General features: G+C 48.4%; 1 protein-coding gene across 2 annotated transcripts; it reads left to right on the plus strand.

Annotated features, from left to right (window-relative positions):
• The first annotated feature begins 11,810 nt into the window (after nucleotides 1-11,810).
• On the plus strand, nucleotides 11,811-36,763 carry CD34 (CD34 molecule). 2 transcript variants are annotated; one of them, XM_079761555.1, is made up of 8 exons: nucleotides 11,811-12,060; nucleotides 23,000-23,182; nucleotides 23,869-24,122; nucleotides 25,651-25,731; nucleotides 33,537-33,687; nucleotides 33,938-33,990; nucleotides 34,286-34,450; nucleotides 35,245-36,763. In XM_079761555.1, exons 1-8 carry the CDS (start codon nucleotides 11,982-11,984, stop codon nucleotides 35,428-35,430), a joined length of 1,152 nt encoding a protein of 383 aa, XP_079617681.1. In that variant the 5' UTR covers nucleotides 11,811-11,981; the 3' UTR covers nucleotides 35,431-36,763. The 2 variants fall into 2 exon arrangements, with proteins under 2 accessions (XP_079617681.1, XP_079617682.1); XM_079761556.1 differs by having other exon boundaries at nucleotides 35,114-35,388.
• Nucleotides 36,764-71,205: the final 34,442 nt, after the last annotated feature.

Genomic DNA, 71,205 nt, shown 5'->3' on the forward strand with positions numbered 1-71,205 from the left:
TCACGGGGCACAGAATACGCATGACTCCTGCTGTGGTGTTGCTCACAGTCACATGGGAATGACAAGTAACAAACAAGTAAACATATGACTGTGAAATGTGAGTGGCCCCGTGAGTGAGCTTTTACCAGGGGGAGAGGGGGCCTGTGAGACAGGGGACTGGTACAGGGACTTTTTTTAAAAAATATATTTTTATTGAATTTAGAGAGGAAGGGAGAAGGAGAGACAGAAATATCAATGACAAGAGAGAATCGTTGATTGGCTGCCTCCTGCATACCCCTTACTGGGGATGGAGACCGCAACCCGGGCATGTGCCCTTGACTGGAATTGAACCTGGGACCCTTCTGTCTGCAGGCCGATGCTCTGTCCACTGAGCCAAACCAGCTTGGGCCGGGGACTTATTTTCAATCAGGGGTCAGGGAAGACCACAGGATGAGGATGCTAGTTTACAGAAAGTGAACAGGGAAGAGGAGGAATCATGCAAAGGGACAGACAGCTTGGTGAAGAGTTGAGATCGGCAAAGATTTGGGCAAGTCTGCAGAACCAAAAACTGCCAGCCTAGCAGAAAGACTGGGTAAGGATGTGAGTCTAGAAGAGGGGGTTGAGAGTCAAGTTGGAGTCCAGTGCCTTCAGGTCTTATTGGCCATGGTGAAGAGTTTGGATTTTACTTTAGAGCAAAGAGAAGTGATTGAAGGGTTTTCAGCAAGGGAATGAAATGGCCCAGTTTTAATTTTGAACACATCATCATCTCTGCCTGCTGCATGAAGAATGCAAAAGAGAAACAAGAATGTTCACAGGTGAGAAATGCAGAAGCAATGGAGATATAAAGAAGAGTTAGACTCAAAACTTCCCCAAGGAAGACGGTGTTCTACTTGTCAAGCAAACACACACATACACACAAGACACACAGACACATGCACACACATGTACACACATGTACACACTACATGCATGTGTGTGTTGATACACATATACACCCAGACACAGATGCACACACACACTGAATGAATCGGGTTATCTGGAAAATGTTGTCAAGTCAGATGTTTGGACGCAGATTTTTGGAGAGAAGAGCTGAGAACACTCCGGGACCCTCCCACTCCCTCTCCAGTTCTAACCCTCGGGCTCTCCTGTGGGGTCTTCAGCTGGCTCCTGTGCCTGCTCCCCCAGGTCAATACATGCTCCGCGGAGTCTCCCAGGTCCTGTCCCCACTGGCCCCAGCCCGTCCTACCGAAGTCCCTCAGTTTGGATAGGACCATCTCTGGAGAAAACACACATCTGGGAAGCAGCTGCCTGGCCACTCTCACAAAATCATCCCCGTCTAATCCAGTCGAAGCTGGAATGGAGAGGAGGCGTGGAAAACTAAGGGGAAACATGAAGCCTGTCCAAGATGGGATCTGGGTAGAGTGTCAGGGCAACACCCAAATCTTTGGAGACATGCCTCCAGGGTGGCCATTGGGATTTCAGCTGGCCTTTGTGCCTTCTTCTGATCCCTGCAGATGTGCCCACAGCTGTGTGCCATCTGCTACCCTCCACCCCAGAGGAAGCTATAGTCTGGGGGTTAAAGAAGTGAGCAGGGGAGACTCTTCCTTGGCTCTGGAGGGCGAGGTGTGGGTATAAGGAGTCTAGACTTCCCATGAAGTAGGCCAATGGCCTGGCATCTATCTGCACAGTGAGTGGCTCCCCCAAACTCTCCTGGCATGGAAAGAATTTTCAAAGAAAACTCAGTACTCTGAAGCTTCCAAAGTCCTTCCCTACTAAATGTCTCACAGACTCTAGCTTAGAAACGTCATCTTTCCTATTTACTCCGCTCCCTGCTCCTCTCCTTTCCTCCACACCCCACACACTCGCACCCTGAGTTCCCAACCTGGGTCATCGTGAGTCTGAGAGCATCTAGTCAAGCGGACATCTAATCTTCCCCAAAGGAACAGAGCTGCGCTCCCATCCAACCGATGATGTTATCGGCCACCTCCCTGAGCTCAGAAGTTTGGTGCAGCCCAGACATATGGATCTTTTTAGAGACTCATGCAATTTGGCAGCCCTGTTTCACACCCTCCAAATCCTGCTGCTCCGACACTGCTTTGCTGGGAGTGCACCAGGAGGGGGAAGGAGTGGGTCCGCGTGGGCTCTTTTCTTCTTCTCTTCCCTTGTCATTTCTCCTGGCAACTCTCACTCAATCTGGCCAAAAAAAAAAAAAAAAATCATTTCTCTCTTGGCTCAGTCTTTGACTGAAAACAGGGAGGGAGAGAGGGAGGGAGGGAGGGAGGGAGGGGGAGAGAGAGAGAGAGAGAGAGAGAGAGAGAGAGAGAGAGAGAGAGAGTAAGAAAGAACAGAACTATTCTGGTCAGTTTTCCAAGACAAAGACAGGAGTCCCTCAAGCAACTACACACTCCATCCTGCTCCTCCTCCTCCTCTTCTCCACCTCCAGCCACTGGAGCGAGAGCCATTCACAGGCCCAAGGTCTGTGTGATCTGTGATCTGCTGCTGGATCTGAGCAGTGCACAGCCTGAGCGCCGTCTGCTGCAACCCTGCCTCCTCCTTCAGCTAATCCATCCTGAGCCTCAGATGGGCAACGTGAGCCTTGCTCTGTGCCTCAGAAATGACGGGAAATGCTTCTGCTGAGGCCGAAAGATGTCTCAGAAACATTGCAGGCTCCCACGTGCCCCCTTCCTCCCTGCCACACACACAGGAGGCTGGCGTGTCTTGGAGGAAAGGACACTTTCTTCTGCCCCTGAAGAAGGCGCGACTGCTCAGAGACCAGCAGCCAGAACTGCCCAGGGAAGCATCTGGAGGAGGTTCCTTTTGTCCCCGCACGAGGCCTCTGGTGACCTGCAACTGGGGAGTCTGCAAAATTGAAACCCTAAAGGGTGGTGCCACCTTGGATGAAGACGCTAAACTAGGAGGGGTTCAACCACTTCACAGGAATTGGCTGTCCTTGAGCCATTCCCCACCCTGGGCCTCCTAGGTGGTCCCTCCCAGGCTGCAGGCCCAACTCAGAAGATAAGAAATGGGAGAAACAAAAAATCAAGGAACACTGTGCCTTTTTCTTTCAAAACCAGGCCCAGACCAGCCTCCTTATTTTAGTTTTGATGGTTTCAAGACAGAGAAAACCTCTCCATCAAGCACAAGAGTCAATAGTTTGGGACAGATGTTTCCTTTCCAGACACGTTTTCCTGCCCCAAGTTAAAAATAGCCACCCTCTTTGCTTTGACTTCCATAAAATATATGTCACAAAGCTCCGCACTTGGGTTTCCAGAGACAAAGACTGATAGGTCCCTGGATTTTACAGCCTCTTGGCCCATGAGTTAGAAGCAGGATCAGGTACAAGATAATCCTTGAGGTGGATTCCTGGACCCCCTAGTGAGGGAAATTGCTTCCCTACGCCTACCTTCCTTCAGGTAGCACCAGAAAGAGAGTTTTGAAGTGAGGAAGGACAGTTTGTCAAGTAGATCCACTTTTGCTTCTCCGAAGAAATCCTTCATCTTGGAATTTTCTGGAATTAATTATTCCTCCCTCCCTCCCCTGGGCAGCCTGGACCCTCTTTGATACTCTGGCTCTCATGGCAGTAGAAACGCTGTCTAGTGGCATCATGAGCAGTGGTGCAATAGAAACGCTGTCTGGGGGCATCATGGGCAGTGGTGCAATAGAAACGCTGTCTGGTGGCATCATGAGCAGTGGTGAGAAAGGCCTGCACCATCAGGAAGACACACTGAAAGCCTAGAACGGACACAAGGGAAACGAGCAGGGACAAACCCAGAAGTATAGACACGCTCACAAGCAATGAACTGCTGACCCATTCTCAGAGCTGCTTCCCGAGGCCTAAGGGTTCTGTACCCAAGGGGCCCTCAGGGCTGACTGCTTCACCCGTTAGCCAAGTGGTGTCAGCTATCGCTGCTCCCACAGACAACCCAGGTCCTGACAAATCTAAAGAACTACAATGACTTAATCATCCCCACACCTCTTTCCAAAATGAAAATAGCATTTTTTACTTTTTTTGTTTGTAAAAGTAATACACAGATATTGAAGAAAGAAAGAAAGAAAGAAAGAAAGAAAGAAAGAAAGAAAGAAAGAAAGAAAGAAAGGAAGGAAGGAAGGAAGGAAGGAAGGAAGGAAGGAAGGAAGGAAGGAAGGAAGGAAGGAAGGGGACAGGACGATTACAGAAGTGAAGAAGGAAAGGAAATCTATCCATAACTCCACCACCCAGAGATGATCATTGTGAGCATATGTGATGTTTATTATCACCTCACACACTGACCTTTCCCCCCTTCCCACAACAAAAGAGCATCATACTGCGATTCGCTTTTTCTCATTCAGATGCCAACCAGTTCTAACGAACTGTAGCAATGCACAGAGAGGCTGTGGATGATGTGTAAGATGAGCTGGAATGCCACATCTTTCTCTCCTACTCAGAAGCCTGTCCCTTAGGAGGCAAAACCGGGATGGTAGATCTGGGCCAATGCTTGAGGGGAGGGCAAGTGAGGCATTGAGTGTTCTGCCTCCTTTCTGAACATCATGACGCTTTTGTCTTTAATGACATCCCAAGGGGCCTATGAAACATGCCAGCAGACTCCCTCAGACGCTGCCCTGATGATCAGCCCAAGCTCACTCCCTTCTAAGAAATAGCCCCACCTGCCCCAGGGCAAGAGAGGAATGTTACCCCAACATCAAAATAATCTCAACCCACTGGAAGTTATATACATGCATATTTTAACATATACATATGTGTACATCTGTAACTTGAAAACTTTTGTAACTTAAATATTTGTAACAAATTAAGACAAATTTTTTCACAAACTAGTAATGATATGGATGGAAAAGGGGACAGATTAGAGAAAGTACAGATTAATGAGATCAAAGGAATTTTATCAACAACAATTTTATAAACATATCACTTCCTAGGAAAATAACAAAATTTACTCAAGAGGAAATTTTTTAAAACTGAAATATCTTAGCCCTAGTAGGTTTGACTCAGTGGATAGAGCATCAGCCCTCGGACTGAAGGGTCCAGGGTTCGATCCCAGTCAAGGGCATGTACCTTGGTTGCAGGTACTATCCCTGGCCTTGGTCAGGGTGTGTGCAGGAGCAACCAATCAATGCTATTGCTCTCTCTCAGTCTCCCTTCCACTCTCTCTAAAAATCAATCAGAAAATATCATTGGGTGAGGATTAAAACACACACACACACACACACACACACACACACACACACACACACAAGAACTTTAAGGAAGTGATCATCTCAATCTTATAAAAACTCTTCCTAAGAATACAAACAAAAAGGAAATACTCTCCAAGTCATTTTACAAGAACGTTATAACCCAATAACCAAATCAGGCAATGGCACAATGATGAAGGGAAAAATACAGACCCATTTCTTTTATGAATATAAACGCAATGATCATAGGTAGACGATTATATTAGCAAATTAAATTCTACAGTGTATAAAAATGATAATAAATCATGACAGAGTTGGGTTTAATGCAAACTTGCTTTAATGTTAGCAAAACTATAAATGCAATTCACCACACTACCATATTAAAAGAGAAAAGCTGTATGTCATTTTAACAGATATAAAAAGACCTTTAAAATCATGTTTATTACTAAGGAAAGAAATATTTCAGTAAATTAGGAGTAGAGGTGAATTTCTTTAGGATGATAAAAAGCACATATAAAAATTAAGCAAATGTAGCCCTAAGTAAACAAACATTAGAATATTAACTTTTACAATCTGGAATGAGGCAAGGACATATAGGGTCATCACAGTTTTATCCTTGTAGTGGATGTTCTTGCCAGTACATTAACTTAAAAAAAAAATTCAGAGGGAGAAGGATTGGAAAGAAAAACTAAAATTATCACTATTTGCAGTTGCTATGATCATTTTCATAGAAAACCCCAAAGAATCTATAAATACTTAAAAATAATAGAATTTAACAAGATAGTTCAATACGATTAAGTAAATCAATAAACTGCATTTTCATACACCAGCAACAAAAATCATTATAAAGAAGGTATTATTTACAACAGCATTAGAGGACATCAATTACCTAGAAATGAAGCTAACAAAAAATGAATTAAAACCACTTACAGGGAAAATCATGAGACCCAAATAGTGGAGACCTGTGCTAAGTTGACTGAATGAAAGAGCCAGTTATCTCCAAATTAATGTACAGAGGAAATTTTATCAAAATCTAAAAGGATATTTTTGGGAAGAACCTGATAAGCAGATTCTAACATGTGGATGAGTAGAGCCAAGAATAGCCAAGCCACTTTCCTGAAGGAAGTGAGAGTCCCCATGTGCCCTACCCATATCAGGATTATTTGAAGCTGCAGTAAATAAGGCAATGACAAAGGCACTGGGGTACACATGGTGAGCAATGGATAGAGAGCCCAGAAATGGTCACACATAGGTACGAAAGGTTGGCATATGACAAAAATAGCATTTCAGGTCAGCAGGGAAGAGAGACTACTGAGTAAACAGAGCTGGGGAAGTGGTTATATCTGTATGAAAAAGATATGAAACTGGATCAGGTCTAGTTATAAGTAACGAGCGTCTCTCAGATCCTGCCCCACACTTCTACACTCTTCACTAAATGCCGAGTATAATGTATGTCTGCTTTGTTGTGTGAGAATATTTAATTCTGCTACAGGGGACAAGAAAAGCAAACAGGATAGGTGAAATTCATCAGGTGTACTAACTGTAAATAGTAAGTAAGCAAGTCGTTTGTGAGACACAGGCAGAATTCAGATGTGCTGAAAATAAGCAGTAAGTTTGTAATCTGTGAGACATGTCAGAATAGAGTAAGTGGAATCCTATATAATAAAAGCGTAATATGCAAATCGACCAAACGCCAAACAGCTGAACGACCATCCGGGACCACGCTATGATACCCACTGGTGCCAGGCCAGCCAAGGTGGGTGCAATGCGATTGGTTGGGAGCTGGCCATTGCCCCATGATGGCCCTGCAGAGGGAGGCCCAGGCCACCGACCAGTGGGCTGCGGCAGATGACGGGGCCTCCCTCTATGAGGGATGCCTGGTCCCGGGTGCCGGTGGCTGGAGGGAAGCTGGTGCCAGCAGCTGGGGGAAGGAAGGCCTACTCTTGCAGAATTCCATGCATTGGGCCTCTAGTATACTAGTATTATAAAAAGAATGGAGCAAACAAGAGTATTCCTTACAGGTAGAAAATAATGGGAAAATCAAGTCATAAGGAACAGTGCATGCCACCTCAGGGCTGACAGCCAGATCATTTCTAAGTTTTCTACATTGTGGTAACGCCGTTCTGGCCTTTGTATGCTCTGTCCCAGCAATGCTGATCAAAAGGGATGGCTGCCCAGAACACTGATGAGCTGTATGAGCTGACCTGTGGCCAGGCCACTTGCCCTCAGGCCTCCCAATAGAGCAGCGGTCGCCAAACAGAAAGGTTGGCAATGGCTGCTCCAAAGGTTTCCTTAAACCAGCAGTTGCCAATCTTTCGGACCTCAGGGACCACCAGTGGTCCTCGGACCACCGGTTGGTGACCGATGCAATAGAGCAAGTATATGTTGGTTCCAAGCATCTTCCATCTACTGATCTTATTTAACCTCAGTTCTGTCCTCATGACTACACTGTTGGAGCATAACATGATTCAGATAGTGTGGTCCTTTCACCTTGCTTGCACCTTTCCCAAGTAGGTTAACCTACTGCAACTATTTGCTCTTGGTTCTGACTGTGTGTTTTACAAAGACGCAATAGCCCAGCTGGCGTGGCTCAGTGGTTGAGCGGGGACCTATGAACAAGGAGGTCACACTTCATTTCCCGGTGGGGGCACATGCCCAGGTTGTGAGCTTAATCCCCTAGGGCCAGGTGTGCAGGAAGCAGCCAATCAATGATTCTCTCTCATCACTGATGTTTCTCTCTCTCCTTCCCACTCCCTTCCTCTCTGAAATCAATAAAAATATATTTTAAAAAAATAAAAAGAAGCAATAACCTTTGTGACCTGATCAGAGTGTTTTTGTCTGGGCCTTCTTGGTCTGTGGCCTCTATAGCCTGCCGAAAGTGTACTTGGAGACTACTCCTGCGTGGAGCTAATTTCCCACAGGACACTGGTCCTGGGAACCTGCATGCCATATTTCCCAGACTCTTTTGTCAGCTGGTTTTGGCAAGAGGAGGCACTGGAGAGAAATTGGAAGGCAGGAAGAGGAAAGAAGGGACTCACTTCTAACTTCAAGATCTCCTTGACTCCCTCCAGCATCTGAACATCTCTGCCGCCAAAGACCCCTCCCTGCCAAACTGGGATCCAAGTCCTGAGAGCTTTCAAAGACCCAAAACAAGTTTGCAACCTGGGAAAAAGGTGTTGGTTCCAAAACATGAACTTGAAAAACCAGAATGAACAAAAGTTTTATTAAATGCTTACAAAAGGTAAACTTAGCCAACTTGTAAACTGCAATTCAACTCTTAAACAGTTTTATATAAATGCAATAAAGTCTGAATTATAAGAACAAAATGAAAAAATATATTTTAAAGCTCAAAAAAATTTAAAATCCTTTCCCTTAATGTGTTTTACATCAAAGAAGTTATATTTCACATGGGGTGGGGTCTGTTTGAAATTGATACATATGACGTGTGTGTATGTTGAAGTTGGGGTGGAGGGATGTTCAATGGTAAGGGTGGTCATGACCTGGAGCTCTCCAAGGAGCCCAAAAGAGCCTCTTACTCTATATATTCCCGTTGTACCATCCACTATGTGCAGTGTAGTTAACATCTTATTCTGGCAGCAGCTTATGTAATGAAGTAGGAAAGCAGAGACTTTGAGGATCAGCCAAGAAAGGCTAGAGCTTTGAAGAGACTTGCTAATTCAACTCTATATGGCCTATGAGGAAACACAAGGCTGGAGTCCCAGGGTGGACTTATGTCCAATGGCCAAAACCTGAGTTCGTGGGTGGTTGTGTTACCAGCAATGTTGGCTCTCAGTTCTTGAGTTCAGTAAGGAAAGAATTCAGAGCCAGGAATTCTAGCACTAGAGGAAGTTTATTTAGCATGCAAAACAAAAGTACACTCGAAAGAGAAGAGTCGAGTGGGCTGCTCAGAGAGCGCCTTGGCCTTTTAGAGAGAGTCACAGAGGCAGAAGAAGTGAGCCAGCTGGGCTGCGTGGACCCAGGAAACAACTTTACAGAGTCAAAAGAAGGACCATTAGAGATGAGAGGAAAGAAAGCAAAGATACACAACTGAGGAAGGAAGGTGTGGGCATGCTCTAGAGAGAGAGTACCCACTAAAGAGTTTTTAACCTGTTTTCTAAAGGCAGGGATTTTAGGAGGTCTGGGGAGGGGGGTGGTTCTCAATAGAATATCCATCAGCTTTCCAGATATGTCCTTTTAGGGTCATGGTCTCTACTAATTGGTCGGTGCTAGGGTAGGGGGTCATTGGTCATTGCATCTGGTCCTGATGTCAGCCATGGCATCGTTTTGTCTGATTTCGCTGCTTTTCTGGGCCTAAAGCTGAAACACAACTGAGGACTAGATGTTATCTCTAGTTTGACCAAAACTCTGTCTCTGTGGTCAACAGAATCAAGGCTTTGTTCCTCAGATTATCTGATGCTGATCAGAACCTCATTGTCCTGAGGGCTTAATGCTTAGGGGAGTGGCTGTGCAAGGGAGAAGGAGGCAGGTGAGTGAGGGTGCTGGATGAGGTCAGTTTGAATCAGCCATCTATCTCAGTTTCCCCATTCCACTGGCCAAGGAAATTTCCTGGCTTCTTACTATCCTGACTCAGCTGCTGATAGGTTGTATGTGCTGAGAGTGAGGAGTCGCAGGGACCCTAGAAAGTAGGCAGAGTAGCCAGCTATCACCCAGGGTCATCGTTCTGGTGTCACCCATAGCCTGGCAGGCCAGAGAAGAACAGCTCTAGTTCTTAGAGGAAGGAATTTGTCAGCCTTCCATCCCCCACTGCTATTTTCCCTCCCTGAAGACTGATCTCCACTTCGTACCTAGCATGTCTTCTTTCTGGGCCGGGACTTCTGAAACGTCAGTGTGCCTAGGAATCACAGAGCGTGCCTATTAAAAGTGCAAATTCTGGAACGTCCCCTTGATTCTGTGCCTGCCATGCTCCGAGAAGTTCCGCTCAGTAGGATTGTTCTCTCTGCCCTTTGCTCCCAAAGCTAGTTGGGAAATTCGGGAGCTAGAGACAAGTCCGTTCCCACTTCCCTTGGTCCAGCTAGGGAGACAAATGGCATTTGAAGTAAGCATAAGAAATGACTGAGAATGAAGGAAAAGCTAAGTGGGGCTGAACTGGTTTTCATTGTGAAGCAGGCTCAGCTCCTGGAGCTGAGAGAGAGGGTGTGTGTGTGTGTGTGTGTGTGTGTGTGTGTGTGTGTGTGTGTTGGGGGGGCGGCTAAATTGGGAGTCCCCAATTACAAAGGCCTGATTAAAAAAATGTATTTTGTAGCTCTTTCTGCCCCCGCAGCTGCAGGCCCTTGAGATCACAGAGTGGTCAGATTGGAATCACCATTTGCACTCTGAAACAGACTCAGACCATACCATTGTGTTCTCTCCAATTTGCATCGTAAGCCGTTGGTTTTATTGTGTGATTAAAGTCTTTGTTTCCTATTTAAAGGAAAATTGGGGAATCAGAGCAGAAGAGGGAGCTTGGGGTTTGTTTTTGGACCAGGACACCCTTCTCCTGTGCAAACACCAAATGTATCGTAGGCCAGAGAAGGACCATAAAGATAAACCGACTTTCATACTGCGAGGGGGTCTGCAGAGAAGTAAATCAGAAAGGATCAGAGGGTGCTGGCCTGGCTTCCTTTCCCCCGCTTCGGGCTCGGTGGTGCAGACCACATGAAAGAGACTAGCCTGGGTGTTTCTAATCCTGTGATTCCACTCAGGATCTCAGAGCATGTTCTCCCAGACTGCGCCTTATCTTGTCCCCTCCCTGCTGGCGTCATCTGCTCCTCCTGGCTCCCCTCTGCTCCAGTCTCTACCTCCCAGCCCAATCTGGGACTAGGCTGCCTGCCCAGCTCAGTTTCTGCAGTTCAGTTTACCAACATCCTGGAGGACTAGTGCGGAGTAGGGAGCTCCAGGATGAACCAGATAATAGGGGAGGGAGTCCTGGAAAGTCCTATTTCTGACGGGAGATCAGGATGAAGCCCCTGAGTCTGGGACCCAGGGCCGGACCGGGGATGCCTGGAGGAGGCATCCATGTCCCTAAGGGAGTCCTTTGTCTTAGTGATGATGGTGGCAGGATCTAACCATGTGGGGAAATAGGGCTGGTCCCAGGAAAAAAAAAAAAAAACACCTTTAAATGAACACAAATAGACAGATCTTGCAGGGGGGAAAAATGAAAAGAAAAAGAAAAATGGACAAGGATGCTTTGGATGGGTAAAATGCATAACGGCAGCCATTTGTGTGCCCTTCTCACTCCTTATGCTTCATTAACATGCAGCACAGTCTCCAGACGACTATCATTAAATGCACCCGCCCACACGTGGAAAAGTTTTACCTGATTAGCAAAACGTTCACACTTGTAAACTCAGGTCCTCACAGAAGATTTCCTTCTGCAAGATTATTCTCGGCTTAAAACTTTAAAATAAAGAAAACCAAAAAGGAATAGAAAGCCAAAAAAAAAATTTTTTTTTTTAAAAAAAGGAAATTTACTCCTGCCCGGGCCACCAGCAAGGCTGACACAAAGGGGTTAAAAGTTCAGTGGAAGTGAGCTTGAAGATGGGGCCTCTACATAAACTTGAACAAGGCATCTGGGGCCCGCGCAAACCTCCACCTTTTTTGGCCTCGAAGGCGGCAACCCCAGCCTCCCTCCCAACGTCCTCCGCCTTTGGGACTGCGCAGGGAAGCTCACGTTAGTGGCAGCCAAGGAGAGGGGCCGGCCCTGCCAGGACTCAAGAGGGAGGGGAAGGGAAAAGCAAGAATCGCCCACCCCGCTCCCGGGAGGAGGGGCGGGCGTCCGAGCGAGCGAGCAGCGTCTCGGGCTCTGTGCATCTCTCGGGAGCCGCGCGGGAAGGATGCTGGGCCGCCGGGGCGCGCGCGCGGAGCGCGGGATGCCGCGGGGCTGGACCGCGCTCTGCCTGCTGAGTCTGCTGCGTGAGTACCCGCCGCGCGCGGCCCGCCAGGCTGGACGGGGAGGGCCGAGCGCGCTCAGCCAGCTGCACGGAGGGAAGGGACCCTTGCCTCCATCCAAGCTCCCACGCCCATGGCCGCTCCCGGCTTTGGGGAGCGAGGGCCGTGTGAACCGGGCCCAGCCCCTCACCTGGGAATCGGCGGGGCTGGGGCGGGGAGGAAAGGCGACCACGCCGCGAGTGTGAACTCGCCCAGGTGTCAACCCGCGGCGAGCCCTAGGCGTCCCGGAGTTGCCTCTGATATAAAGCCCCTTAAAGGTGCTGGTGTCTCTCCATGTTACCAAAGGTGCGGAGCGCAAAGTTGGAGAGATGGGAGAAGAGAAGCAGCCGAGTTTTGCGGCTGATGAGTGATTCGGGAAACGGGGCCTGAGCGTGTCGCGGGCAAGGGGGCCCGGCGCCCACCCAGCGCTGGGTCGGGGGGAGCCAGAATTAGACATTGAAGGAAAGGGAGCAAAGCCACCTGGCACGAGGCCGCGGGCGCAGCGCAGTGCAGGAGGCAGGCGGGGTTAGGTGAGGAGGGGAGTTTGGAATGGAGAACAGTCCCTGCAAAAATCCTTGCAGTGGATCGTAAAGTTAAGTTACAACTCGCTCTTCCGACACCCACACCCATTCCACGGCAGAGAAGGTGGTGGTGGATGGAGTTTGTTCTCCACGCTGCCTCCCTCTCCCACCACAGCTCCTCTCTCAGGAGTGTTAGGTTTGGGGATTTTCCTTCCCTGACCCCCCCCCCCCTCTCCAACTTCTAAACAGGTCAGAAGACGAGTAGACGCTTCTCCTGGTCCATAATGCTCTTATTTCTTAAGTTCTTGCTCTCAATTTCCTTAAAACACACACACACACACACACACACACACACACACACACACACACAATAGGGCACTCAATAAATATTCCTTTCATCTGGAGATAACATTCTCTATCTCCTTTCATTGCACTTAGAAGGTTTTAAACATTGTAACGTGTTCTCCCTTTTGCTCGGGATTCTGCTCCCAGGGCTCCCAATTCCCTACTCTTCCTAAAGGCCAGCCAGCTGGGGCCCCACAGAGCGGTCTGGGCCAGCCAGCTGGGGCCCCACTCTCAGCCTCCTTTGCTGTCCCTCTTTGGGTCCACCCCGTTGGAGAGCGACTCCTTCTGGGCTGGAGAAAGCTCTAAGTTAGCCTCTGGGTTGACCTGTTTGGCAGCCCCAGACTTGCCCTTTGGGGCAGGGAAAAAGCTGTCACTGAGGTGTACAAACCCTAGCAAGGGGATCCCCCGGGGTGAGCGGATCAGAGGCTCTGATTTAGATCAGATGCTCCTCTGCTTTGACTCCACAGCTTGTGCTGATGACCTGGTCCTGGGCCCACCCTTGGCCTATTTCCTCAGCTGGCCGGTCTCAGTCTCGCCTGCAGCAGTGGAGGTGGGGGGAGCAACTTAACCTCTTCAAAACCTCAGGGTGGCCTGTCGAGAATTTCAGTCTGGGGGTGAGGGGTGCGGCATGGGTCCCGGTCCTCAATCTTGCCAGATTGCGTGGGCCAGTTTGGCACCTCTAGGCCTTTCTTGAGAACTTTCTAGGGTGTGTTGTTGTTGTAAGAGTAGGAGTCACTTTCTGTCCTGGGGTATATTGTGGAGTCCATGACATGAGTGACTGTACCTCGAAATGCTAACAAAGGGACGTGGCAGAAATTCTGTGCTATTATGACTGTGAAATTTAGAGCAGAAAGGGGTGCTGTGGCTTTCTCGTCACCCGGACACAGAGCTTTGTTCTGAGAAGTTCTTTTTTCCTGTCCCTGTAAGAAGTAGGTAGGCATGGGGATGGGCATAGCAGCCAACCTGAAGTAGACTTTCTTTGTTGCAAATGGAATGGCTCTGGGTGGCGGTGAGAGGCCACCAGGAAGCATGGCCACACCGCCAGCTGGGAAGAGGAGCCCCATTTGTCAGACTCAGGGTTTCCCTTAAGCCCTCCGTGGCCAGTCCCACCCCTTCACATTCCTCTTCTTCCTTTGGGTCCTTCTGTGCCTGCAGACCCCACACCCATATCCTGTCTGGGGCCACATGTAAGAGGGGGGAGGAAAAAAAGAAAAGGGAAAAGAATTTTATCAGATATTTTCCAGAGGAGAGAGGACTCCACCCTTTGAGTCTCTGCCACATGGTGACTGAGGAGGAGCAGCCTGGGGGACCTGTGACTAATGCCGTGGCCCCCAGAACTCTTCCTTGTGGGGCCAACCCTGCTGCCACGACCTAGGCAAACGCAAGTCCTCCGCAGCATTCCTGTTTGACAGATACAAACAGGCCACCGGGGCCTCTTTTTCTTATCCCTTTGGCTCCACCTCCTGGGAGCCTCATTCACTTATCCTCATCGCCTTCATTCTCTGACTCTTTGCCTTCAAAAGCTCAGGGCAAAGGGTGCCAAACTGCAGCTGATAAACTCCTGCCAGTCTTACAAAAACAAATAAGAAGGAGGAACAAATTCCACTTCTTATGGTCTCACGGCTTGATTTCCTTTAGATCCTTGGGCAGGCAAACCTGGGCTGACGTTCAGGGCTGGATGGTTACCCAGCTCCACCCTGAGGGTGCCTGGGCCTCCCTCTCTCATTGACTTTGCTTGACCTAACTCAGTGGTCGGCAGACTCATTAGTCAACAGAGCCAAATATCAACAGTGCAACGATTGAAATTTCTTTTGAGAGCCAAATTTTCTAAACTTAAACTTCTTCTAACGCCACTTCTTCAAAACAGACTCGCCCAGGCCGTGGTATTTTGTGGAAGAGCCACACTCAAGGGGCCAAAGAGCCGCATGTGGCTCGCGAGCCGAAGTTTGCCAACCACTGACTTAACTAAATGGCCCAAGTGTGGAGAACTAAAAATGTGAAGGTAGGGGAACACTACCCTCCAGAAGAAAAAGCTCAGAGTCGCTAGGACAGAATTTCCATATTCTGGGCTTTGACTTCTCTGATGAGAACATTTTCTTGCCTCCGCAGCAAAGAAATAAAAGCATGTTATCTATGACTTTTAGTCCCAAAGCCCCCAACTTTGCTAAAGGGAAAGATGTGTGCATCTTGTGGGGTGCATCCTGGGACCTACACGCCAGAGCCCACCTGGGAATGAGTCACTCTCCTTCAGGTGTAAATAAAGGAAAAGGCCTTTTGGCTTAACTGGAAAGTCTGCTATTTGTTGATTGGGGAGTGTTGGGGGTGGACAGAGAACCTATCGCTGACACCTACAGGGGAGCAGCATCTCTAGGTAGCCAGTTCCATTGTTCAAGAAAATTCCTTAAATAGTCTTTGGATGAGACAACCTAGATCCCCTGGACAAATTTAGGATGTGCAATTCCACAAGAGGTTGACTCGCTGAGCGTGATAAAAGAAAGTGGGACTTTGTATTTGATGAGCCTGAGAGAAAAGGCTGAAATACTCCAGAGTCCAAGGAGAGAGAGAGAGAGAGAGAGAGAGAGAGAGAGAGAGAGAGAGAGGAGGGGAGTGCCTGGAACAGTGGAGGGACAGTGGAGGGTGGAAAAGACCTGGCTAAGAGACCTTAGGGTACGATATGGATGTTTAGCACAGTCGTGTCTAGAATTTCAGTTATGTCATCATCTCTTTTGGGCGGTGCTGTAATCTGGCTCCAGGCTCTCAGGCCTTCAGTAAGCACAGGCCAGTCTGTGTTAGCAGTCTTCTGGGGAGAATAAGGAGTGGGTGCTTGGCTAGCCCACGGTGAAGTAGTGTAAACCAAGAACTGCTCTGGCCTGAGCATGGGGAGGCGCAGATCTTCCATCCAGGAGTCAATGGCACCCAGGAAAAGGCAGGAAGAGGTGACTGGGAGAAATGTAGGCCCCAGAGGAAGCTCAGGATATTGGGGTTCCGCAGTAAGAGGATGGGGTCCTACACACATCATTTAAATAGTAGAGGGAACTCTCAGTACACGGGGCACACTCAGGACACAGACACTTGGTTTCAATTCAAACGTTAGCTTGGCCTCTGATGGATAGGAAGGCATCAGCCCAGCTCTTTGTTCTGATCCAATAAGGCCCAAACTCCTGGAGACCATAACAAGGATGCTTCCAGGAAAGGCGGGAGGCTCACTGTCTTGCAGTTCATTCCATCTTTTTAAAACTAACCTCCTTATTTTAAGTTTTTCTTTGTGTTGCAGTGAAATTAGCCTTCCTGCAACTTCTAGTCATTAATTCCCATTCTATTTTTTTCTAATAATTCACAGAATCATTCTGATCTTTCTTCATGACAACGCTTACCGACCTTTCTAAATCACCCCACTAGATGATAAACTCCTTGAGGACAAGGATATATTTAAATTCTAATTACACTCACACCTAATAGTGTAAGGAATCTTCTCTTATTTTGTCTTTTCTTTTTTTAACAATATATTTTATTGATTTTTTACAGAGAGGAAGGGAGAGGGATAGAGAGTTAGAAACATCGATGAGAGAGAAACATCGATCAGCTGCCTCTTGCACACCCCCTACTGGGGATGTGCCCGCAACCAAGGTACATGCCCTTGACCGGAATCGAACCTGGGACCTTTCAGTCCACAGGCCGACGCTCTATCCACTGAGCCAAACCGGTTTTGGCTCTTCTCTTATTTTGTGCTTCCCACAGCACTGAGCATGGTCCCTTGTACATCACTGTGCTTATGAAAAACAAGAATGAATACATAAGTGAAATGTACCTTGAAGAAAGTTATTTACTCTCCTTCCCAAATTCTTCTTTTCTACATCAGAGGTTATAGTAAAGGGCCAGATAGTAAATATTTTAGACTCTCAAGGCATGGTGCTCTCTGCTGCATATTGTATTTATTTTATTTTACAACACTTTAAACACAGGAAAGCCATTTTTAGTATACCGGCCATGGTATAAACAGCCCATGGGCGGGATTTGGTCCACCATCTGCAGTTGCCAACCACTGATCTAGATGAAATAACAGTAGGCCCTCAACCATAGGACTTGGTTTCTAGAACTCTCCTAATTCTGGTTAACCTCCCATGGACACTCCCTAAGTTAATAAACTTCCCCTTAAAATATAGTCTCAAATGAGACCCCTCTACCTAGTGGTGGTTGGTGTGACTGCGCCTGACACCGTCGCCATTCAGTCCAAGTGTTTGTTCTGAACGCAGGACTGTGCTAAGCGCTCGGAGTAAAACAAATGAGTAGAAGAGTTAGTCTGGCACTTGAGAAATGTATAATGGAACTGAAGTGGCAAGACCTCTACTCAGGAAACAGCGTACGTGATTTGTGCTCAATAAGTGATGGAGATTATGTCCTAAGGTCTTGGAGAAGCAGAAGGAAAGAGGCCTACACCAATGATAACCACGATTTCTTTTTCTTTTTCTTTTTTAAAAAATATATTTTATTGATTTTTTACAGAGAGGAAGAGAGAGGGATAGAGAGTTAGAAACATCGATGATAGAGAATCATCCATCAGCTGCCTCTTGCACAACCCCTACTGGGGATGTGCCCGCAACCAAGGTACATGCCCTTGACCGGAATCGAACCTGGGACCTTTCAGTCCGCAGGCCTACGCTCTATCCACTGAGCCAAACCGGTTTCGGCAATAACCACGATTTCTTGATGTTTACCAGATAGACTAACTGCTTTACACCTCTTTCCTCCTTGGCTCCACAAAACAACTAGGAAGTAGGGACTATTTTTATCCTCATTTTACAGGTGAGGTTTAAAGAGGGGAAGAGGCCGGGCTGGTGTGGTTCAGTGGTTGAGTGTTGACCCAGGAACTAGGGGGTCACGGTTCGATTCCCGGTCAGGGCACATGCCCGGGTTGTGGGCTCCATCCCCAGTTGGGGGCACGGAGGAGGCAGCCGATTGATGATTCTCTCTCATCATTGATGTGACTACCTTTCTCTCTCTCTCCCTTCCTCTCTCTGAAATCAATAAAAACATAAAGCGGGAAAGAGGCTTCCCAAGGCCCCACTGCCGAGCACGGTGCAGAAGCCTGCCTGCTTCCTCAGGGCCTGAGAGCGGAGCCTGAGCTCTTTGCTTCTAGGCTCTGCCGTCTTCTCTCTCACCAGCACAGGAGTGGGCTCCCAGAAGAGGCCCTGTCCTCCTCCTTCCTAGGACTGCATCTCTCTGAGCTGAGACACCCAGGAACTCCTCCAAGAAACTACTAGTGGGCCGGGTGCTAGAATTTGAAAGGATGGGCAGAGTGGGGCTGACTGGCTAGGATAGTGGTCGGCAAACTGCGGCTCGCGAGCCACATGCGGCTCTTTGGCCCCTTGAGTTTTTAGCAAAGGCCAGCTTAGGAGTACTCTGATTAAGTTAATAACAATGTACCTACCTATATAGTTTAAGTTTAAAAAATTTGGCTCTCAAAAGGAATTTCAATCGTTGTACTGTTGATATTTGGCTCTGTTGACTAATGAGTTTGCTGACCACTGAGCTAGGAGGTCCAAAAACAACACCAGCAAAAAAAAATAAAACCAAGGCTCTAAGAAAAGTAAGACCAAGGACAGGAAAACCCAGTCTCCTAAGGTGTGGAAATTGAGTTATTTAGGTAGCAGACCTTTCTGAACTGCTGAGGATTTATAACCCCACCCCGACCCCCCTTTAAAGAGTGACAATATCTTCAATTTACTAGTTATAGGTAGAAATTTTATAAAAATGTATTTCAGACTCCTCAGCTTCCTTAAGTGTACCAAACAATAGGACTTTAACCTTCATGCTTCAGATATATCATGAAAACAATTTGGTCAAGGTACAACTCAGTGACATTCTAATGCTTATTGAGGTGCACATATTTATTTCCTCCTCCCATAAACGACTCCAGGCTAGTGTGGGTTTTGATACTCATGTCTGTTTTTCATTTATTTCTGTTTCTTCATTTTTAGCTGCTGCTTCTCCTTATTTCTTGTTCGTTTCTAAGAGTCTCTTTTTAATTTTTAGCTTTAGCTAGTATATCAAATAACCAACTTGATAGTATTGTGTGTAAAACAAGAATAAGTGCCTCTGAATAAGTGCCTGTAAGTTAAATGGGTGACTTTTACTACATCAATTTTGTGACATCTAACTTGGCTGCTGAGAATCCTCGTATTGCCAACTCCCTGAGACCTTGTCTTCTTCTCTTGCTCCATGTTCAAGAGTTGAGATCACATAGCAGCGTAGGCCCCTTCCTGCTGCTTCTCTAAGGTCTTAGGACTTGCGTCTCCATCACTTACAGAGGACAAATCATGTATACCGTTTCCTGAGTAGAGGTCTTACCATGTTAGTTTCATTATAAATTTCTTGAGTGCCAGTTAATAAAGATGGACTGAGAAGTAAACAAGAGAAGATAGCGTCTTCTTCTATTTTAAGTTGTACTCTCATATGGTCTGATGGAGGGCTATGCCTCCAGTCTAGGGTGGAATGGATGGAGTGCAGGTTTTACCCATCGCTTTTAAGAATCTGACTGGTATGCTGCTGTTCCTCCCTGCAGAGTAAGGGAACAGAAGTTCAGATAAAGAAAGGTCAGCCTCGAAGGCTTAATGCCATGGGTGTGTCGGGGAAGTAGGACTCAAAGAGGTCCGTGGCCCGTCTTGATTCTTATAAATGTCACTTCTTCAAGACCCCAGTCTCTTCGTGGGAACGAACTCTATAAAAGGGTCCCTAGAGACTATGAAACCAAGACACTCCCTCACTGATGTCCCTGTATTGCAGCACCAGGCCAGGATTGTCTCCCGTGGCCCTGCCGAGGTGTCCCCTGGCCCTACACCAGCTTGTGCGTACCCCATGTTCAGCCTCGCCTTTCTGTTCTCCATCTCTGTTCAGCTTCCCCAGCGTCTCTGAGGCTTCCCTGCTCACCCTAGGCTCGGAGACATGAATGTGAGGTTGGGGTCCCATTGCCATTTGCAGATGGATCCTGCTAGAGTCCCTCAGTGCTCGGCTGAGGCTGAGGGGTGGGAGGGAGGAGGCTGCGGCAGCCGGGAGCCCGACCTTCGTGGATTGGTAGCTGGCCTGGGCCAAGGGTTGCTTCACTCATCTGGCACAGGCACCTCTGTCCTCAGAACTCGCAGCAGGTCTCTCGACACATCTGGAAAAGTTCAAAACTGTTTGTCTGGGTGAAGGAGGCCCTGGGGGAGGGGGTTCAAAAGCATGACATCACCTCAGCCGGGCCCAGCTTCCTTTGGGAAGAGAAAAGGGCTGGGCCAGGCTGGGCCAGATGGGATTCCCAGGAATTGATGTATTGGAGGGGACGAAGAGGAAAGGGTGGGCAGGAAGAGTGACGTCAAGGGGGATTCCAGTGGTGCCTTGCAATGTACCTTGAGAGGATGACTTCAGTTCTTATCACCTGCCCCCTACAGTGACTCCAAACCCTAGGGGCAGGTTGCGGAGAGGGCCCTACTTAAGGGCGGAAGAAGACGGAATCTGCTTCCCCGTCTATTTTATTTTGTTAAACTCACTCCCTACCTAAGCCAGACAGGAGTCCCTCCTTTTCATTCCAGAGAATGGAGGGTGCCTGCTGGTCCTGAGAGGTTTGGCCCCCTGAGTCAGCTGAACCTCCACGGCCCCATTGCTCCTCGCCCCGCATGAACTATGCCTTCCTTCTCTGCCCAAACCCTGGTGATGTGGGTTCTCATCTCTAAAGCGGAGAGAGCGGCATTACTTTGTCCACCTGCTCACCTGCCACGTAATATTAAGATGATTGTTGTCCTTGACCTTAATGGCAGTCATCTTGGAGGCAGGTTGGGGAGGGAGGCAGATATGGGGCAAGAGAGACTTGTCACCGTCTCTAGGGACACATTCTTGGCCCCAGGTTAATTGCCTTAAAACTGAAGACGAACTTCCCTCCTGTTGCTGAGGGAAGGAAAAGGTGTCATTCTGCGTTGCTTTTTCCTGGAAACCTCGGAAAAAGGCTCACCCAGCTCTCAATCGGGAACATTTAGAGACAAGCTTTGGGGACCCTCAGGAGCCTTTCCTTGAGGATGGTCCTGCTGGGCGTGCGCTCTGCAGCTCCAGTCCACCGCCAACATGTACAGGGTCCAAGCCACGAGTACAGGGGAGGCCCACATACTACATGTCTAAATACTTGGAAGTTATAAACCAAGCCAACCGACTGATAAATAAAATATCGTCTGTTCTCCTACCTTGCGAAACAGACCTTCGTGGCCACCTGAAAGGCCAGGTTTGAATGTGAGACTCTCACAGTCCTGGGATTCAGTCCCACAATGTGGCTGGGCAAGAGGAGAGGGCCCTTGGTCCTAGCCCACCCCTCTTTTCTTCTTCTTAACCATGACGCTGGCCCACACTGTAGTGGATGTTATATGCATGTAAGGGACGCTCCACCCACACACTTCTGCTCTAAGCCTTCTCCCTGCACAGAGCCACCCCTCCGCTGCCTCCGGCCTCGCAGGCGCACACTCTGGTGCTGCAGCCCCCGCTCCGAAGGGTGGGCTGGGAGAAAAGGCCCGTGCAGATCCTCCGGTGAGGAACACGTTCTAGGACTTCGGGCCCCCAAGGTATATTCTGGAAGGGAGGCTCCATCTCTGTTGGCACCATGGTTTGAGGGCAGCGCAGGAGGAGGAGCGGAGTGTGGGCTCTAACGCTCAGGGTCCAGGCAAGAAGCTTCTCCTCCCTGGGTCTAAAGACGGCACTGCTGGCTGGGGACTAGGAAACATGGAAAGGCAAGGACCCTCGTGAAGATCTTCAGAGAATAACTAGATCCAGGAACATTATACTGGAGCAAGTTAACATTCATCTCATTGATTCGCCCAAGAATCCATGTAAGGAAAAAAACCTCACTTTAGAGCAGCGGTTCTCAACCTGTGGGTCGCGACCCCTTTGGGGGTCGAACGACCCTTTCACAGGGGTTGCCTAAGACATCCTGCATGTCAGATATTTACATTACGATTCATAACAGTAGCAAAATGACAGTTATGAAGTAGCAACGAAAATAATTTTATGGTTGGGGGTCACCACATGAGGAACTGTATTAAAGGGTCACGGCATTAGGAAGGTTGAGAACCACTGGCATAGAGGATGGTAATGATCGTAGTGACTGTTCCAAGAATTAATATGGTGGTGGATGGAGAGTGAGAAAAAGAGAGGATACATTAAAAAAGGAATAGAGATATAGCCTCCCCACATTTTAGATCTCTGTAATATTTATTCAGGTATACTTTGTGATTTTAATATTTTACTTAGTATGTTATGAACATAGCCTCACATCCTCATGTTGCTATAGTATTTCTATATCTGTTTATGGTAATGATTATGGTATCTTAGGTGCATAAGCCATTTATCCTATTGTAATTCATTTTAGTTGCTTGCAACTTTTCCCTCCTGTAGATAATCCTCCTATAGATAATACTCTACTAGCCAATTGGTATATACAAGCTTTTCCTTCCCCATTTCTTTAGGAAAAATCTAGTCGTGGGAAATTAGTTGCCTGTCCAGGAGGATGTTCTTGTTGCTGTTGCCTTGCCAGGGGTGGCAGGAGATATTCGAACGCTTCACAAATTTGCATGTCATCCTTGCGCGCAGGGCCCATGCTAATCTTCTAGGTATCATTCCAATTTGGTCTATGTGCTGCTGAAGCGAGCACAGGATATTCTGGATGGAAACTGAATCACACCCTGGCCAGTTTTCTCAGTGGGTAGAGCATTGGTTGAAGGACCAAAGGGTTGCTGGTTTGATCCCCGGATTGGGCATGTTTGGGAGGCAACCAATCAATGTGTCTCCGTCACATCAATGTTTCTCTCTCACTCTCTGACCTACTCCCTCCTCCCTCCTCCCTCTCCCCCCCCTCTAAAAATCAATGAGAGAAATATCCTTGAGTGAGGATTAATAAAAATATATATATGAAGAAGAAGAAGGAGGAAGGGGAGGAGGAGGAGGAGGGGGAGGAGGAGAAGAAGAAATAGAAATTAATCAGGTGATATCATGAGGCTCCAAGACAATTTAGGTTCTGACTTTTCCTCCTTGTTTCCCTACAGCCTCTGCATTCACAAATACAGATAACTTGACTACTGTCGCCACAGAGCCATCTACCAAAGGAATGTTTTCAGCTGTTCCTACAAATGTATCCAACCAGGAACCCATAACACAAAGTACTCATGAAAGTCCCACCCTCTACACCATCTCTCAGAACAGCAGTGGGGCCACAGCATCCATCTCAGGTAAAAGATGTTTGTCGTGGGTCCCAGAGGGATGCTGCTGGTGCTTGTGTAAAGCATTAGGACGTTTGCAGGCCACCCTTCCTGCCCCTGCTGACCCCCATAGAGGGAAATACACGCTCCTATAACAATGGCGTGGACATCTTGTTTAGGGTACCCTGAAGGAAGTTCTAGGTCATTCTTCCTCCAGTGACAGCATCCTCAGGACAATGCCTTGGCAGCTGATCCTGATCAATAATGCTCCTTGTACCTCTTCTCTCATGCTGAGTCTGGTTTAGTGATAAAACAGGGCTAGATAAGAACTCCCTAGAGATCTCTGATCTCTCCTAAGTGAAGGAAGTTGTTTACGGGTTCAAATTGGGGGTCTTTGACTTCACGAGGGTGGACCAGCATCCAGTTAAGTTTCAGAATCCTGAGGGAATTCTAATACATCTAGATTATAGCTATGGTTCCAACAGCTGGCTTGCAATGAGTTTGGTAAGGGTTAGGCCATAAAGTAACTCTTAAATCCCCCAATTCCCTCTTCTGGGTTGAAGACCATGCCAATGTCATTATCTATAAGGTCTTCACTCATGAGAGTGAACTGAGAGGTGTGTGTGTGTGTGTGTGTGTGTGTGTGTGTGTGTGTGTGTGTGTTTATGTTTATGCAAATGTGCTCAAATGCACACTTGTGTTTTGGTCTTTTCCAGAGACTACAGTCAAGTTTGCATCTACCTCTGGGATCACCCCAGTTCCTGGAACCATGAACTCTTCTGCCCAGACACAGACCTCGTTAGCCACCATAGTGTCTTCCACCCTAACCAACTTTTCAACTTCAGAGATGACCTTGGAGCCCAGCACGTCACCTGGAAATATTTCAGACCCGACATTCAACAGCACCAGTCCTGTGGCATTTACCGTTGAACCCAATACATCCTTTTTTTCTACCCCCAGTAGCATCAAGGTGGGTGAATTAGGCCAAAAATGGCAGATTTCCCCCTCATTTCATATGTATACAAGCTCTATACTCCCCTTAACTTCTCCTCATCCCAACCAATAAGATCTGGGTCATTAAGAATTGGCATGGGCCCTGGCCAGTGTTGCTTAGTGGTTGAATCCCATGCACTGAAAGGTTGACAGTTTAATTTCTAGTCAGGGCACATACCCAGGTTGTGGGTTTGATCCCTGATCGGGGGGTGTATGGGAGGCAACCGATGTTTCTCACATCAATGTTTCTCTCTCTCTCTCTTTCTCTTTCCCACCCTCCCTCCCTCTACTTTAAAATCAATAAAAAGAATTAACATGAAAAATATGCAGCCTAAATATTGCTGGAACGGGTAGAAAGGGGGAAAGGGGTGGAGTCAGGTGGCAAGGCTGATCTGGGCCATGGGAATTGCATTTCTAAGGAGTAGAGATTAAAGGGGATTCTCTGCGATCCATCCAATCCTCAGTGGTTTTTTCTAGTACCTCTTGGTCTGGGCCCCATTAATTAGGGCCCCATTCCCCTTTGTACACATTTAGAAACCATCTTTCATTTAATGGGGCTGTTTTTCCCAAAATGCTTAGGGCAAGTACCATTTCCTCTGTGTGAGAGGGTTTGGCGGAAATGCCAGGCATAGAGAGGCAGTGAGGAATGGAGCAACCAGGGATGGTGAGATCACTGGCCCTTCTCAGCCCTGGGGCTAGTGACTGGCTACAGCTTTCAGCACAGAGGATAGAAGATATGAGGCCGGGGGGCCTGGGAGCGGGCTCTGGGGGACCTGCCTGGTTTCTTTTTTAAAGGAGCTAGGAAAAAACCTGGACAGTCTTAGGGGCCAGGAGGAAACTGAGCCTCGCCAGGTTCTGCCCGGCCCCCCATTATCTGTTTGCCTATACAAGGTGAGGCAAAAGTAGGTTGACACTTGTGAGTACGCAAAACATATAATTTATTCTTGTATTATGATTTATTGTATTTTTCATATAACAACTGTAAACCTATTTTTGCCCCACCCTGTGTGGCCTGACTGCGAGTCAATAATACACTGGGGGGAGAAGAGCCTGCCCTGCCCTCTTCTACCTCTGCGCCGTGCGTGCCAGTGTTTACCAAGTTTGCCAATAGCTGGTGTCTGCTGGGACCATTGGTGAGATGGAGGAAGAGAGTAAGACTGTTATAAAGCTCTAGTCCTCTAACATTTTATTTATTTATTTTATTTTATTAAATTTTTTTGGGTGACATTGGTCAACATAAACATATAGGTTTCAGGTATGGGTTTCTATGTTACAGGATCTGTATATTGTACCATGTGCTCACCACCCAGAGTCAAATATTCTCCTGTCGCCTTATATTAGGACCCCCTACTCACCCCCCCCACCACTTCCCTCCCCTAACGACTTTTTACAATTCTTTTCTCTGAAACTCTCTTAAGAATGTACTTCACAGAATCAAACTAGAAAAGAGGTGGGGAAGAAATGAGCAGCAAAGATGCTGGCTTATTTACTTTGTTTTAATACAGGGAGAAATCAAATGTTCCAGAGTCAAAGAAGTGAAATTGACCGATGCTATCTGCCTGGAGCTAAATGAGACCTCCAGCTGTGTAAGTCAAACTCCCCACCCCTGTGCCTTCCCGCTCCTCTCCTCCCACAGTTCCTTCTCAGCCCCCTTAAACCATTTGTTCTAGATGGACTTTGGTGGGGTCTAAGCAAGGTCAGGCTACTTGCAAAATGAGCTTTGCATTAGGGAGTAAGAGGCCCCATCTGGTGGACAAAGAAGGCAAAGATGATTCTATTTAAATGTAGTTGTTACTTTTTACCTCCTCTGGTATAGTCTCTGTAGTACATTTAATATATATTGTCAGATTTAAGTTTGATTTTATATTAAGAAAGTCCTTCATGAAATATAAAATAGTCACCTAAAATATTAATTTCTTTATTATATTTATTTACATATAACTTGAGTCCATATAGAATTTCTTTTTCTCTAATGCTGTTTTTCATATAACCATTTTCCCAACATTATTTCTTTCTTTGTTGATCAGAATGCTTCTTTTAGCTTATATTAAGGTTTTATATGTCGCAGGGCATATTCTTGACAGACATTTTATTTGTTCAGTTTGTCTTTTTTTTGTTTGGCCTGTTATAAAAAATTTTTAATTATTATACTTTGACATTACAGGATTTTTAATATTTAGCCAGGAAGGTCCTTGCTCTATAAAAAATGAAAAGTATTTTTTATTCTATTAGAAAAACTTTAGGAACATCTTGTCAAGATTTTTTTTAATTAAAATTTTAATTGGAACTGCTCTAAAATTCATCCATATTTTTTCTGTTCTTTTATACTATTCAGCATCTTGCTTTTTTTAGTTTTTAAATTTTTTTCTATAGGTTTTATAGATTTCTTAAACTTATCTATAATATAGACTTATTATGTATTACAATTGGTTATTGTTGGGATATTAGAGTTAATTGAGTTTGGAATATTTATCTTGAGTTTAGCCATTCTGGTTAACTTGCTTATTAATTCCAGGAGCTTTTTAGTTTATTCTTTTCTGTTTTTAAGGTAAGTTATTATGTTACCTTCCACAATCTGTTGTTTTTCTCCTCATTTTTAGTAGTTATGCCTCTTGTTTGAGTTTCATGTCTTAGTGCATTGGTGAGATTGTACAGCATGGTGTTCACTTTTAATGATAATAGTAGACCTCCTTACTTTGTTTCAATAAACCTAGTTTCCTGTCAGTAACAAGGCTCTGGGTGAAGGATGGGATGACAGGAAGAGTGGTATTCACTTACAAAAAAAAAAAAAAACACAAAAAAATGTTTCCTTACAAGTTAAGAATTCATTTAAAGGAACCATATATGTGATGTGAGGCATACATGACCTGAAAAGGGGCTAGGAAAAGACTGTGCTGTCGAGCGCATTAAATTACTTATTTTGTCTATTCTAACTACTGACATCTACCTGTGCTTATTAGGTGGGTGGTTCTGACTCACAGGTCTTTTTAAATTATACCTTAGAGAATTACCTTAGGACTTTTAAAAACAAAATACATGGTGAAGACATAAGTTCACACAATGGAATAACTAAGTGCAATTTGTAAAAAAGCTAACTTAGACACAAATGTAAAATGCTCTGTGTGTTCCTGATGCTGACTTTCAACTCTACTCATTAAAAAAGTGCCAAATCCTTTGCTAATTCTAGCTCAGGAAAATAACCAACTTCTCTCACCTCCCCCCGACCCCCCTCTTTCCCTATCATCTTGGTTGAGCGCTTGTTTTCCTGTGTATCACGGGTCTGTGCCAGAATGCTCATTCTTTGTACCAACAATTTAGAGCTGATTGCATAACCTTCTACATGTCTGTCCATTGCTCTTCAAAGTTCACATTTAACTAGGATCATCATATAAGACAAGTGCCAGGAACTAACTGCTACTCCAGAAATAATCCCTCTTACGTTGCTATGACCTCTTTCAACCTGTGGTCTTGACTGTCTAGTCTATTTTGTGGCACAGCCGAGAGGATCTGCACTCTCCTCTGAGATTTGGGGAGGATCCGTGCGTATCAATGTGGAAAGAGAGCGGCTCCCCCAGTTTTCTAAAGAAGGCTTCTACTCTGCTTGCCGTGAGTCAACTCTATGGTAGCAACAGTGGAGTGCTATCGTTTCCCTGGTGGGTCTACCACTATCGATCCCCCTTCCTTGCTGAGGTCCCCTCTTCCCCAGACCTCAAGCAGCAATGCCTCCTATGATTCCCCAAGGTCATTTTCCTCAGTCAGCCATCCTTGTTCGGAATTTTTAGCCACAACTCCTGCTTGTGTCCCAGATTCCTTTTCCTTGAGTCCTACATGATTGTCTGATCATCAGTCGGTTCCCAATGCTGAGTGGTGTGGTGTAATCTTCCTTAGGATGCTTTGTACTTTTGGTGTCAGAAGGCCTTAAGGTGCTGGTTCTAACCATGGGAAACATAGGCCCTACTCACAGCCTAATGAGAAGCATGAGAGTTTGGATTCCCCTAACATCACGTCCTTGAATACTTGGGTAATGTTGGCATGCTCCTGCATCTGTATTCCCAGGAGAGAAATGCACAAGCATTGTTCTCAGCCATTCAGATTCTCATTCTGTACCAGTACTTACTGAGTATCCAGCGTGTTAGCTCTCGCTATGTGGATTCTTTTGACTTGTCTTCCGTAGATGCATTCTGTAGACATTTGTATCCCAGCCACTCTTCTTTCACCCCCACATCCTTCATCTCTAGGCAACACATCACCTGCATCATCCAGGGAGAGGAAGGGCGGTCCCACGCTCTTCTCAAGCACCTGGTACCACAGCTCAGAACCCTCATTAGCAGAACGTGTCACTCCAAGTCTGACTTTCATTTTCTCTGCTGCAACATCAGGTTAATTAAGTGTTTGTGGTTGTGGTTTCTCAAATTGTTTCCAAAATGTGAGCTTACTTTATTCTCTTATACCATACCCATATTTTTCTAGGAGAATCCACCAAAAATATTTCTTAATGGCAGTAAAATACACATGACATAACCATATTTAAGTGTGCAGTTCAGTAGTGTTAAGTAGAATCACCTTGTTGGGAAGCCAGTCTTCAGAACTCTTTTCATCTTCCAGAACTAAAACACCCATTAAACAATGTCCCATTCTCCCCTCCTCCTAGCCTGGCAGCCACTATTCTACTTTCTATTGCTCTGAATTTGATTCCTCTAGGTATGTCATATGAGTGGAATTATGTAGTATTTGCCTTTTTATGACTGGCTTATAACACTTAGCATAATGCCCTCAAGTTTCATCCATACTGGAGCCCGTGTCAGAACTTCCTTACTTTTTAAGACGGGATATCTTTTTCCATTGCATGTACACACTACATTTTGTTTATCCATTCACCCACTGATGGACACTTAGGTTGCTTTCATATTTTGGCTATTGTGAATAATGCTGCTACGAGCATGGGTATACAAGTATCTCTTCAATGCCCTGATTTCATTTCTTTTGGTTATATAGCCAGAAGTGAAATGGCGGATCATATGGTAATTATATTTTTAAATAGAATTTATGTTTTCCATAACAGCTACACCACTTTACAACCCCATCAACAGTGCAAAAGGGTTCCAATTTCGCCACATCATTGCCAACACATGTTATTTCCTGTGTTTTGTTTGTTTGTTGGTTTAATAGTAGCCATACTAATGGGCATGGCTACTATCTCATTGTGGTTTGGGTTGGCATTTCTTTTTTTTTAATATATTTTTATTGATTTTTTAAAGAGAGGAAGGGAGAGGGAGAGAGAGTTAGAAACATCAATGAGAGAGAAACATCAATCAGCTGCCTTCTGCACATCCCCTACTGGGGATGTGCCCGCAACCAAGGTACATGCCCTTGACCGGAATCGAACCTGGGACCCTTGAGTCCGCAGGCTGATGCTCTATCCACTGAGCCAAACCAGTTAGGGCTGGGCTGGCATTTCTTAATAATTAATGATGTTGATCATCTTTTAATGTGTTTATTGGCCATTTGTACATCTTATTGGAGAAATCTCTATTTAAGTCCTTTACCTGCCAATTTGGTTTTTAGAACTACTTTTCTTTAGAATCAGATCTGTTTGCGCAGAGGTTTTATTTATTCAGCTAGCTCACATCACCCTTATTCTGTCCCATTGACTTCATCTGAGGCAGACTGCCTCCCGCCTGCACATCATATCCCCAGCTCACGCCTTCCTTGCCCTCTGCCCAAACACTAAAGGTCAGTTTCCATGCAGAAAAACAGCGTACAGATGGAGGGCTGATGAAGACAGTGTGTTTCTTGGAAAGAGCCTGGAATCAGGAGACAGCCTAACTTCGTGCCCTTGGTCAGCTGCCCACCTGTTGTGTGACTTGTAGCAGGTCCTTTAATTAGTCCAGAACCCATATGAACATAGAGGTTTTGCCTGCATTGTCAAACTCACACCAAAGTACATAAAATTATTGAGAGAGAGAGAGGGGGGCGTGGGGGAGGAAGACAGCACTGGGAAATATCTTAAAGGTCATTTATAAAAATCCATGTCCTTCTCTCTCTACTTTAATGCTTAGCATGCTTCCTTGACAAGCTAAGAGTCCTTGCAAAGTTTGAGGGTGCTACTCTAGAAAGGTTGGATGGTTTTATTATTGTGGTTATTATTTTTGCAAAAATACTTGTGCAAGCCGATGTAGTCGGGGGCTCACAAATCGGATTCTCATGAGCGAAATGGCGAGGCTGTGGCTTCCTCCTGCCCACTCTCCCATGATGCCTGCCCACAGCCTCTCTTGGGGAAGGATGTTTATTTCAAGCATCCGGAGAAGCATTGTGCTTTGTTCAGGATCCACCTGCTCGTCTCCAGGTTCAAACACAATTCCCTGATGCCGAGTGGGAGGCTGGCCGCTGTTATTCCCTTGAATTTAGTCCAGGAAACCAAGCAAGGGGTGGAGGGACTCCGTGTGAAGGCCAAACCAGTTGGGATGCTGGGTTGAACAACAATGCACTTTTGTTTATTTGGTGCTATGCTTAGTTCAGTCTGGGTTCCACATTATGTAATATACACCTGCTCCCACACTCAGGAGTCTTACAGTCTAGTCAGAGAGAAATGGCAAAAGCGATAAGGCAGAATATGACTAAACATCCAAATGTGGATTCTAGATGGCAGAGTACGTCAGGTATTGCTATTATTAATAGTAATAGTAATGGCTGCCATTTTTCCAGTGCCCGTTGGAAAAAGCCTGCTGGGCACTCTTCATACAACACCTCCTTACTCACCTCAGCAACTCAGTCTTCAGCTAAGGACCCTAACACTCAGGCAAACTGCATGACATGAAAGAATCTAGTCACTAGCAGAGCAAAGGTTGATGTCCATTGTGATGGGAGGTAGGACTGGCTTGAGGGAAGAAGTGGGATTTGGAAGGATGGGGAATCCAAGGGAGAAGGTAGTGTTCTTCATTCTCCTGCAACTAGGGTTGTGACAGTCACAGGCTCTCATGCCCCTGAGCTTCCTCATGGTGGTGCCCCCAGTCAAAGGCCTCCCCCCACCAGCTTTTCCCGTACACTTTCTACCTGTTCTTCAAGGCCTACATTGAGATGCTCTGATAGCCCCACGCCAGATGTGTGCTCACCCTCCTCTGAATGCCCACAGCATCTTAATTGTACCTTTCTTTGGTAAACTAGGCCTGTGACCTCTTGGTCTCTTTTTGCTTCAGTTTCTTCATCTCTAAAGTGGGGAGGATGATAGTACCCACTTCATGGGGTGATGTGAGGCTAAATTAATCAATATGTGTAAAACACTTGAAACAGTGCCTGGGACATAGAAAACTTCATTTGTGTTCATTGCCATGCATGCACACAAACCTGGAGCTTGGACATGTAGAATTCATGCTACCCGCCCCCCCCCCCAATGCACATACATGCCACGTGACCCACGCACCACATGACCCCTGCACCACATGACACAGGTTTTCACACAGCATCGAATATTCAGGGTTTGATAAATGTCAGGATCTGATTGAGGTGCAGCTTCTTGGACTCAGCTGCCCGATGATGGTGCCACCTCGCTTGGCTTGTTTTAACCGAGCAAGAGCCTGTCCCTCTGCCCCTCTCAGGAAGGAGACATATTCCGACCAGAGACACAGCAGCAGCCCAGCCATCCAGCAGCACTTCCCTGCTTGTCACTCAGAAGGCATGGCGCTAGGGCGGGTGTGGTGCTCAGGGAAGCCATGTGCGGCTCTCAGAAGGGAAATGGGTCTCAAGAGGAAGGAGACTGCTGAGTATGTCCAATGTGGTGTCCGGGCTACCCTTAGCAAAGAGCCAGATTTTTCCAGAAGCAGAGCCTCTACCCAGGACTTCACAAGGCAGACCTGCAGAATCGAGCCTTTTCCTGAGGGGTGAAGCAGCCCTGGCCGGAGAATCCATTTCTCTGGGACCTCAGCTCCCAGAGGCCTTCCGAGGCCGCCGATGGCCTCATCTCTCTGTGGCTTGGGGGTCAGCTCGGCCTGCTCTCCCGGCCTCATTCAAGCCCAGTGAGTTTCACTCAGCTCCCTAAAGCTCCAGCTGGTGGAAGCAAGCTGGGGCCTGAGGCCAATCTTGACCTTGCCTTGTTGCGAGAGCAAAGGAGCCTGGGTTTTTCTGCCTTGGGCCACGGCAGTAGGAAAATACCCAGGCCGCCTTCCAAGCTGGGAGGGCCCTCTGGCCTTGCCACAGAAGCAGTCCTGCCTACAAACAGGAAGCTTTCTCCTCCACGGAGGCTCAGATCTGATGGCCCTCGCACGCCCCAGCAGTTTTCCCCTAACAGGAAGGCGGTCAGAGCTGTTCAGGCGTTTCCTCCTCCGCCATCTGCCATCCGGACAGGGGAGAGTCTTGGTTTCCACTCCTTTCCTGTGCAGGGGAGGCCGCTCTGATTGGAGGCTGCGGGCATAACCCTGGGGCACTCGAGAGCAGGGCGTTGGAAGGCACAGCCAGGGCCCGGTCCTGGGCTCACTGTGGAAGAATTATCCGAGTTTATCTGCTGAGCCTGAGTTCCTGAGTAGGACTCAGTTCCTCAGTACGGGCCAGTCAACAGCCTGGAGGAAGACCTCTGAACCTCGAAAGCACGGGCCCCATACTTATGTTTTAATAGATATTTTCATTGATTTCAGAGAGGAAGGGAGAGGGAGAGGGAGAGAGAGAGAGTGAATCATTGATCGGCTGCCTCCAGCATGTCCCACACTAGGGATTGAGCCCCCAAAGCAGGCATGTGCCCTGACTGGGAATCAAGCCATGACCTCCAGGTTCATAGGTTGATGCTCAACCACTGAGCCACACTGACTGGGCAAGGATTCCATACTGTTAATGGGAAAGGGGGATAGAAGACTTGACAGAAGGACCGTTTCCCTTTGCACCATGACCTTTGTGAGACCCCTTGGAGAGTAAGAGGGAAGGGACCCAGGATCCTGCCAAGTCTATAGTCATAGATTTTGTCTCCCCTCCTCACCTCTCTTGGCTTTATTCTAGCCTTGAAACAAAAGATTTTCTCCTCAGTATTGCACTATTAATATTTTTTGTTATTGGCAATTGCTTTTGAATTTACTTGGAATAGTATATGTGGGCAGGGGCAGTCTTTTAATAAATTTGTTCTCTGGCATCTTACACCTAAGACACTAACAGATATATGTTTTGGTACTGAGAAGTTGGTTTAGTGTTTTTTCTTATTGTGTTCTTATACACACATAGTTCGAGGTGTGTTGTTTTGTGTGTGTGTGTGTGTGTGTGTGTGTGTGTGTGTTTGTTTCCAGATGGAATTTTAGAAAAAAGAGATCCTTCCTGTGGAGAATTTAACCAGAATTATTATCAAGACTCTGAATGCAGTTCAGGGCATAAGAGTAATTTCATCTCTTGCTCGTCATTTTTCTTGGTCTTCCAGGAGGACTTTAAGAAGGACAATGGAGAGGAACTGACCCAAGTCCTGTGTAAGAAGGATCCGGCTGAGACTGGGGCCAGTGTGTGCTCCTTGCTCCTGGCCCAGTCTGAGGTGAAGCCTCGTTGCCTGCTTCTGGTCTTGCCCAACAGAACAGGTAAGGGGCACATCTGTCTCGGGGGCAAGAGAGGGAGTGGGGCTGAGGTTAGAGGATGCTGGGTAGAAATCAGGCATCGTAACTCAGAGAGTGCAGGGGCTGGGGAGCAGGGCCGGGCTGACTTTGGGGAGAGGCCGTCCTGAGATGAACCATGCTGGCCATCAGAGCATCTTCTAAAACAGCTTAGGAGGACAGAGCAGGATGAGCTGGCTCAGCTTCTAGATTCAGCAACCCCTGTTTCTAATTCTAGAACTTTCCAACAAGATAGAACTTCTGAAAAATCACCGGTCTGACCTGAGAAAGGTAAGTTCTCTAAGATGATGGGTTTGGGGTGTTTGCCGTACGGGGAGAGAATAATGACCTTCTCTAGACTTCCCTTTCCTCCCTCTCCATCCTTCTCCAACCATCTTCACCTTCCTATGCAGCTTGATTAAGCGATGTCCATCTGAAACCCTATTTAGAAAATTCCTGAGGTCAATGTCTTCTTGTGTTTACTCACTGCTGGGTCACACACATGAGTCTAGTCTGGGTTGGACTCCTTTCTAGAAGCCACATCCCACAAGTGAGTAGGCCGTCTTTTCTGTGCCTTCTCTCCAAGCTGGGGATCCAAGACTTCAAAGAACAGAGTATTGGAAGCCACCAGAGCTTTTCCCGCAAGACCCTGATTGCGCTGGTCACCTCGGGGATCCTGCTGGCTGTCTTGGGGATCACTGGCTACTTCCTGATGAACCGCCGCAGTTGGAGCCCCACGGGAGAAAGGCTGGTTAGTTCTGGGGTTCGGGCCACAGGAAATGAGGAAGATCGTGGTCTTCTGGGGCAGTCCACGAATGTCATGTCAGGGGAGGAGAAATACCGGAAAAGGCACTTTTTGTGCCCTTACCACAGGGATGGCCAGGCCTACACAAACCGTGTCCTTGGACGAGTCCAAACAACATGCAGGGTGGGCCAAAGGTAGGCTTCCAGTTGTTTGTATATTAAATAAGACACCCATTAAGAAATAATAATAACACAAGAATGAGCTCTGTGTTTCGTGTACTCACAACTGTAAACCTACTTTTGCCGACGGGGGAGGGGGACTAACCGGGCCCAGCCCACCTCCCTGTGGTCGCAGATGGTCCCTGCCACCGACTTACTCTTTTCACTGGGACAGTTCATCTGGGCATGACCGGAGCTGGCTGCTGAGTCAGCCACTTGCAAACGTATTACGTGGCCACGGGTGCCACTTGGCTCACGAGGGGGCATGTGGCGGGAAAACATACTTAAAAAGAATTTCTTTTGCGGGGGAAAAACCTATTGTTGACGTGTCCTGGGTGAGGAAGGAAAGGCTGGGGTTTGACGGGTGGCCTCTGGCCGGGGGGGTAGTACACGCCGGGGAGCCGGGTGTCTGGGGAGCCTGTGGTGCTCTCCTCTGTCCTTTCTCCTCTAGGAGCTGGAACCCTGATGGCTCTCCCGGAAGAAAGGAGTCTGCACATGCAGCCGCCCCCCCCCCCCTTCTTCCCCCGCCGGGTCCCCCTCCCCTGCTTTCAGATAATGCTCCTTTATTTATGCACCGTCTAGGGGGAAGACCCTTATTACACGGAGAACGGTGGCGGCCAGGGCTATAGCTCAGGCCCGGGGCCCTCCCCTGAGGCTCAGGGAAAGGCCAGTGTGAACCGAGGGGCTCAGGAGAACGGGACCGGCCAGGCCACGTCCAGAAACGGCCATTCGTCGAGACAACACACGGTGGCTGATACCGAATTGTGACTCGGCGGGGTGGGGCGAGGCTGGGCGATGCCTGGGAAAGGGGGCCCGCCCTGCGTCTGGCCGCGTGCTGCCTCCCTGCTGGAGGTGCCGTCCCTCGCCTTCTACCCTTTGCCACTGCACACGCCTTTCAAAGCCATTCCTGGGGCCCTGCCCTGCACCAGAGAGGGGTTCTCTCCACCTCGGGGAGAGGCAGGTAACCCTTTATGCATCCAGCTCCCTGAACCCAGACTCTGGTCTCCCTCGAGGAAGGGTGTGATGGGGAAAAGCCAAAGCTCAGAGAAGCTTCCGGTCGGGGTGGATGATCCTGCAGCCTTCACACGCGGCCCCTTCCCTCTCCCGCCTCTCTGCCTCATTATGGGAACTCCCGGGAGAAAGCGTGGGCTTTTCTGGCCTACACTGTCCTCCCAGGAGGCTTTGCCTTTTACTGTTTCTTCCTTATATTTTCTTTCTTTGCTTTAGAGAAACCAAAGCAGCTCACTACACCTGATCTTTGTTATGACAGAGCCAGACACCTTGTTGTCTTACACCATGTACCTAACGCCCCCTCCGAGTCACTGTGGATCCAGTCACCTGCTTCCCTCTTGCTCTCCAAAGCTCCCTCGAGCTCCCCGGTGCCCCCTCACACACACACACACACCCCACCCCCACCCCGCCTCGGTGTGCAGAGGCCTGCACAGCTTTCTGGCTGAGCCTGGACCTGGGCTCCGAGTTGTAGAACAATGTCTCTGTTTGGGAGGCAGGATGGAGGTGCATGGACATGTGTTCCCACCCGTGGGGGCAAATGGAGGAGAGCAGAGAGCTCAGTCCTGGTCCTGGAACCTCCCAGAGCCTCTGCCTGGCCTCCTCTCCTCCCAATGGTCAGAGTGGGCAGGAGCACGGGACCACATCGTTGAGCCAAACCCCTTGACCTGTGCGCGTCTCAGGAAGCCTCTTGCTCTTAGGCGAGGCCCTGGCCTTATCCTCCAATCTCGATGGCTTCCTCCTCGCCCCCCCTCCCTGATTCCTGGGGTGAGCTGTGTTCTCAGGCCCCCAGCAGACTCCCTCTGTCCCTGTCTCCCCCACCCTGACCCCTTTCACTGCTCTGCATCCCCTTGGGGTCAGGGCCCCACGCCATCTCCAGAGGACCCTCACCAGTTACCTCCTCTGTGGGTGACCCAGGTCCTCATTTTTGTGGGTGTTTTTTTTTTTTTTTTCCAGAGGGGTGAGCAGGGATCCTGATTTCAATGACGGTTGGAAATAGAACTTTCCAGAGATAGGAAGATTGGGTAGATTTTTTTGTTTCTGAATAAAGAATGGTGTGTAAATACTGTGATTAAAGTAATAGTGGAACACATTTTTCTGTGGCTCTGACCCAGCTGGGCGTGTCTGAGTGCCGGAGCGGCCCGTCTCTCCGTCAGATCCGCTGGACTGTGCCGTGATGTGTAGGGAGGACCGTCTCAGGGGACACAGGTACCCACCAGGATGCGGCCCCTTGGGATAAGTCTACCAACCACTCCCCTCTCTCAGGGGAGACAGGGAAGGCTTACAGGGACGCTGGGAATCTCTAGGCATGGAAAGAAAGACTGACCGGAATGCAGGGGCCTTCAAGATGGGGGCTGGTGTGCTGACATCTGAGGGGCCATGCCTTTCATGAATACCTTTCTGAGAAGAGGCGCGTTTGGGTGACTGTATGCAAAACACAGGGAAGGAGCCATGCCCTGTGCACCCTCTGTTAACACGCCATCCCCCGCCCCTGGCTGGGAGCAGAACAGGGAGATCTGGCTGCCAGGTCCCGGAGGGGTGGTCTCCACCCTCAGCGTTGAGACAGCAGTCTAACTGTAACACCTTCTGTAAGCACACCCCCACCTCCTGCCCAGCCCCCCCCTCCCTCCTCAGACCATAGGAAGTGGAGGAGGGGAGCACCGGACACCACTGAGGAGCTTCAGGAAATGCTCCCCAAGTGTGTCAACACTGGCGGAGGCCGTTGGGCCCAAACAAAGGATCCTTCCATTCTTATCTGACCAGAGCCAGTCCTTTCCCTTCAGCGCGGCCCCACCCCACTTCCTCCTTGCTTTCTCCAACTGCTCTAACCAGAGGTTCCTCCCCCGGAGACGAAAGGGGGAGATCTAGAGCCAGAAGGTGACAGCTGGTTGTCGGGGCTGGAGAAAGGAGAGGAGGTGGTCATCTGAAAAAAGAAGTCAGGTTGGCCTTCATCGGTCTGGTCACACGTCCTCCCAGGAGAGTGACCAGATGAGGGTCTGGCCAGTTAGAGTGGCAGGAGCAGGGGAGCAGGGGTGCAGGGGTGCAGGGGTGGGTGCAGGGTACAGGCTCCCAGGAAACATGGGAGGAGGAGGAAAGGCAACTGAGACTTGGAAAGGCCTCCAGCCTCAGGCCCAGCCACCTAAGTAGTATTTTACCCCGAGTTTGTCAGGGTGTGCAGCTTTAGGAGGAAGGGGTGCGTGTGTGTGTATTTAAGGGGTGCGTGTGTGTATTTAAGGGGTGGCGACTAGTTCTCCTGATGGCTGGACTACTTGCGCTGAAGGGTCTCAGCTTTCTAGACAAACTTTCCCCTTTGGCCTAAGCCTCCCGGTGCAGCAATGGCTCCACCTGCTGGCCACGCTGGGATCTTACCGCTCAGCCTCAGCTCCATCGCCTCCATGTTGGGTTTCTCTCCCCTGCGGCCTCACCCTTGAACACCCCTAGTCCAATTGATCTGCTACGTGAAGCTCATCCTAGTGGACCTACAGCAAGTCACTGCTGGTGAGGCCTTCAAAGATACAGTCAACTCAACTCCCTTATGGCAAAGACAAAGTCAGGCCCAGAGAGGGCATGTGGCTTCCCCAGCTCACCCAGTGTCCAGGTGTCCCAGACCCAGAGTTCTCCCCTTCATCCTTTACCCCACTCTTCTGCCGGATTCTCGGGGTTCCTCCAGGTGGATGTCATGAAGCCGGTGAGGGCAGTGTCAGGGAACTTGGGGGGCTTCGCCTCTGGAATAGGTCGTCAACGTGCTCTCGCAGGCCTGGCCAGCCTAGCAGGGCCGAGGCCCTGGGACCAGGGAGAACCTGAAGATGCTGGGAGGCTGGGCGGCCCGGCTGCCTCTGCTGTGCCCGTAGCCAGCCCCGGACAATGAGCACTGGAGGGCCACACAGTCCATTATGGAATGCAGACCGGGAAGTATCTGATTTTCATCTAAGTGGATAAAGAGGAATGTCCTCTAAGTCTGGATCAATGGGTCTTCCCCATCTCCCATCCCCTTTAGGAAGATCAACCCACTCTTCTTCACAAAGACCCAGAGCAGGTGAGCAACTGTGTGCGGCAGGATGCCGCTTCTGGCCCCAAAGTCCCCCTCCGAGGAGTTCACCGCCAGCATTCAGACAGTCTTAGAGAACACCTACTACGTGCCAGACACTGTTCTAGATGCTGGGAACAGAGCCGTGGACAGATCTTCCTGGAGCTTACAATTCCAGTAAAAAGAAAGACAGTAAACCAACCCATCTCTCTAAGTAAATATACACATATGTTTTTGGGCCGGATTAAGAGCTTTGAAAAGTATGAACTAGGTTGAGGGTAATGGTATTTTACACATGTGGTTATTCTCAAGGAGGTAAGAACCGAGAGCGTAGCTCACGTGAATGAAGTGGGGAGGAGATTACGGAGATGCAAAGAACTTGGCAAGTTCCAAGCCCTGTGATGCAAAGCCTGGCAAGTGCAGGAAGCACCGCTGATGAAGGTGGACAAGAAGGCCATTGCGGCTGCACCACCGTGCTGAGGGCGACAATGGCGCAGGCCAGAACCATTAGGCCTTTCAGGCCTCGGTAAGGAGTTTGGGTTTTCTTCGTAGACCGGGAAACCATTGGAGGGTTTTGATCAGGGAAGTAATATGATCTGCTTTATTGTTTTAAAAGATCACGCTGGCTGTCGGGTGGAGAATAGAGGTTGGGAGGCGAGAGCGTGAAAGGAAGCAAGCAGGTGGACTACAGTGATAATATCGAGAGCAATGTTCATGGCTGGGGGCAGAGTGATGATAATGGAAGTGGTGAGATGAAGCAGGGCTTAAAAGATGTTTTGAAGGTAGAGCTTAAAGGGACTTGCTCTGTCCATTTATTTCTCCAGATAATCATCATCTTCACAATAGAAATAGCTCATAGTTATTGAGTACTAACTGTATCCAAATGGAGATGCTATACCAAGATTGAAATAGTGTGTTTTAGTTAATATTCATTGAAACCTTCTGTAGTAGGTACTGTTATCTCAGAATAAGAAACCAACTCAGAGAGTAACATGGGGCTGTGCTAGAGGCTCAGTAGCAGAGGCAAAGGTGAGTAAGATATACGCTTATTTGGACCCAGAATACTACAAGCGCATTAATACAAACAAACAAAACCAACCACGAAAACAAACGCGAGGCAGAAAGTGAGAAATAACACAAGAAAAGACTAAATGTGCTGTGTAGCCAGAGGCGGGCAGGACTCCTTCTAGCTGGGAAGATCGGGGCTGGGTCATGGTGAAGTATCTGAGTGGGGCTGTCAAAATGGGTAAGATTTGGATGATGAAAATGGGTGAGAGCCTGATCACGGTGGCTTGGTGGTTGAGAATTGACCTTTGAACCTGGAGGTCACGGTTCGATTCCAGGTCAGGGCACATGCCCAGGTTGCAGGCTCAATCACCAGTCGGGGGCATGCAGGAGGCAGCCCATCAATGATTCTCTCTCATCATTGATGTTTCTATCTTTCTCTCCCTCTCCCTTCCTCTCGGAAATCAATACAAGTATACATTTTTTTAAAAATGGGTGAGGACACTTAGGCTGAGAGAAGAGCATGCATGGTATATGTTGAGATGGGAGGTGTAAGGTACTTGATAAAAACAATGTGTTTCCAGTATGGCAGAGGAGGATGTGTGAAGGACAGCTGAGTACCAAAAATAGGTGTGCCCGTTTGTGCAGGGCATTTCATGGCAGACCACAGAGTTTAATTTTATTCAACAGGGAAGAAAGAGCCACTGAAGAGTTTCCACTTATTCATTGGTTTATTCACTTATTCCACAAATTTTTTTTTTTGAGTGCTTATTATAAGCCAGGTGCCTGGGATCAGACACAGTCCTCTCTGTCAAGTCTTCACACTGGTGGTGGGAAGGGCTGATGACAGAACAGTTAGCATTGAGTGTAAGTGCTATGGTTTCAGGAGCTTTAAGTGGGAGGGGTATGGAAACCATGGAAGGCTTCCCGGAAGAGGTGACATCTTGGCTGACATCTAAGGGTCAAGCAGGATTTAAAAGGGAGAAGAGGACAGAGATGGGTATTCCAAGGGGAGAAAGGAGCCGTGGCCCAGGTGCAAAGTGAGGGTGGTCATTCCAGAAATGTGAGTGATTCTTTTAAGGCCCAAGCAAAGAACATGTTTTTTCTTTATATCTTCTATTTTTGTGCTGAGGGTTTCTGTTTGTTCTTTTATTTCAGGCATGCTATAATTGCTCACTGAAGCACTTTTATGATCGCTGTTTTAAAGTCCTTGTCAGGTGATTTCAAAATATATGTCATCTCAGTTAATTATGTTTCCTCATCCAAGTTAAGATGTTCCTGGGTCTTGGTATTACAGGCGATTTCAAATTGTATCTCGGTCATTTGGGGTATGATGCTATGAGACTCTGGAGCTCCTGTCAATCTCCTGCTTCAGCAGTCCCTCTTGGAGACTGCATTGGAGGGTGCCTCCTGGGTGGGTACCACCAGGTTGGGGTAGAAGTCCAGGCTCCCATTCAGCTGTTATACCTGTTGGGGGAGGGGCGCCTCATAATTTCCGGGCTAGAGTGGAAATTCAGGCTCCCACCAGGTCTCTGATGATGCCACCCTGGTGACATGTCATTCCTTGAGTCCTGAAGTCTCGAACTGCCTTCTCTTTACCTTTTAGTGTCTACTTACCCTAGTATATTTTTTCTATGTGTAATATTCAGCGGTTTTAGAGGTATTTAGGCAGACAGATAGGGAGAAATGCATCCGCTTCATCTTGTCTGAAACTGGGAGTTCATGCAAAAAATATGAGGTTGGAGCCCTGGATGGTTTGGCTCAGTGGATAGAGTGTCGGCCTGCGGACTGAAGGGTCCCAGGTTCGATTCCAGTCAAGGGCACATGCCTGGGTTGCGGGCTTGATCCCCAGTGGGGAGTGTGCAGGAGGCAGCTGATCGGTGACTCTCTCTCATCAATGATGTTTCTATCTCTTTCTTCCTTTCCCTTCCTCTCTGAAATCAATAAAAATATGTTTTTAAAAATTGAGGTCGGGGAGGAATTATTAGCTGTGAGGCTGGAGAGTTAGGCAGCTGTTCTCGAAGTCCTCTCATACCGTTAAAAGACTTCAGAGAGCCGAAACCGGTTTGGCTCAGTGGATAGAGCGTCGGCCTGCGGACTCAAGGGTCCCAGGTTCGATTCCGGTCAAGGGCATGTACATTGGTTGCGGGCACATCCCCAGTAGGGGGTGTGCAAGAGGCAGCTGATGGATGTTTCTCTCTCATCGATGTTTCTAACTCTCTATCCCTCTCTCTTCCTCTCTGTAAAAAATCAATAAAAAATATATATATAAAAAAAAAAGACTTCAGAGAGCTTTTGGTTTTTAGAGTTCTAGCTATTAATAATTACTCTCAGAAATTAAAATGAAGACCTAACCGGTTTGGCTCAGTGGATAGAGCATTGGCCTGCAGACTCAAGGGTCCCAGGTTCGATTGTGGTCAAGGGCATGTACCTTGGTTGCTGGCACATCCCCAGTGGGGAGTGTGCAGGAGGCAGCTGATAGATGTTTCTCTCTCATCGATGTTTCTAACTCTCTATCCCTCTCCCTTTCTCTCTGTAAAAAAATCAATAAAATACATTAAAAAAAGAAATTAAAATGAAGAAAAATGTAAATGATTCATGAAAACTAATGTTCATTAAAAAGAATATTATCTCATTATGTGAGTGTATAAGTAACACATATTTAAATTTGAGAATGTCTTTTCCAAAGCAAAATCGATTCGGGAGAAGAGTGGCATTGTTGAACATTTTGGCAAATCTCTACAAAATCTGGCTCAGTAGTAGACTGCTGATTCTCTCACATGCTTCTGTGTTCGGTTGTTGTCATATTACATGTCATGTAGAGAGTGACAGTGAAAAAAGCAAATAACATTCTAGTATTATTATGGGGATCGTTTTGACCTATAGACCCCTTGGAAATATCTCGGGGAACCCCGGAAGACCCCGGGTCACACGTTGAGAAGTGCCCCTCTGGAGTTGGCCACTTTCAGGAGCCACGAGTCACATGTGACCACTGAGCACTTGAAACATGGCTGGTGTGCATGAGAAACCGAACTTTCCATTTGGTTTCATTTTAATTAATTCAAAATTTAAAATTGGAGCAGTATAGAAAATTTTTGTTGTTAAATACAACCTTGTTGTTTTGGTAAACATACATTTCACTGGAGCCCTTGAAAATGTAGCATCTGAATTCATATGTGCTGTGCATGTTAACTATAGATCAGATTTTGAGGACTTAGAAAAGAGAATGTAACCAATAATTTTTTACATTTGGCTTATGTTGCTATGATACTGTTTAAAATATATTGGGTTAAATAAGATGTATTTTTAAAATTAATTTCACCTATATTTTTTTCTACTTTTTAAAATGTGGCTACTATCAATTTAAAGTTACATGTACAGCTCATAATATAGTTTTACTGGGCAGTGCTGTTCTAGATGGATCTAGATGAGACCACCTTTATAGACCACATGAAGTATGGTGTTTGTTTTGTTTGCTTTTGTTTTGTTTCAAATATATTTCTATTGATTTCAGAAAAGAAAGGAGAGGGAGAGACAGAGAAACGTCAATGATGAGAGAGAATCAACAATCAGCTTCCTCCCACATGACCCTAACTGGGGATCGAGCCCACAACTGGGGCATGAGCCCTGACAGGGAATTGAACTGTGACCTCCTGGTTCATGGGTTGATGCTCAATCACTAAGCCACACTGGCTGGGCTAAATTCTGTTTTTTATTTTGAAGGTAATAAATTATAATGTGGAGCCACTGAACAGTCTGCTGTAGGGGAGTGACATAGTCAGGTATGCAGAATGTTCGCTGTGGCAGAGTGTGGAGCAGGGATTGCAGGAGCAGCCAGTTACTAGTAGAAGGTGACTGCACTGAGGAAGGAAAGGGAAACTTGTGGTTGGGAGAAAAATGGCTAATTGGAGACACGATGGGAAGATATAATCAACTGGCTTTGTAATCAAGTAGGTGTAATAATAACAGTGTGGTTCTATAGAGGAATGTCATTCTCAGGAGATGCATGTGGAAATATTCAGGAATGAAGTGTCATAAAATCCATAACTACCTTTTATTATTATTTTTAATCTTCACTGAGGCTATTTTTCCATTGATTTTTAGAGAGAGTGGGAAAGACAGAGAGAAATATCGATGACATCGATTGGTTGTCTCCTGCATGCGCCCTGGTCAGAGCCTGGGCTGGGGAGAAGCCTACATTGAAGTATGTGCCCTTGACTGGAATTGAACCCGGGACCCTTTGGTCCGCAGGCCAACACTCGATCCACTGAGCCAAATTGGCTAGGGCCACAACTGCCTTTTAAATACAGCATGTTCACACAGAAACTTTGTACACACACATTGCACATCCGTGAGAAAGAGAGAATAAAAAGGCAGGTAGCAGCTTAGTATTAGCATGAAAAAAAAAATGTATTTAGAGAGAGGAGGAGGGAAGAGAAAGCAAATGTGACTCAAAAAATCAGCCCCTGTGGATCTAGATGAAGTGATCTAGTCAACAGGGGACCATTTCGCTCTTCTTTTACCTTTTCTGCAGGTTTGAAATTTTTCAAAAGAAAAAGATGGGGAAAATAATGAACTAAGAACCTTAGCACACTGACTGGGTCTGAGAGAAAGCAGGAAGGGCAGCGAGGAATGGACTCCCGGCTCTTGCTTGGCAACAGAGCGGACAGTGTTGTTTTTCGTGAGATGGAATCACAGGAGGAGGAACAGGCTCATGGGGGGGCGGATACGCTCAGTATGGAATGGGTGGGCTTCGAGGGGCCTTCGGGGTACACTAGGCAGTGTGCACGCTGAAGTTTCCAGAAGGGAGCTGTGCCGGAGATGCAGACTGGGTGTCTTTAGAATCTAGGAATGGTCATCGACGGGCTTTTACTATTGCTGTGGCATCGAGGGCGTGTGTGGCAAAGGAGGAGAGCGGCGGTGTGAGGATGGAGCCCGGGGAACCGCGGAGAAGGAGCTGTGGCGGACAGCCTCCAGGATGGCCCCAGTACTGCCCCCCTGGTGTTCGCACCCGGGCGCAACCCTCTCCCACATGGTACCGGCGTTGGTCTGTGTGACCAGGGCAGAAGTGATACTATGTCACTGCCGAGGTTAGGTCATAAAAGACACGGAGGCTTCCATCACAGCCACATACACTCACTTCTCCTGGGTCCCTCTTTTGGGGGAAACCATCTGTCATGTCCTGAGCAGCCCTGTGGAGAGGTCCACGTGGGGACGATCTGAAATCGCCTGCCATCAGCCCTGTGAGGGAGCTCGAAAGAGCTTGGGCAGAGCCCTTCATGAATGAATGAATGAATGAATGAATATAAGACTGCAGTCTCATGAGAGATTCAGAGCAGAACAACCCAGCTCAAATGCTCCACCCAGCTCAACTGCTCCCAAATACCTGACCCTAAGAAAGGATGTGAGGTAGTCAATACTGGTCCAAGCTGCTAAAGTTGGGGGTAACTTGTTCCGCAGCAGCAGATAACTAATAAAGATGCCTCCGTGGAGACTTAGAACGGGGGTCAAGGAGACACGAAAACGTTGAGGCTGGGGTCATGAGAAACCTGGGAAGAGAGTGTGTCACGGAGAAAGGCCTGGTACACAGCTTACCAAGCAGTAGAGGGAAGGCATTTTCCAAAAAAGGGGTGGCTGGTAACCTCGGTGAGAACAACCAGTGGTGTGTGAGAGGGCAGAAACCGGATTACAGTAGACTGAAGAATAAGTAATAACAAAAGCTATAGTTTTCCCCTTACCACCCTCCAAGAGAGGAAACACGTCATGGGGTAAGTATCATAATCCCCATTTTAGAGATGAGGAAACCGAGGTCTCACTGCTACTTTGTGGTCAAATGCCCCCCACCCTCTATTTTGGTGACCTCCGTGAGGTTCTCGCATGCCTTATCATTTTGCTGCCTCCGCCGGCTGCCCAGCTGGGATGGATTCGGCCTCATCTGGTTCTGCCTAACTCACTCCTCCCGCTTTAGGGTCTGGGAAGAAAACTGACAAAGAGAGGGCAGGGCCATTCTTTCATTCATTCCACGGCTATTGACTGAGCTCTGTAAGAGCCTCAGCTACCAGGCCAGCCTTTTTAATGAGACACGGGTGGGCTACCAACGAGATGTTTCACATATGAAGTCGGCCCTCTACAAGCACAAGAAAATCGGCCTTATCCTTCTAGAGAGGGGACCCCTACCGAAGGTTGAATAAAGGACAGCAGACATCAGCAGCTGCAGCACCAACAGCGGAGCCCATCAGAGCAGTCCCTCAGTGCTGATTAATAGCAACAGCTCCTCCGGAGTCTCGTTCGTGAAGCTGTAGATACGTGCCAATTTCTAATGTCTTTGGCCTTCAGTCAATCAATTCACCTTCCCATGGTCCACACCACCGCCCTCCCCCCTCCCTCCCCAACCAGGAAGATTTCCTGGGGAAGGTTTGCCCTGTGAGTGGCACCTACCTCAGAGCGGCTTGAGCTGCATTGAGTGACCGCGTGGTGTGGTGGTCAAGCTCTCTGGCTTTGGGATCAGAGGCCTGAACTGAGAATCCAGCTCTGAGATGAGCTATGTGACTCTGAGCAGCTTATTTTTTTTTAAATCCTTTTCAATTCTTAGTCTCCTCATCTGGAAAAGATGGGGATAGTAACATATACCTCATAGTGTTACCACAAGTTCCACAGGACGAAAAATAAAATTGTGTAAACATATGACTGCCACATTCCCTCATTCTAGGGTGGGACAGGACTCATCTCGGAGGTGCCTGGCTCCTTCATGGAGGAAAACACGTGGGTAAACTTCTGTGGCTAAGGAAAGCAGCGAGCACCCCCACACTCATCGGCTCGTGTGCCTTCTCTGCCCCTAGATTGAGAAGAGCTCAGAAGAGAGATGTTAGAGCTACATTTATTCGTGCCATAGAGTAATAGCGTCCTGATGTTTTCAGGGAGAGGTGGGGGGCAGGAGAGAGATGGAGGAGAACGTTGGCAGGGGAAATAGCTGTAGGCAGGGCTCTAAGTAGCAGCACAGCCAGGAGAGAGGACGAGGGGCGAGGGAGGTAGGAGCTACCGTTGGTGACTCCTCCGTGGTGCCATGACCATTCTTTATAGCCTCAGACCTTCGGTAAAAGTCTTCCACACAACATGGCCCTATGTTCTGGGGGCTGCAGGGTCGGAAGGAAAGGCAAAGGAAGGGACTCAGCTTGCTGTGGGTGACAGTGAGGGGACGGGAGGGCGGCCTTGGCAGGAGGAGGGTGAAAGAGCTGGAACTCAGCCAGAGCAGGAATTCATAAGGGAAAGCGATCATGCCAATGTCAGCCCTTCCCCAGAGTCATTGGAAGTCTTGGGGGGCGGGGGGTGGGGAGACAGACATCCCTCAAAATTTGGTGTGGGGACTGGTGCTATTTAAGGAAAACATGATCTAAGACCCCTGGTAAAAATCAGGTTATATAAGGATTAAATGAGAGAATAAAGCAATTAGCTCAGAGCCTCGCCCAGGATAAGCACTCAACTAAAGGTAGCTTCTTATTATGATTTAGGGAACCATTTCCTCTCTTCTTCTCCTATTTGAAGTTTAAGGGCACACCATCTACCTGAAAATTATGACACAGTCATTCATTTAGTCTACTAACATTTACCAAGTTCCTTCCATGCACTTGATGAGTTAAATAATTTCAGGCAGTAGTGATTATCATAGCTAACATTATGGAGGGTTTAGTATATGCTAGGCAGTGTGCTAAGTACTTTACCTGTTTTATTTAATCCTCACAGCAATCCTAGGAAGGAACAATTATATTCCCACATTACCAATGAGGAAACAGGCCAGGTGAGGTTAGGTCAGTGGTCAGCAAACTCATTAGTCAACAGAGCCAAATATCAACAGTACAATGATTGAAATTTCTTTTGAGAGCTGAAAACCGACTTCTGCGCATGGGCCACGAAGTTTCAATCACACTGTACGTGCGCGTCCACACGTGGTATTTTGTGGAAGAGCCACACTCAAGGGGCCAAAGAGCCGCATGTGGCTCGAGAGCCGCAGTTTGCCGACCACTGGGTTAGGTGACTTGCTCAGACCACACAGCTGGCCAGTGGGAGAGCCAAGGTTTGGACCTAGGTAGTCAATTTCAGTGCTGGCTTTTAAGCTCCATACCAGGCTGTGTTTGAATGTAACTGACAGGCATGTGAGTTATGGCACACCAAGAGGGAGGAATCAAGAGCGGAGGGTCACGGGAGGTAAGCCAACACAATGGGTAGGATTTTCTTGCCTTCGTTTGTCCAATATCTCCCATCCCCTTTCTAGCTCTGAGCTCTCAAGATGGGGTAGCATCAGAATCTCAACACTTGCCCTGGCTGGTTTGGCTCAGTGGATAGAGCATTGGCCTGCAGACAGAAGTGTCTCCGGTTTGATTCTGGTTCAGGACCCATGCCTGGGCTGTGGGTTTGATCCCCTGTAGGGCGCTCAGGAAGCAGCCAATCAATGATTCTCTCTCTCTCTCCCTCTCCCTTCCTCTCTGAAATCAATAAAAATATATCGGGGGGGGGGGGGGGGAGGAAGGAAGAATTCCAACACATGTCTGTGCAGAGCTGCTGGTCAGCTGGTTGAATTCTCCCATTCTGCCTGTGCTGACCATTAGCCAGGGGAAGGAGAAGGAAGAGAGGAAAAGTCCCACGGAACCAACCAATAGATCATTAGAAGCTGACTCCGTGCCATACTGCAGCACAACAGCAACAAATAAATAAGTCACTCGGGGTGGGGGGTGGGGAATGACTTTCCTATAATCAGCTATTAAAGGCTTGTACCACTAATTAGTCTATTAATTAGAACTGTTCTCATCCTTCCACATGTTATCAGCCTGCCAAGGCAGAGAAGACTCAGCCCCCAGGGCAGAAGATAAGAGAAATAAGACGGAGCCGATTCAAACAGCCGGGCATGTGTGTGTTTTAAAAGCACAGCTCTTAGTGCCCGGGGCATATCCACCTGCTAGTAGGAAAGGAACATTTTATCAAAAACCAAAGGGCTGTTGTCTTTGTTGAGCGGAAAAGGGAAAAAGTGATTTAATCTTTAAAGAGAAAAACCACCATAACCACACGCAGGGGGATCTCTGAAGGGCACTTCCACTCGTGTTCCCTGGGGCACTGGCCACGGTGAGAAACAAACATGCTTTGTGTAAAGGCAGCGTTACCAGAAGACCCAGGAGCACAGGGACTCTGCGCCCTGACGCCCAAGCGTGCACATCTTAGAGAATTCACACACATTGAGTTCCTACTATGTGCCAGGCACCACCTTCTTTCTTCCTTTTTTTTTTTAAATATATTTTATTGATTTTTTACAGAGAGGAAGGGAGGTGGATAGAGAGTTAGAAACATTGATGAGAGAGAAACATCGATCAGCTGCCTCCTGCACACTCCCTACTGGGTATGTGCCCGCAACCAAGGTACATGCCCTTGGCCGGAATCGAACCTGGGACCCTTGAGTCCGCAGGCCGACGCTCTATCCACTGAGCCAAACCGGTTAGGGCACCACCTTCTTTCTTTAAAAAAAAAATTTTTTTTTTATTGATTTCAGAGAGGAAGGGAGAAGGAGAAAGAGGTAGAAGCATCAATGATGAGAGAGAATCACTGATTGGCTGCCTCTTGCATACCCCACACTGGGGACTGAGCCCGAAACCAGAGCATGTGCCCTGACTGTGAATCGAACCGTGACCATAGGTCGATGTTCAAACACTGAGCCATGCTGGCCAGGCTCCACCTTCTTTCTTTAAGTTACTAACATCTTGTTTGATGATTTCATCGACATTCTTAGAATGCTCTGGAGTTATTGCTGGGAGACACCCCCAAAGGAGCCTCATACGAGCCCTCACAGCTGGAGTCCGCAAAAGGTGGCTCTTGCGCTCCTTTCTGGCTCTCAGTGGTCCAAGTCCCCTGACCACCAAGGACTTGGAAAAGCTTCTCATCACTGGGGCTGACGGTGACATACCAACTCAAATTCACAAGTCATTCTTGAATGGTGCAAACAGGCTCTGAGCCCCACAGCTCCCCATGTCCCTGGGAGGGGCTCAGGGGACAGCACGGTGGCCTCCTTAGTCCTTTCCTCTCTTTTCTGGCCCCTCAGCTCCTCTCCACCCTCCCCGGTTACTAAACAGACCATCCCATGCACTCGGGAATGAAAACCAGAACACACAGGTGGGGTGTTGGAGGCGGGAGTCTCCACTAGCCACGGCCCAGCAGCAGCCGTTAGGTTATCTCATTCCAGCCTGGTGAGGTTGATGATGATCGATCCCATTCCGCAGAAGGGAAAACTGTGGCTCAGAGGGGTTAAGTCATTTGGCCAGGTTTCCACAGGCAGTGACAAAGCACTTAGCAAGAGCTCAGGAAATATCTGCTGACAGGCAGCATTGGAAATACGGAGGCAGTAAAAGATCTCCAGCTTCGGGGAACCTCAGAGCCCGCAAAGGTCCAACTGTGCGGTGAAAGGGGGCTGTCAATCAAGGTAACCCGTCCAGGGTGGGAGCAGGGGCAGAGATGGGGAATATAGGGTCAGCTCAAAGGTCAATTGCTCCGGACCCTACTCCTTTCTGCCCTGATTTCTGTGGTTATATACTTTATACCAACAACCCATCACACACACCCCGCCCGCAAAAAAAACAAAAAAACAACAACCCTTTCAGAAATGGTAAGCAGTGACATTTGCAAGTTGCCTGATCCCCAAATGTCAACATGCATGTGTCCCAACACTGCTTCCTACTTTGGGCATGAAGGGAGGGGCAGTGGTGATGTGTGGAGAGCGCCCGGGCTCGGGACCCAGTGACAAGCCTCTGTTCCCTGGCAACCAGCGAGGTGACCTTATGCAAATGGCTTTCCATTGTCCTCCTCCAGTTTCCTCATATGCAAAATGGGAAATGACAGTTGCCCACCTCAAAAATGTTATTGTGAAGATCAAGTGAAGTAACGTAACACGACTCCCAGCGCTTCAAAATTACAAGGGCTTCCGCACCTCTCTCTCTCTCTGGCAACCTTCTGAGAAACCCTGAGTCTTACTAGCCCCATTTTCCAGTTGAGGACATGGAAGACTCAGGAAAACTGAAATTCACTTGAAAACCGTGGGCGGTTACCTCATTCAAAAGCAGCAGCGCTGGCCCCACCCTGGCTGACCCTCTGGATCCTGCATTTGCCCCAGAGTCTCTCATCCGAGTCTGTGTCAGGTTCAACGCTTTCCTTCATTCAATAAGTACTTGTTGTGTTCCTACCTGACACCTGGCCTTGTGCTAGGGATTAAGGACACTTAGCAGAGCTCCGAGTCTGACAGGGAAAGCAGACCTTACGTGAGGCAACACTGTGCACTGAGTGTTATGTAGCAGGGATGGGCAGGGTGGTCTAAGGGGAAGACAGTGAGGAAACCCGAAGGATGCGTAGGCCGTAGCCTCATAAGCATTCGGGGAAGAGAGGTCTCATCTCAAGGTGGGAAAGGTCAGATATGGAAGCAAGGTCGGAGGAAGAGGGTGGGGGATTCCTGTGGGCCTCCTGTTTTCTCAACTTCCTTTGATTACTTAAGAGCTGTTTCTCAAGGGCATACCATGTAAGGCACCTTGGTAGCTGGAGGAGGGGGAAACTGACCTTAAACGTGTTTATAATCTAGAAGAAGCCGTAAGACAACCAACCACAAAAATAACTAGGGGTTCTCATGGATAGCACGAATAGACATAAATGGCATAAAGAACGTGCGCCCCGAAAACACAGGGGATGGACGGCACTTCCGAAGGTGACGACTGGGGAGAACAGGGCTGAGAGCTGGTCTGAAAGGAGAGCTGGGGATTCTGTAGGCAGAAATGCAGGACCGAGGCACGGAGGAGACATCCCTGAGGAGGGAAACAGCCTAAGCAAAGATGGCAGCAGGTTCAGGCCAGCGCCAGCTCCATCTCCTGCTGTCTCAGGGCATCTGCCCAGAAGGAGTGCGTAAGCTGGGGTCCATGGAGTTTGGGGGTGTCTGGGAATTCCGACTGGGCACAGTTGTATTTATGGATGGGTGTGCCCTTTCCTGGAGACAGGGCCCACGGCTCTTTTCCAAATCTCAAAAGGTTCTACATCTGAGAAAAGGTTAAACACCAGTCCTCCAAATCTCCCAAATTGGAACAAATTAGAATACAGGTGGACTGGGGCCTCTATTTATTGTGTGTGTGTGTGTGTGTGTGTGTGTGTGTGTGTGTGTGTGTGTGTTTTAAACAAAAAGATAGCTCTGGAAGCGACCTGTGCACACCTCGTAGCTCTAGACAGGACCAAGGAGGCCTTGGAATGCCAGCCTCCAGAATTCCCTGCCCTTTGCCCACCCCTGATCCCCCACCCCCATTTTACAAGGCGAGCCAGCACCCTCACCACAGTCTCCATTTGCCCTGAGAGAAATATGGAAGCAAGGTCAGACGAAGGGGGTGGGGGCCTCGGGGCGTCCTGCAAAGGCTTGGCATCTCCTTCCGAGGCGGGGTGGGTGGGAGACGTCCTCCCCTAAGGCCGGAGGGGGTCAGAATGACCTGCCAGCCTCCCACCCCGCAGCAAACCCAGGTCAAATTCTGGGAATTTCCAAAGCAGTTGGCAGCGCTGCGTCAGATTTTCCCGGACGCCAGCGTGCGGTGCCCGCCGCGGTCGCTGGGTGGCGCGGCGCGGGGCGCGGAGCGTGGGAAGCGCGGGCGCGCGGGCAGGCTGAGCTCACACGCCCGGGAGCGGCGGCGGGGCCGACGTCCGCAGCGGCTGCGCATCTCGCACCTCCCGCGGGGCGCTCGCGGGACGGCCGGGCGGGTGGCGCAGCCCCCCCAGGAGGAAAGCCGCCGCGGGAGGTAAGAGCAGAGCTCCGGCCAGATGGGGGTGGGGGGGGGGGGTGGAGGGAGGGTGCACCGTGGGCCGGGCCTGCACCGAGGGGCAGGGGTGGGCCCCTAGGGACGATGCACCGGCCCCCGCTGCCCCACCCCCGCTGCGGTGCGGCCTCCGGGCGCAACTGCCTTCGCAGCGTGGGTGGCAGCGGTTCCCGGCCGGGAGCAGCCCCGGGCGGTCCCCGGGCTCTGGGGCCAGGGCCTGCCGGGCGGGGGAGGTGGAGGATCGGCCCCCTGGGGCGTCCAGGGAGCTCCGGCCCACTCCCCACCTTGCATTTCTCCGCTCTGCAGTGGCGTGGTGGCCCTTTGCTGCATCGGGGGCGCCCGGAGTTGTGGAAGGCTGTGGGGGATGGAGAGCGCCGAGACAGGTGGTTGAGGGGGCGAGAGATGGTGCGCAAAGGCTCCTGATATTAATGCGTATCCCCCCACCTCCTTCTTCAGGGGGATCGGAGGTGCATGCGGAGGAGGAGGGAGAAGGCCAGTGGCATAGCTCAGGAGAGGGCAGGCGCTGTGAGAGGGGACGCTATTGGGCTCTGTCTCTGTTCAGTTTCCCCCACCCCCAAATAACAAAGTGGATGTGATGGTGAGGATGGAGGAGTTTGATGGAGGCCTGGCCCAGAACTGTCCTAAACTGCCCAGGGCCAGCCACCTGGCTCCTGCGTGCGTATCTGGGAGCCCCAGACTCAGAGCACTCTGCAGAGACTTGGGCAGGAGGTGGGGGTGTGTGTGTGTGCGGGGGAGGGGGGGGGGGCAGGAATGTCAGAGATTGAAGCTTTAGCAACTGAAGCAGCCCAGGAGATAGGGGCTGGGAGGAGGGAGGTGGGTCCGGAGGCAAGGGGGACTCCAGGCCTACAGCCCAAGGCCATAGGTGGTTGGTTGGTCAAGATGTGGTGGGAGGTGGGGGACTTAGAGAAATTGGGTAATGTCCTTAGTGCGCACCCCTCTCCCCCCCCCCCCCCCCTTAGCTTTATTTGCAGCCATAGACCAAAATTTGGGAGTCATCATTTGCCAAATGTGCACAATTCTTTTTTTTCTTTCCCTTTTGGTTTGGTTTGTTTTTTAGAGGACCGGAGAATGACAGAACAGAGGGACAGAGGGACGCCGGCCCAGCCAATCCTGAGCTGCTGCAGCACTTCCCCCAACAAACCCATTCGGTGCCAGGACCCAGAGGAGGGGGCTGCTGGCTCCCCGCCCCTCCCCTGCCTGTGGCCCCCTTGCTGCGGGCTCCCCTGTGGGAAGGGCAGCCTGGCCACCTGAGGCCGAAGGGGCAGAGGCTGGCATGGGCCAGGGTGGTGATGGTGCCGCAGCCCCTCCCTGTTGCCCAGCGTGGGAAGAAGCATGCAGAGCCAGGCAAGTCTCTCTCTCTGTGTGTCCTCTGGGGTGGAAGGAGCAGGTACAGACAGGGCCGGGGCAGCCAGGGCCTGGTGATCCCTTGGCAATGGTGGTGAGAAGGCTGTTACTTCCAGCCCCTTGGGTTTGGTTCCACCCCTGCGTGCTTATTGGTGCTGCCATGTTATATAACGCTTATATAATCTCCCAGGGCAAGCGCTCTGTCTCCACTCAGGTCACGCAGACACTGTGTCTGTGGGGAGGCAGGCTCTGTGGAAGCTTGTGGGTAGAACTACCCCCCCCCCCCAGCCATTCTCAACCTGGCTCGTTCATTCTCCTGATCCCAGACATAGGAGGGGGAACGGAAAACAGGGGCCCACTCCACACCAGCTGTCTGGGGCTGAGAAGGGGGAAGGGGGTGGGGGTTGGCTGGGCAGTCTTCCTCACCTTCTTGCCCTCTAGTCCCTGTTGCCCAAGCGCCTGTGGTGGAGTGGATGCCAGTCTTGTGCTTTGAGATCAGCTTTTCGTACGTGCCCCCCCCCCCCCCCCCCCAGCGTGGCAGATGGGTGTGGTGAGATGATCCCTGGCATGTTGCAGTAGAAGAATACATGGTCCATCGTGTTGGATAAAGGGAGGCAGACATTAGCTCTCTGCCTTGGAGGTTTTGAGCAAGGGTAACTAGAAAGATGGTGGTGGCATTATAAAAAATTGGTGCGGGCCTGGGGGCTAGGGGATGGTCAGGGAAGGGTGTACGGGGAAGTGGATCAGAAAGCAAAGATAAACATGGTGTTCTTTTACTGTACTCTCCACTGGGCTGTCCCTGGTTACCAGGGCAACAGAAGCAGTGATGAAAATCATGCCTTTCCTTCAGTGGAAAAATTTGGCTCCTCCTCCCACCTCTTCCTTCTCTAATCGCCTGCGACCCATTGGGAGGGTGATGTCTCCAGGGATCAGAGACCTCGGCATACCTTCGTCATGCCCCCAATGCCCGATTTTTAAAAATGATCTCCCCCGCTTCCTGCATCCCCTGTCTCCCCCCCCCCCCCCCCCCCGCCAGAGCTTGGCAGTTACGTAGGAGTTGGAGTGGATGGAGGGGGAAGGGCATGGACGTCATTGCAGAACAGGGCGAGCAGAGCGTGGGCAGGGATGTGGATGCAGGAATGACTGGCACATGACGAGGGTTAGGCATCGATCAGCGGGATGGAGCCTGTTTCTGAGATGGCGGGTGAGGAGGGTGGGTGGGATGATGGAGGCCTGCAGAGCCTGGCATTCTGGGCTCACGGGAGGAATAGGAAGGCCCTGAGGCTTCCTGTGTGGTCATGGCTCCCGATGAAAGCTGGGATTCATTCATTCAGCACGGACTGGGTACCTGCCATGTTAGGTCAGGTTCTGGGAACTGGGAAGGCAGGTCAAGGACTGGGCCTTGACCTTGAAGAGATGGTGGTGGATGGCAGAAGGATGGGGCTATGGGGGAAGCTCAGCCTGGCCCTTTTTACAAGCTTCGAATCTGGGCCCCAGGCAGAAGACTGGCAGTGTTCCAGCCTGGAGGTGATGGATGAGGGTGGAGCCTGTGGGAATGCAGAGGAAGAGGTCATTCGGAGAGCCATTTTGGCTTGGGGACAGGACAGGGGAAGAGAAGGTACAGACCTTTTGAGCCTTAGTGATGGACAGAAATAGAAAAATCGGGGTTCAAACGTCTTTGAGGGGAGCCATGTTTGTTTAGGTTGTAGACATGTTGCGTTCCAGACGGCGGCAGGGTGCCCACCCGGATAGATATGTTTATGGTCAGGCAAATAGCGTTTGCAAGGGAAGCCTGTCCTGGAAAGAGATTTGGAGAAAATTGTTGTAACGTTTTGAAGGTGCGAGGTTGCTGAGGAAGTGTGTAGAGAGAGATCCCAGGGCCTGGGGCTTTGGCCCAGCATTGGGTGAGGCTGTGTGTCTTGTTCTTGTTTATTATCCCAGGGCCCGCCCAGACTGCTGGGCCAGTTTCTGCTCATGAGCACCCACGTCTTCTACCAAACCACACCCTTTTTTGAAGTTCAGGTTTCTATTTAAGTTTTCTTTTCTCTAATAACTATGACCAGGAGGATATGTCCTGGAAAGAATATAGATATTAGAGGTCCGATGCACGAAATTCGTGCATGTATATATATATATCGTATTTTCCGGCGTAGAAGACGACTTTTTAACCCAGGAAAATCTTCTATACGCCCAGTCGTCTTCTACGCCGGAAAATACGGTATATATCCTATATAATAAAAGCATAATATGCAAACCGACCGAACGGTGGAACAACCATTTGGATAACCATCTGGACAACATCCGGGACCATGTTATGACATCCACTGGCACCAGGCGCGCGGGTGTGATGTGATTGGTTGGGGCCCTGGAGAGGGAGGCCCAGGCCACCAGCCGGCAGGCTGCGGTGGGTGGGTGGAGCCTCCCTCTGCGAGGTAAGCCCCGGTCCTGGGTGCCAGAGGAAAGCTGGGGGAAGGAAGGCCTACTCTTGCATGAATTTCGTGCACCAGGCTTCTAATATATATATATATTTCATATATTTTTTTTTATTTTTTTTTTACCCTCTCCAAGCTCTCTCCTTGACCTATGCTCTTAGAGGTTACTGAAAGTCCCCAGGATGTGGTATAGAGATGTGTCATAGGCCCTTAGTCTCCACCAGCAAGACTGTTGATTCTGGTTCCTTTCCAGTCATCACTCTAGAGCAGCAATTTTCAACTGGTGTGCTACAAGAAATTTTAAAACATGCAGTACCCGACTATTTAGTCAGGGTCACTGACCTCTTTTCCCTTAGATTGTCCAAAAAAATAAAATGACAGCAGCCAACACAACAATAGCCGTCTGGTGTGAATGCCCTGTCTTGAACCATAATATGGAGCTGTAGCTTATTGGTCACGTCTCAGAATAAGATTGCTTCTGATTTGTTCATTCTTGGTACCAGAAATCCTTCTATACAAGTATAGGCACCTGATTTGTGTAAAAAGTCACTTTGGAGCAAAAGGGTAGGCAATTACTTTTTCAAAAGATAAATCAATCAAAATATACCTATTTTTTTGGTCAGGTTGGCAAAACATATTTTTTTTGGTGCGCTGCAGAATTGTAGTAATTAGTTTATGTGTGCCGTGAGATGGAAAAGGTTGAAAATCTCTGCTCTGGAGGATTAAGAGCACTGGACAGCGTCAGGAACCCTTTGCCAGTTACATGATCTTGGGCAGGTCACTTCCTTTCCCAGACCCTAGTTCTTTTCATCTCTAAAGACTTTGGATTTGATGTCCAAAGCTTTTACCTCTTTGCCCAGGTTTCTGACGCAAGCCTGACTTTTCTTCTCGAACAAGCAACCCAGACTTCTTTCGTGTCTTGTGGGAGGGAGTAGCAGGAATGGAGGCCTGGTCCCCAGAATAGGCCCCTGTCTCCAGACTGGGTGGGAGTCCTCCTGGTGGGGGGCCTCTATTCCTCTTGGGATTTGGAAATGCTGGAAGAGCAGGAAGAGCAGGAGTTGGCAAACTACAGCCCATGGGCCAGACGCCTGCTTTTGTAAATAAAGTTTTATTGGAACACAGACATGCCCATTGGTTAATTGTCTATGGCCGCTCTCATGCTAATTGGTGTAGTTGAGGACAGCAGGTCTTCTAATAATGTTGTTTTGTTCAATGTCGTTTTATCGTAATATCGATGAGGGGGGAAAATTGATTCCTGGCTGTATGGAGTTTCCAAGTGCTCCCCATGTCTGTGTGGGTTTTCTGGGGTACTCTGGTTTCCTCTCACATCCCAAAGATGTGATGTGACTCTTAGATGAACTGATGTGTCTAAACTGTCTCCCTCTGAGTGGGTGTGGGTGTGAGTGGCCCTGCAATGGAAGGGCGCCCCGAGCAGGGTGGGTGCCTGCCTTATGCCCTGGGCTGCTGGGAGGGTTCTTGTCAGCCACGACCCTGAACTGGAATAAGCGGGTTGGAAAATAATGATCTTAATTGTTCTTATTCATCTTTCTTGAATGTATATATAGCTCACATTTATTTCAGTGTTTAATATTAGAAGTGTTTTGGGTCTTTATTTAGAAGTTTGGTGATGATTTTGTGACCAGAAATATGCCCTAGGAATTAACTTTTTTTTAATATCAATTCGCCTGTGGTGAAATTGGTTTTGTTATATGTCATTTTGGTTAAAGTCAGTTTCCAAGAACTTATCCATGACCTTTAGTGAGAACTTACGGTAGTTGCAACAGAGGCCATAGGACCCATAAGCCTAAAATATTTACTGTCTTGCCCTTTAAGAAAGAGTTTGCCAACCCGGCCCTCCACCACCAGAAAAGTGCTTGGATCTGCACTGGGGATGCTTACATGGCTGGCTCAGATTCCTGGGTTCTTGAAGAGTCTGCCCTGGGCCTGCTTTTGTGATCCCAAGAGAGGATGATGTGGCCATTGGGATAGTAGACTATCGGAGTCCGCCTAAGCCAGTATCCTGTACCTGGAAAACCCCTGTCGTTTTCAGTCCTACCTCTGGAACCTGGAGGTATCTCCAGCCCCACTCCCACACACACTTCTTGGAGCCTGGAGGCCTGAATTCCTCAGCAGGGGTGGGGTGTGGCCTTGGTGTGACAAGATCACCTCCCTCTTACTTCCCAGGACCCTACAGAGAATGAACCAACCCAAAGCCAGTCTCTGGCAAAGAGGCTCATTGGTCCCACCGCGTCCCACAGCATGTTTCTCTCGCTATCTTTGCTTTGTCACTTCCGGCCTCCCTGTCCCTTTAGTGCCAAGGCCCTGGAGATGCAGCTGCAGCGAGAGCTTGCAACCCAGCCTGGTTCACCGGCCCGAACCTGGCGCGTGTCCACTCTGGGAACAAGGCCCTGCGGCTTGGAGTTGGTGGGGTGTGTGTCTCTGTTGGCTTGGGCCCAGATCACGACTGGGTATCCTTGCAGCCAGCCTTTACGGAGTCCCCTTTTGTCCTGGTTTCTACCTTTTTTTTGACTTGGTCTTGGTGAAACTCCTGGCAGGAACAGGACTAATATAAAGTTCCTGCTTTTGCAAAACAGCAGCACAACAATCTGGTCATTGCTGCTCAGCGCTGGGCTGGAAATGAGACCCTTTGGTGGCAAAGGGGGAACTGCGTGCTCCGAGCAGGGATGTCAGAGGGTGCCTGAGGTTTATTGCCCTTGCAGCTGGAAGGGAGGAGGCTGGCAGTGGGAGGAGGGAGCCGACGACCAGAATAGCAGAGAAGACAGCAGCTAAGCACACCCGGAGCTGCTTTTAGCTGGCAATGGTGAGCCTGGCGCTCGGAGCCTTACTTCACGTGAACCTCCCCTACACACACTTTCCCCCGAGGCCATGAAATCAAAAGGTCCTTATCAAAGCTCCTCTCTAAATACCTTTCCTCTGTAGAGTTGCGGGGGACCTCCTACTCCATGGGCTTACACTGATGGGGCACTGACCTGGAGCATCAGTCATTTACCTGGTATTGACTATGGATCTGGGATCTGGGACTGTGAAGATACAGAGTAAATAAAGGGTTCACAGTCTGGTCTGCAGGCAAAGGGTCAGTTGATCCAGTTTGAATACGATCTGCACTAGAACATACGCTTCCAGCATCCATGTCTCTGTCTGTCCTGTTCACTTCTGTCACCCAGTGTGGCACTGGGGAGGCACACAGATGTCCAAGGGTGACCCGTCCTTGTTCGGTCTGTCCTGGGAACATGCAGGAGGGATCTGAGGGGGTGGGTGGAGGAAGAGAGGAGCTCACGGCAGCATGTGACACATTAGGGGGAGGATGGGACGCACCTGGACACGCTGGGGATGCGAGTAAGGAGAAGAGGATATAGGAAGATGGACGCCATGTGGGAATGAGACTCCTTTGTCATTAGGACGGTGAGAAAGGAGGAGAATAGCCTGGTACACAGAGGTGGGTGGGGTGCACTCACCTCATTGGGTAAAGCAGAGGGCTGGGGAAGAAAGAAAAGCCAGCCAATGTCAGGGAAGGCAGGATTGGGGCGTGAGAGTGGAAACCAGCCAGAGAGGAAGCAGAGGCCGTGTCTGGTAGTTGCATGGTCAACATCTTGCCCCAACCATGTTTGCCGGTAACTAATAGGCCTTAAGGCAATCCTACCTAATAATAGACAAATATGCAAATTGACTGTACCTTCGCTATGCCCATGATTGGCCAGGAGGCGCGGGGGGGGCGGGACTCGGGTGGCCGGGGTGGCCGATAGGGCTGGCGGGACGCTGAGCTCAAGTTGCCAGCAGCGGCGCGAGCTCAGCGTCTGCGCCATGGCTGTGCTGCAGCACAGAAGGGGCCTCTGGGGCAGCGAGCTCACGTCCTGCCGTGAACCATCAAAAGTGGGGGAGCTGGGTGCCTGTCCACTCAGGCACAAGGCGCGGTGGGGGCTTCTGAAAGGCCTGGTGCACCAGCGATCGAAAGCGAAAGCGTGGGAGCTGGGTGCCTGTCCGCTCAGGCACCAGGCCTTTCAGAAGCCTCCGCCATGCTGGAGGCTTCTGAAAGGCCTGGTGCACCAGCGGACAGGCACCCAGCTCCCCCGTGATTGAAAGCGAAAGCATGTAGGGGACCCTACACGTGCATGATTTAATCATGCACTGGGCCTCTAGTTGCATTATAAAAGATAAAAGAAGGAAAAAGAAAAGAGGGACATTTAAAAGGATATAATGAAACAGGAACAAATCAGTAACAAAATTAAAAGGCTTTATTGTGAAAAATGAAAATATGTCGTCTTCGAAGTCTTCCATTCATAATATTTTACATTTTCTTTTTTGCTTGTTGATTCGTCTCATTCAGAGTTTTTCACTTTTTCACTAAAATTTCTTCTTCCTTCATTAAGAGAGGTGTCAGTTTCCAACTAAAGAATCAATAACCAATGCTCTCAAAGACTGTGAAGAATTAGCAGCTGCCTCTTTTGTATTTTGAACAGCCTGGTAAACTTTTGGTTTTGATGGATGGGAGGACTCACTGGGCTCACCAAAGGATTTGCAAACTGACCTGCGATCATTTTCTAGTAGAGGATGCGGTCTGGACATATATGGAGCTTTTCAATCTGCTGTATATGTAGCTGTTATCATCCACAATTTTAAGACCTCCATGTCTACTTGTCACTGTATTTATAGATCATTACTAGTGGCCCGATGCACAAATGAAGATTCATGCAAGACTGGGCCTTCGTTCCCCTGGCTGATGGCACCACCTTCACTCTGGCCAGAGCAGCCTTTCCGCTCCGGCCCCAAGCTGCCTTTCTGCCTTCCCACGCTGCCCAGAGGCATGGAGCAGCTGGGGTGGTGCATCTCGCCTGTGTTGTCGCCATGGCGAGGCAAGCATCCCGCCCCCAGCCGCTCAGCACCTGCATATGCAAATTAACCCGCCATCTTTGTTGGTTTTAATTTGCATACTCACTCCTGATTGGCTGGTGGGCATAGCGAAAGTATGGCCAATTAGCACGTTACTCTTTTATTAGGTAGATGAGGCTGAGATTGATATAATGTAAAAATGGGAGTAATTGTGAGAACTTTGTCCATGGAGAACTGAAACCAAAGTGACAACTAGGTTAAATGCATGAAGTCTGCCAAATGTAAACCAGCCAGCTAAGATATTTATGGTGGCACAACCTTGAACCCATAAAGGCATCCCCAGGCCCGGAGTGAAAACAGAGCTGAAGCAGGTGAGTCCCAGGTGATGATGACAGCAGTGATGAAGAAAAGACAGGATCCCCAGCTCTGTCTGCAGGTCTCCTTGGAAATAACCGAGCCCAGGTATGACCCTGACCATCACATTTCCCTGTATGAGGGGGGCGGGGGCAGGTGCAAGGAAATGAACTGCAGTTTGAGATTAGGGTAATTTTTCTTTTTAACAGTCTTACTATGGAAAATTTCACATACAGGCTACCCAAAAAAATTTATACACACTCTAAGAGCTAATAACTCAATTTTGAAAATGAAATGTACTTTAATAAACGCTGACTTTATAATTATTCAAAGTGTGTGTAAACCTTTTTTGGGACACACTATCTATATGAAGGTAGAGTCAGTATAAGAAACTTCAGTGTTCCCATCACTCACTTTTTCAACATATCAACACGTCGCCCCTCTTGCTTCATTTATAGCCCCGCCTACTTTATTCCTTACTCCCTTCTTAGATTCTTTTACAGCAAATCCCAAACATCATATTACACCATAAATACTCCACGGTGTGTCTCTAAAGCACAATACCTTTGAAAAACTTAACTCCAGTAGTAGGATCACCCCTTGCAAAAGCACCGTTTCCCAAATATCACCAGTATTTTCATTTTCCTGTTTGTCTCCTTTTTTTTTTTAATAGTTGATTTTGTTTGAATCAGGCTCTCAATAAGATTCACACGCTTCCTTTAGTTGATGATTAATCTCAAAGTCTCTGTTAGTGAAAATTATGGTCATTCTTCAAAGGATTTATGTTTAACAATTCTGCCTTTTAGATTTATGTAGCTGTGTCCCTCTATCTCCAATCAGCTGCCACCACCCGTTTCCCTGAGTTTTATTGAACCATTTCGTGATTTTTGAGCGTTCATTTTTCCTCATCTTTGTGGTTTAATATAACTAGTCATTTTTTTTCTTCCTTCCATAAATATTTTTTTAATATATTTTATTGATTTTTTACAGAGAGGAAGAGAGAGGGATAGAGAGTTAGAAACATCGATGAGAGAGAAACATCGATCAGCTGCCTCTTGCACACCCCCAACTGGGGATGTGCCCGCAACCAAGGTACATGCCCTTGACCGGAATCGAACCTGGGACCCTTGAGTCCGCAGGCCAATGCTCTATCCACTGAGCGAAACCGGTTTCGGCCATAAATATTTTTTGAGAGCCTGCTCTGTGCCAGGCACTGGGCATACAGCTGTGAAAAGACAGGCAGGGCCCTGCTCTCATGGAGCTTACAGCCTGATCACATCAGAGCTGTTGGAGGACTGCTTGTCATCTGTCTCCCCCATGGTTGGGGGCCAGGACCCTCACTTCTGTGCTGAATGATCTGCCACGTTCTAGGACTTAGTATTCACATGCTCTTGCTGTCATTTTATTTATTTGTTTAATATTTTTATTGATTTCAGAGAGGAAGGGAGAGGGAGAGAGAGCTAGAGACATCAATGATGAGAGAGAATCATTGATTGGCTGCCCTCCTGCATGCCCCATACTGGGGATCGAGCCTGCAACCCAGGCCTTTGCCTTGACCAGGAATTGAACTGTGACCTCCTGGTTCATAGGTCGACTCTCAATCACTGAGCCACACCAGCCGGGCATTGCTGTCATTTGATGTGGGGTGGCCCGAGGATTGTTCAAGGTGGCTTCTGTGGCAAGCCTCTGTTTCATCACCGTGTGACTGGGATCCTCGCAGTGTTGCTGACCGCCTTTGTGTCTGTCCATTTATTCACGCCACTGTAGGGTTGAGTCTGTATAGCCAAGCAAGTTAAAATGGAACGCTTACTTCACTGGCGGAGTGTAGGGAGGCTGAATGAAAACATCTGAAAGGTGCTCTGAATGGTGAAAGGGCTCAGCCAACGCCAAGCGGTGCTGCTGTGCTGTTTGAGCAGCTGGATGCTCTGTGGCTCTGTGGACACTCCAGGTTGGTTTGGGGCTCTGCCTGTTCTGATCAGGCCACCTGCCTAATTAGGCCCAGTTTCTCCATTTGCCGTTCTTTGCCGAGCCGTATGGTATCGGGTAACCATCCTTCCTCAGGAGCAGAATCTGATGGTGCAATTGAGGCCTGCCTGGCTAATAAAACTATGAACTGATTTGCAGTTCTCTGTGTAAATAAACAATCAGACTTATATTTGGTCCCTGTGACACTCTGATTTTGATAATGGTTCGTGATTCTTGTTGTATTTTTCTACTTGCAGTTCAGATGCAGCTATATTGCAGTTTCTGGATTATAATGTCTGAGCCTTTGTAAAAAATTTAGTTAATAAAAACATCTATTCTCAGATACAAAGATTATTATTCTTTTTACCTCTTCTGGGTATTTTTTTTAATCTTTTTTCCCCCAATAGTTTATTGATTTTTATTATTTTTTTAATATATTTTATTGATTTTTTACAGAGAGGAAGGGAGTGGGATAGAGAGTTAGAAACATCAATGAGAGAGAAACATCGATCAGCTACCTCCTGCATACCCCCTACTGGGGATGTGCCCGAAACCAAGGTACATGCCCTTGACTGGAATCGAACCTGGGACCCTTCAGTCCACAGGCTGATGCTCTACCCACTGAGCCAAGCCGATTAGGGCTAGATATTTTATTGTATACTTAACATAATAATACAGAACATGCTAGTATAAATTATACCGTGATATGCATGCTGGTCACTGAAGGCTACCTAGTTTATAATTTGATAGTATGCTTATTTTTTTTCTTCCAATTAAGTGGTCTTTAATTATTTTGATTATGCACCCATATTGGTTAAAACTTTTGAGAACTCCTGTTATGTGTGTGTATTTATAATTTACATAGAGCATTGCAGTACTGATAGGTTATCTACATCATGAAACACAAAGTTTTAAGAACAGGTTATGATATGGTGTATTCTCAGCCTTTTCCCAGGTAAACATTGTGGTCCGGTCTGAGGATAACCCCTGTCCTTCGCACTGAATTTCATCCCTCTCTTATATCCAGGAATTTCATCCCTCTCTTATATCCAGGACTTCCCTTACCTCCTTTTTTTTTTTAAAATATATTTTTATGGATTTCAGAGAGGAAGGGAGAGGGAAAGAGAGAGAAACATCAATGATAAGAGAGAATCATCATTGATCAGCTGCCTCCTGCACGCCCCACACTGGGGATCGAGCCTGCAACCCGGGTGTGTGGCCTGACCAGGAATCGAACCCTGACCTCCTGGTTCATAGGTCAACACTCTACCACTGAGGCACGCCGGCTGGACTCCCTGGCCTTCTTACATCACCAGTTTCCCCCTCTCTACTGGATAGTTTCCATATGCTACTGTTTTCTCATCTTCAAAAAGCTCGCATTGACTCTAGCTACTGCTCATGTCTCTGTCCCTTACAGAGTTTTCATTTCTTGCTCTCTTCCTCTCTAGAATCCCTCCAGTCAGTCTTATCCCTACCACTCGAATGAAAGTGCTATTGTCAGGGCTGGTAGTGACCTCCGTGTTCCTACCATGGAGGTCACCCCTTAAGTCTTCATCGTAGGCGCTTCAGCCGTACTTGACCCAGCTGGCCATACCCTTTACTTTGAAGATCTTTTTTCACGAGGCTTCGGGACACATATTTCTGGTTTTCTGCTCATCATATTGGCTCTCCCTTCTCAGTATCTCATCTCCCTGACCTCTAAACATTAAAAGGCCCTGGGCACCTCCTCTCCACCTTCTCTCTTTCTCTTTGTGATCCTCTCCCACTCATGGCTTTAAATACCATCATGAACAATGTCTAGAATTTGCTTCAAAGTCATCCTGGGAGATAAACAAGCTTGACCATGAGTAGATAATGGTTGAAGCTAGGTGATGGGTACCTGGGCCTTTACTATACTGTCTCAAATTTTATTTATATTTGAAAATTTCCAGAATGGAAAGTTAGAAAAGAAATCCACATGCTGATGACCCTCAGTTATTTGTCCCAAGCCCAGCCTCTCCCCTGAACTACAGACCTGACCTGTGCCTCCATCTGCCTGCGTAACATTTCAACTTGGATGTTAATAGACATTTCACACTTCACATGCCCCAAACGGAACTCCTGATTTTCCCACACAAACATATTCTTCCGGCAATCTCCCATCTCAGTTATGGGAATGCCATCATCCAAAATACCTGTGCTCATGACTTCTCTCTCTTTCTTATGTCCATCCAATCCAGCAGCAAATCTGGGGGCTCTACCTGCAATAATCCTGGAGTGTGACCAGTCAGAACTACTTTCCCTGCCATCGCCCTGGTCCAAGCCAGCATCACCTCTCACCTGCTTCTCCTTTGCCCCTGACAGGCCGTCGTCCTCACAGCAGCCATGCGACGTATCCCATCATGCCCTGCCGTGCTCAGAAATCTGCAAGGGCGTCTTTCCTCTCTCAGTGAAAGCCCTGGTCCTTAGAGTGGTCCATGAGACCCTGTAGCTCATCAACACTATCCCATAGAAATATAACGCGAGTGACACACGAGAGCCACACATGTAATTTAACATTTTCTGGAAGTCAAATTAAAAAAGGGAAAAGAAACATAATAATTTATTTAACCCGGTGTGTAAAAAATATGTGAAATATACAGGGGTGGCAAAAGTAGGTTTACAGTTGCTCGTGTGGAAAAAGACATGCAGGTTATGATAATTACAATAGCTTTATTATCTCAAAAGAATGGCACAGTGCACTTATCATACAAGCTCAAATTGCTGGCCTTCATGATTGACACATGCTTATAGTCTACTTGCTATACACTTTGGCATAGAGTTCTCACCTACTTTTGCCCACCCCTGTGTTTTCATTTCTGACCTATAGGACATGGTTTTTGCCATACTAACTCACACCAAAATTGGGACTAGGTACATTCCATGTGCCCAGGAGCCTTATGGGACTCCTGGCTGCCATATTGGAAATGCAGGCTTCTGTGGTCTGGCCCTGCTTTACTTCTCTGTTTTTATCTCTGTTTTTATGACATGCTACTCTTCCCTTTTTTCACTGTGCTCCAGTCAGACTGGCCTCCTGGCTGTTCCTCAAATAAGCTAGGTGTTTCCTGTTTTAGGGCCTTCACACCTCCTGTGCCCTCCGTTTCGGAACACTTTTCCCCCAGAGAGCCTGCAGCTGACTCTTACTTCCTTTGGGTCTGTGCTCAGATGTTACCTTCTCAGCCAACTCCACACCTTTGCTGGCAGCATTTCCTGCATCCCTTCCCTACAGTGTTCTTTCTCCATGGCACAGCCACCATTTAACATACTATATATTCCTGTTATTTTGTATATTCCCCTGCCACTCCCACCCCCCCATACATACACACACTGGAATGTGAGTTCTTTGAGAGCAGGGATTTTTGTCACTTTTGTTCCCTGCTATATTTTCAGAGCAAGGAACAGTGCCTGACATATATAAGATAGGTGGGTGTTGTTGAAGAATGAAATGAAATGAAATGAATTGTTAAGAATTGTTATCTTTAGTAAGAACCGAATTGAATAGAATGCATTTCATTTTTTCACAGTATCTTGGTGTCATATTTTGCAATATAGTGGATTGGCTCACGTCAGGGTATTTTGAAAGAGACCTGTTTATGAAGAAGATATTATGGGTTCAGTTTATAGTATAAAGGAGTCAGGACCCCTGTATTTTATTCATTACATGGAGACTTTTATGTTTTATTCATTTCGTGGATACTTTTATTTTTAAGTGTGGATATTCTGTTTTAAACCTGTGCATAGATACAGGATTGTACAGATGACATCCTTACATTGAATTTGGAACCATGATCACATAATGGTGGAAATGAATTCCCAATACCTGTTTCTAACATGCTCCTTCTGTGACATGTCTCTGTCAAAAAAGAAAGGTTTTCTTACCCATTTTTAAAATGTCACCTTTATCTTAGAAGGACAGATAACATATTTATTTGTTTAAAATGTTCATTAAGTAGCTTTCTACTGACAAGTGCTCATTGCAGAAGAGGTCAGCGGATTTGGGGACCTTGTTTTCTGGTTTAATGAAAACAACCTTTGAGTTGAGCAGCTTGGGTAGTTCGCCATGAGATCAGCAGTGGTGGTGTGGTCTGATGCTTTGCAGGCCTCACCCTCTCGTTATGACGACCGTTATTTATTGTATTGGAGATGACATCCTTAAGTTAGCTTAACTGGCCACGTGCAAACTAAACACACTGTCCGTCTGTGTGCTTTGGATCTCCTACTCAGACACAAGATGCCTCCTGTACCTTAAATGATGGAGACCACCCGACACGAATTGAAGGAGTGCACCAGGGTCAATTCATATATTCATAGCAAAGCTTCGTTCCTTAATTTCAAGTAAAAGTAATTCTAAATAGACATTCTCGTTTTTCTTCACCCTCATGGATCTTGTCCATGCCACATCAAAGGTGGTTTGCTCTCATCGATTCTTCTCTATTAGCCTTGCCTTCCAACCACCTTTCACTAATATTTGTTGACTGAATAGTGATGGGGAGTAACTCCATTTTCTGACCTTGGCACCCTAAGATTCCATTGGCTAGACAACAAATCTAGTAGCTAGATTTCTGTGGTAGTTTCTAGAGCCATTTCTTTAGCAATGTCGAACGTATTGATACCATTAGGGGAAATAGCATTGCAAGCTCAGTGCCTCATTCTGGATCTGACAGGTAGCAAAGGTGCCGGCTACTTGAGGCCCCGCCACGCTGTGATTCAGGGGGTGGGTGATGAGTGTGCTGGCAGAGGTTGCTGGGAGAGACGGCCCGGGTCGCTAGAGGAGCCAGCTCTGTTCTAAAAAGAGAGAGGTGATACGTCTTTGAAGCATTGTGCCATGTCTTCCATCCGCTCGCCAATCTGCTGAAAACGCGTGCGCAAATACGCTTTTCATCCACCTTGGCGGTCCAGGACCTGTGCCAGCTGGATATGTACCCTCGGGGTTATTTTCCAGCTGCCGTGGCCAGAAGCACAATTTAAAGCCGGGGTGGGGAACGTCCAGCCCGCGGGCCATTATACTAGCAAGGCCCACAAAATCATTGCTTCTGGCCCTGCAAGGCATTAGGGGTGAGTTGATGAAATGTTTGACCAAATATAGCAGGCTAATTTGTAAGTTGGTAATTTTGTGTGGCCCGTGAGTGGTGTTGTAAATATCCAAACGGCCCTTGGTAATAATTGGGTGTTGCGAGTGGGACGTCTCCCCTCAAACGTGCAGGGCAGCGGCCCAGGGATGAAGGAGGAAATGGCTTGTTGGAGAAGGTGGGCCGCATTCTCTGAGGGGTGCACGTGGCGGAAAGGGGCTGTGCATTGCACAGGGCGGGGTGGTCTCAGGGGGGCCTTGACCAACTTTCTAAGAATTTGATTTTGGTGTTTCTTAACCTCTTTTGACGCCAGTTCTCATTAGGGATTGCAAGGAAACTATAGTCTCTGTCTCCAGGGGGAAAAAAAACATCACAGCAGCACGATCTGGCATCTGCCATCAGCGGACTCGCAGGTCCCGCCATAGGCTGGGCAGCGGGCAGCGCTCCAGGGCTCTGAAAACGGGATCAGACACTTGCTGGCCCCGGAGCCTCTGGAATGGACTCAGGTGAGCGTGCACCGCGCAGGCTTTCTGGGTTTCCAGGGCACTGATATCGGGCAGGCACTCGCGCGGCCCCGATGAGCTTGGGGAAGCGATGGAGCATGGGCGTGTCTGTGCGCTGGCATGAATGGAGCGGTCCAGTGTCCGCTCTGTTTATGAGCAGACAAAAACGCTTACCTGGGAGACGAATAAGAAAAAGGAATCCTTAAAACGCACTAAATCAGAATATGGAATGCTAACTTTTTAAATATATACTGTATATATAGTATATGTATGGATTTCAGAGAGGAAGGGAGAGGGAAAGAGGGATAGAAACATCAAGGATGAGAGGGAATCATTGATCGGCTGCCTCCTGCACGCCCCACACTGGAGATCAAGCCCACAGCCCGGGCATGTGCCCTGACCCGGAATCGAACCATGACCTCCTGGTTCATAGGTCGACGCTCAACCACAGAGCCATGCCAGCCGGGCTGGAATGCTAGCTTTTTTCTGTGACGTGGTTTCCAGCTCAGATACTCAGCCAAGCAGCAACTGCAGATGCCGAGAAGCAGCGTGTTTCGCGTCTGGGAGCAGTGATTGTGGCAAGGGCTCCTTAGAGCTCCCTATCACCGTGGCCTAGGGTTCCGAGGACCCCTTCGCTGTCCTGGCCCAGGAGGGAGGGCCGCCCGCAGGAGGAGGTGGCGAGATTTCACGGGCTGCTTGGAAAAGCGCCATGACGAGGTTGAGGACAGTTTAAAATTGGATTGTTTTTGTTCCTGTTCTCATAAAAATGTCTATAAAGGGTTCTGTGTACCTTCAGTTAAAAAATCAAGAAAGAAACCAAACCTCCCGTCCTTGAGGAGTGTGCAGAGTGCCTGATATACAGATAGGCCGTTGGGAGCTTAGAAAAGCCCAGTGTGGGCCGCGCAGTGTTGACATTTCTGCGTTTGTGTGTCATAGGCTAGTTCCTTCGGCGGAGGGACGAGGTTGCGGGCGGTGAGGCAATGCTTTTTCCCAGTGAAGGCCGTTGATTGGAAGTCCGCCCTGCGCCCGGTGGTGCTCCCTGCTGCCCAGCACCTGCAGGCACCCCGGAGGTAGAAGGCAGAGCTCCTGAGCTCCTGTCCCCCCCAGCACAGTAGGGGGGCAGCCACAGGAGGGGGGGGACTCCTGGTGGCAGGCATTGCTTGTTGCAGAGACACCCACTTTTTCTCTCTGCACTGTGGCTCTCCACTGGGGTGCATAGTGAGGTTTGCTTTGTGGGGAGGCTCGTCTGTGAGGGAGTTTGTAAGTTCCTTCAAGGAAGAGAGCCCCTCCCCCAGACTGGGGTGTAGACGGCTAGTCCAGACACCTTAATGGATGGTGAAATCAATTTAGTGGGTTGAGGCCAACATTAAAAAAAATAATAAAAATACTAGATTGCATAGTATGTAGTAAAGATGAATACGATTTCAGGAAACTTTGTTTCAGCTACATATGTATAATCTACATAAACATAAGTGCTTGTTGTGTGTGTGTACCGGGTTACCTTGTAAACTTTCTTTTTTTTTTCTTTTTAATATATTTTTATTGATTTCAGAAAGGGAAGGAGAGGGAGAGAGAGAGAAACATCAGTGATGAGAGAGAACCATCGATCGGCTACCTCCTGTACTCCCCACACTGGGGAGCAAGCCTGCAACCCGGGCATGCGCCCTGACCAGGAATCGAACTGGGACCTCCTGGTTCCTAGGTCGACGCTCAACCACCGAGCCATGCCGACTGGGCTAAACTTTATTTCTTACTGTGGGTCAGGGTCCAGGAGATTTGAGAAACTCTCCTGGAGGGATTTCTTCGCACTGGGCGCAGACAGCAGATTCCAACCCCTTCCCCGGAGGCCCTTCCGTGGTGACAGATGTGGTGAGAGGGCTTTTTTGAAAGGGCAGCAGAGTCAGGCTCTCACTGCGTGGCCGGGGCTCCTGCGCGGCTGCTCACCTGCTCGCTCACTCCCTGTTCCCTGTGCCTGGGAGCTCCCACTGCAGAGAGCTTGGAGGGTGGGGGGAGGCCAGGAGAACCCCACTAGGGCTGGGAGCAGAGGCCACTTCCCCCTCTGTCACCAGGTATGAGTCCTGGGCTGCAGCATACCCAGCCCCTCAGCCCCTCGCCACTTCTCTCTCTCTCTCTCTC

Source organism: Cnephaeus nilssonii, assembly GCF_951640355.1.
Source record: "Cnephaeus nilssonii genome assembly, chromosome: 21".
Taxonomy (NCBI): domain Eukaryota; kingdom Metazoa; phylum Chordata; class Mammalia; order Chiroptera; family Vespertilionidae; genus Cnephaeus; species Cnephaeus nilssonii.

What these genes read in the sequence shown, in the direction of transcription:
- CD34 (XM_079761555.1), top strand. Translation starts at nt 11,982, where the DNA reads ATGCTGGGCCGCCGGGGCGCGCGCGCGGAGCGCGGGATGCCGCGGGGC. An exon ending in TAAATGAGACCTCCAGCTGT is followed by an intron (nt 25,732 to 33,536) that starts GTAAGTCAAACT and finishes TTGGTCTTCCAG; the next exon opens with GAGGACTTTAAGAAGGACAA. An exon ending in GGTCTTGCCCAACAGAACAG is followed by an intron (nt 33,688 to 33,937) that starts GTAAGGGGCACA and finishes TTCTAATTCTAG; the next exon opens with AACTTTCCAACAAGATAGAA.